The sequence below is a fragment of the Convolutriloba macropyga genome, chromosome 8, assembly GCF_964194025.1.
Source record: "Convolutriloba macropyga chromosome 8, txConMacr16.3, whole genome shotgun sequence".
NCBI classification, from domain to species: domain Eukaryota; kingdom Metazoa; phylum Xenacoelomorpha; order Acoela; family Convolutidae; genus Convolutriloba; species Convolutriloba macropyga.
Window position 1 is genome coordinate 835,973 of NC_134475.1, and position 72,089 is coordinate 908,061.

General features: G+C 37.7%; 1 protein-coding gene across 2 annotated transcripts; it reads left to right on the plus strand.

Annotated features, from left to right (window-relative positions):
• Positions 1-16,440: 16,440 nt before the first annotated feature.
• Positions 16,441-34,786, plus strand: LOC142343844 (receptor expression-enhancing protein 5-like). 2 transcript variants are annotated; one of them, XM_075395208.1, is made up of 6 exons: positions 16,441-16,653; positions 16,940-17,192; positions 23,235-23,493; positions 25,137-25,243; positions 27,364-27,487; positions 34,471-34,786. In XM_075395208.1, the coding sequence occupies exons 3-6, from the start codon at positions 23,264-23,266 to the stop codon at positions 34,661-34,663; spliced, it is 654 nt and encodes a 217-aa protein (XP_075251323.1). In that variant the 5' UTR covers positions 16,441-16,653; positions 16,940-17,192; positions 23,235-23,263; the 3' UTR covers positions 34,664-34,786. The 2 variants fall into 2 exon arrangements, with proteins under 2 accessions (XP_075251323.1, XP_075251322.1); XM_075395207.1 differs by having other exon boundaries at positions 16,958-17,192.
• Positions 34,787-72,089: the final 37,303 nt, after the last annotated feature.

The following is a 72,089-nucleotide window of genomic DNA, read 5'->3' on the forward strand; positions in this document are numbered from 1 at the left end:
GAGTATTCGTGGTGGCAAAACCAGAAACACATTGCAGTTGGGCATAGGCCATCACTGGCCCCATGTTTAATAAACAAATATAAGAGTGATCCAAATTCAACAAACTAATAATTTTTGATTACTGTAAAATGCCCGGCACAACGTGTTTACAAAAAACAAAAAATCAGTTAGAATTAGAGTTGAATGCGTTAAAAAATTGTTAGATCAATGATTTAGCGATGCTCCTACATAAATCCAACGCCAATACTACGATTTTTGCCCCAAATTAAATCTGGCTTTTGCCAAGAGTATTCGTGGTGACAAAACCGGAAACAAATTGCAGTTGGGCATCGGCCATCTCTGGCCCCATGTTTGACAAACTAATGTCAGAGTGATCCAGTTTTACCAAATTGTTGATTTTGCATTACTGTACAATGCCCGAAACGACGTTACCACGAAAAAAAATGCGAAATCAAGTCGAATTGGCGTTGAATGCGATGAGTTTCTGTTAGATCAACAATTGAGCGTTGCTCATACATAAATTCAACGCATCCAACGCTAATTTTTATGTTTTTTGCCATGTATTAAGCGTAGGTCTTACATATTTTGCGTTGAATTTAGCGTAGGTCTTCCTTAGTTTGCGTTGAATTTAGTAAAAATCTTACATTTTTTGCGTTCAATTCAGCGTAAATATTACATATTTTGCGTCGAATTTAAGGTAAGACTTACATAAAATCAACTCATTCAACACCAATCTTATATAGTTTGCGTTGAGTTTAGCGTAGACCTTACATATTTTGCGTTAAGTTTGGCTTCGAGATTAAATAAATTGCGTTGAGTTTAGCGTAGACCGTACTTATTTTGCGTTTAATTTGGCGTAAAGACGCAGGTTCTGCCATCTTTTTCGCGCCCAGAGGGTTGCTCGTCATCCCGTTGAATTAAGTACAAAATCTCCAAACATCTTCTGATGGACCTGAGCCTACTCTTAAGTAGAAAAAGATAATAAAAAATTTGACCAATCATATATAAATATTTCTACACATTTGAATAGGGATAAAACACGTTCTAATTTACATAGAATGCCCCCAAAAATTGAAATAATACAATTTCAATAAACCTCATCATTATATCTCTGAAATAAAGCTGCTTAGTTTATTGTTTTTTAGCACTGTTTGCACAGAACAGCAACTGGCTTTGATTGCAATTTTCAAGGAAAAAGATTAATACCTGTAAAAAAAGTATCAAGACTTTGCCGTCTAAAGTATTGTTGCTTTCATTGTAACTGACTTAAAAGCTTGCTATTTTCTGACGTTAAAACAACATTATACGTCCTGTTCTTGTGCGTTATGATAAAGAGATTTATAAAAAATTTTTTTGGTAGATTGTTATTCTATAAAGCTATATTATTAGTACCAAAGTCTAAGTACGATATCTTTCACAAATAATGTATTACGTCCCATGTAAGCGGCTATTGCAACTGGGAAACTAGAGGATAATAAGTAACCAATCATTTATCAAAAACATAAAAACGAATCGATTGATCGGAATATTAATGGTGTTGTATGGAGATGTATAGCAAAAGTGTCTCACCTTGGAATTAACTCTCATACATTCTCAGGAACAATCTCTTAAGAGGCCATCTCAAATCGATCAGTGCGCTACTTCTTTGATTTTTTTTATCTTGACTGTAAGAGCAAGCTGGAGTAGATAATTCTTTGCGCAAATAGGAGTGATTCGAATTGACGAACAAAAGCAAATCTGCCTTTTCCGAAGAGCATTTGTGGTGACAAAACCGGAAACAAATTGCAGTTGGGCATCGGCCATCTCTGGCACCATGTTTGACAAACTAATGTCAGAGTGATCCAGTTTCACCAAATTGTTAATTTTGGATTACTCTACAATGCTCGGAACGACGTTACCACGAAAAAAAATGCAAAATCAAGTAGAATTGGCGTTGAATGCGATGAGTTTCTGTTAGATCAACAATTGAGCGTTGCTCTTACATAAATTCAACGCATCCAACGACAATTCTTGCGTTTTTTGCCATGTATTAAGCGTAGGTCTTACATATTTTTTGTTGAATTTAGCGTATGTCTTCCTTACTTTGCATTGAATTTGGTGTAGACCTTAAATACATTCTTTGGATTCAATGCCAATCTTACAAAATTTGCGTTCAATTTAGCGCAAATCTTACATATTTTGCGTTCAATTCAGCGTAAATATTACATATTTTGCGTCGAATTTAAGGTAAGTCTTACAAAAAATCAACTCATCAAACGCCAATCTTATATAGTTTGTGTTGAATTTAGCGTAGACCGTGAATATTTTGCGTTTAATTCGGCGTCAAATTTATGTTTGTTGCGTTGAATTTAGGGTAGACCTTACATTAATTCAACGCATTCAACGCCAAGCTTTCATATTTTGCGTTGGATTTAGCGTAGATCTTGAATAAACTTGCGATGAAACTTGCGTAGATCTTACTTATTTTGCGTTCAATTCAGCGTAGATCCTACATAAACTCATTGGGGGGTACCCAGTGGGGTACGGGTGGAAGGGGTACGTCGTAGACGGTGTGCGGGGGTTCTGGGTTACTTGAGAGACCGTTGGAGGGACGTAGGGTGGGGTACCTTAGGCTGGTTTGGAGTTTCAAGGTCACAACTTGAAATTGGACTAGCGCATACCTTGTTGTCACAAGTATCTTCAGACTTTGTAAGAAGCTTTCCAAGGGTTAAACTGATTATTTTTTACTCATAATTGCACTTTTTTATCCTCTGAAAAAAACGGGATTTTTGTCAAAGAAGTACTCTAGACATTAAATTGTTAATCAAAGGATACCTCAGGAACGTCAAGGTGAACTGAATTTAGGGGCGGAACAATTTTTCCTAGCTTTTGTTGTCCGCTCTCGTTGCATTGATAATTTTAAAAAAATGATAAACTAATTATCTCAAAAAACTCATAAGAGTTCAAGACTCAATTTTTTGGACATCAGCAATGTGTTCGAAAAAAAAATAATTAAACATGCAAAGATCCTGTTTCTGGAGAAGAAAACTAAATATTTTTGTATCTCAGAACGTATAGGATTGAATCTCTTATAAGTCTGATAAGACTTATGAGAGAAAATTGTACGTAAGATTTACTGCATCAGTCAACTAGCAAGGTTGCCGGCCAAACGTATTTGATGCTCTTTTCAAGGTCGGAATCGGTCGAAAATGTAATCAGTTTGAACTGTAGATTCCATGTATATATATATATATATATATATATATATATATATAAAAATTTGGTCACAACGGGGTTCGAACCGCGGCGTCTAGGTTAAGGGACCTAGGTTCTAGCCATTAGGTATATCCCAGTTGGAACAACCTGTGCCAACGCACAAGTAATATGCTTCTTTCAATTACGCTTACACGCAATTGCGTCAACAACAGTCGTTACGATTTGCATCGTAATGAAAACACATCTTATAATCTCGATTTAATTTGCATCATCAAGATATAGAAAACTCATCACTTGGGTGGGCCAGATTCCCAAGTTTATGTTCACATTATGCTTCAAAACGTATTTTTTTACTGTGGTTACTAAATAAATATCATTTTGAAAAATTCGTGCTTGTTTTGACAACATTGACAGACATTTGACATTTAAAAATTTCTAGTTTCCGCGATGTATTTTCGTAGAAATTACACAAGATAGAAAAGAAAAAACTGATTAATAATTACAAATAAAAAATTAGTGTGGACTACAAAAATGGTGCTGACTGATTAAAAACCCAATTATGTTCAAGAAAACTTTAGGGAATTTTAAAAAAAGGTACGAAATTTGATGGAAAAACAGACTAGGCTCTCAAAAACGATTATTGCAAATTTTCCGTTTCTGTTTCCTACAACTAACGCATAGTTGTCAACCATTACTTTACCGACTGCTGCCAGTTACTTCGTCTCATTTACGTCACTGTTGTTCGGAGATTAGTTGGGGCTTCCTCTTAACTCATTTGACTACTAGTGCTGTCCATGCAGGCTAGTTCTTGCATGATTGGAGTCGAGCGGTCCCTGTCTCGCTGTGGAGTGGCTAGCGAAATATGGTCTGGTAATGGTACTAATTTGGTGGTAGCGGAAGATGAGCTTCTTTAATATATTGAAAAATGTAAAATTGTTAACATTTCCTCAAAACTTAAAAACAAGCACAATCAGTGAAAACTCAATCCACTCAATGCGTCACACCAGGTGGCATCTGGGAGAGGGTCGCTCGTTGTTTTAAGTGCATGCTTTACAGTATCCTTGGTTCTTCCCGGCGTCTCTCTGACAAATTTCTGATTACCAAAATTGGTCTTGTTGAACACCCACCCACTTTAATTGCGCCCGTTAACTCCCAATCTGGACGCTCCTAAACCGAAACAGATTTCTCTATGCATTATTTCCACCGGTATTCCATAGAATACTTGCAATGACGAGTTTGATCTTCGAAAGCCCTACGTACGCCCGTGCACAGCCTCATGTTAACTGTATTTGGTCACATTGAATCAAATTATTCAAAAGTACAAATATTTCCCTACCGTTTGAATTACCTCTATTTAATTCCCAACCGTTTGAATCACTGAAATACCTCACGGTACCAACAGCTCGTCCTCCGATTTAATTAAATACACATTTTCAAACATTAGCGAAAAAAATTGACCAACCATTTTTAATTATTGACCAATCATATTTACATAGCTAATATTTCAAATAACACAATTTCATTAAACCTTGTCAGCAGATCTTTGAAATAAGGCGTGTTAGTTTATTGTTTTTAGCACAGTTTGTACAGAACAGCAACTTTCTTTGATTGCAATTATCAAAAATAGATATATAGCTATAAAATGCGTCAAGATTTTGTCCTCTAAAATTTGTTGCTTTCATTTTAATGGACTTAAAACGTTGCTATTGTCTGATGTCAATGCAACTTTATATGTCCAGTTTCTGTGCGTTCTCATAAAGACATCTGATTAGAAACATATTGGTAGATTGTCTTACTATGGAGCTATATTACTGGTAGGGCACCCTGTGTACAATAGATATCACAGATATTGTATGCCGCCCCATTTAAGCAGCTAGTGTAACTGGGAAATTACAGGATAATAATTAGCTAAACATTTAACTAGAAGATAAACACGGATCGAATGATCGGACTGTTAATGAAGTTGTATAGGGATGTGTGGGAAGGGTGTCTCATATTGGAATCTACTCTCCTGTATTCTGAGGAGTAAGCTCTAAACAGTCAATCCCGTATCAACCTTTTTGCTACTTCTTTGATCCTTTGTCTTCAAAATTGCGGCACATACTCAATGTGGTAAATCGCAACTACCCTTGATGAGACATTAACCCACGCACACAACGATAATATGCCTGGTCCTCAACGCAATAAACAGCGGGTGCGGTGCACCGTGCGCTCGCTTCTAAGTCAACCCCAGGTGAAGTACAGCCTCCCGAGTTTGCATTTAGAGATGTTGTAGGCCAACATTCAGTCAAAAATTTGCGCGAATAATAGTTATTTGAAAAGACGAGCAAAAGCAAATCTGGCTTTTGGCAAGAGCATTAGTGGTGACAAAACCGGAAACATATTGCAGTTGGGCATAGGCCCTCACTGGCCCCATGTTTGACAAACAAATATAAGAATGATCCAAATTCACCTGATTCTTAATTTTTGATTACTGCGAAATGTCCGGAACGACGTGTCCACGAAAAAAAAAGCAAAATCAAGTAGAATTGGCGTTGACTGTGATGAATTCAGATCAACGATTGAACGTAGGTCTTACAAACATTCAACGCATCCAACGCCAATTCTTGCTTTTTTTGCCATGTATTAAGCGTAGGTCTTACATAGTTATTTTTTGTTGAATTTAGCGTATGTCTTCCTTACTTTGCATTGAATTTGGTGTAGACCTTAAATAAATTCTTTGGATCCAATGCCAATCTTACATAATTTGCGTTGAATTTAGCGCAAATCTTACATATTTTGCGTTCAATTCAGCGTAAATATTACATATTTTGCGTCGAATTTAAGGTAAGTCTTACAAACATTCAACGCATCAAACGCCAACCTTACCTTTTTTGGATTGAATTTGGAGTGGATTTTACATATTTTGCGTTAAAATTATCTTAGACCTTACTTATTTTGCGTTGATTTTAGGGTAGATAACAAATGTTTAGCTTTGAAATTAGCGTAGGTCTTACATAAAACCAACGCATTCATTACCATTCCTCAAGTTTGCGTTGAATTTGGCGTAGAATTTTCATATGCTGCGTTGAATTTAGCGTAGACCTTAAATAAATTATTTGCATCCAAGCTTACATGTTTTGCTTTGACTTTAGCTTAGATCTTAAAAAATTTTGCCGTGAAATTAAAGTAGATCTTACAAATTTTGTGTTCAATTCAGCGTAGATACTACATAAAGTCAACGGGGGGAGGGGTTGTAAATTGCAGCCCCTATCAACCAGTGCTAGATCTGTGATCATCTATCTTCATTATCGCGGCACAGACTCAATGTTGTCAGTACCTGGCGCCAGACCTTGACGAAACATTAACCAACTCACACAACAATTATCTGCCTTTTCCACAATTGAAACAAAAAGCGGAAGCAGTGCACTCTAAGCTCGTTTCCAAATCAGCCCCAGGTGAAGGACATGTCCTCCTGAAATTGCATTGAGAGCTGTTTTTGACCAAAATTCAATCAAAATTTCTGTTCAAAACACCCACCAGATGACTAATTCTTGACTGTAAGAGCAATTTGGAGTAGATGATACCTTGAGCAAAGAAGCCATCCGGCTTTTGCCAAGAGCATTAGTGCTGACAAAATTGGAAACACAATGTGATCTGGCATAGGTCCTCAGCGGCCCCTTGTTGGACAAAAAATTAAGCGTCGTCCAAATTCACCCAATTCATAGTTTTTGATTGCTGAAAATTGCCCGGGCCGACGAGTCCCCGCAAGAAAGGCAGATTTAATTAAGAATGGCGTTCAATGATTTAAATTTATGTAAGATCAACGCCTGAGCGTAGATCTTACATAAATTCAACGCGTTCATAGCAAATTTCACTCATGTTGCGTTGAATTTACCGCAGATCTTACATATTTTGCCATGAGTTGAGCGTAGATATTACATAATTAGCGTTGAATTTAGCGCAGATCCTACAATAAATCAACGCATTCACCGCCAATCTTGCATTTTTTGCTTTGATTTTAGCATAGAACCTACATAATTTTGCGTTGAATTTAGCGTAGATCTTGTTTATTTTGCGTCGAATAGATCGTTTTCTCACAGAAAGAAAATTCGATTTTAGAAAATTTTGGTAGAAAGGTTGAAAATTTGGGCAAGCTGATATATTGCGTTTATGTAAGAATTATTAACCTAGTTTATGGAAAAATTTGAAAACTTTATGCCATATTGTTTTTATTTGGATGTTGTTGGTCAATTCTGATGAATTTTGAAAAAATAGATGTCAAATAACTGAAAAGTTTTTCTTGAAGCTTGAAACGGCTTATTCTTTTTTCTTTTGAAAACTTTCCTGTATTTAATATGCAAAAAATATCAAACTTTGAGAAATTTGGACACGTGCATAATCTTCTGACAGTTTTGTCAAAAAAAAAAATTCAATCTGAATGTTTACTGATAGTCAAAACGCAAAAACTAAAAGTTGTTTGAAAAGTTTGCAGCCTCTGGCCTGCATACAAATTCAACGTGCTTTTTCTCATCTCTCGTTTTCGCAACGTACCATTCCGGTTGTTGTGTATTTGTTATCTTTACTTGGTAGTTTTGTTATCTTTACTTTGCTACTCTCCGAGAAGGTTCCAATCTCTTATTCCAATAACATCGCTCTCTCAAAAATCCGTTTTTCATCTTTTCGCCTATTTTTCTTTACTTCTGTGTAGTATTTTCTCGAATAAGATGAAAAATGTCGAAGCGGTTTGCTGATTAAACCATTATGCAGGATGATCTTTCTAGTCTTTTTATTTTTAGGGTGAGACTTTGTTCACTAACGGATTAGGGCTGGTTCGTATCCTGATTTTGTCGATTGTACTAGGTCATTAATACCCTGATGTAATATATTAAATTTTGTTGTATGTTGCAGAGTTGTCTTTTGATTATTACTTGGTTTGATTTCGGAGCAATCTAAAATGTGACTACTGTTTATGATCTACAATGTATAGCTGGGTTGTTTCCTGATTTCTAAAATTAATAGCGTATACGAACACATTTTTTTCAATTAATAACTCTGGCTATAGTTTATTTGACATTAATCAGATGCTGAGCAATTAATTTGGTCTATGGCCTAGATACTCCAAAACTGTGAGTTTATTAGTTCACGACTTACGGTTGATAATTTAACTAATTTGTTCCCTTTCTCTTTGTTCCAGTGAATTGCAGTTTTAGCGCAAATGCATAATTTTATTTTTATTTGTTATCATTTCCATGAATTGTCCGTTGATATATTTCTCTGCATTTTATTACTGGCAAATCAGTCCAGGCTTAGAGTTAGTTAATTCACCAATTGAATTTTATGGTTTCGTAGCTGTTTTGATCAATAGTTGTCTTATCCAGGCCTGTTTTGTCTACTTTTTCCTGATTTCGCTCTTTTTCCTCCATTGTTCCCGTTTTGTCATTCTTCGTTCTTCCGGTGTTTCCGTCCTTTCCTTTTTGCTTCCTTATTTGTCTCGAATTGCGTGTTTCCCTCTTCACCCTCGCTTTGCCTACCCCCACTTGAGACACTCTCCTGCTTTGGTTACGTGTTTTCATCGACTGCTGTGCTACTCGATAGCATGTTTCCTCTTCTTCGGTGACCTCATTATTAAGTCATCGTCCTGTGGATTTGGCATAACCCTCTTTCTGTGTACTTGTTTTGATTTTACTTTACCATGAGAACCAGTCTATTCAAGATCAGAACTACAAAAGAAATTGAAAAGAATTTATATTGCAAGACTATTCTTTCAATCTGAGTTACATGACGTTCAGAAAGACACCACTGACTTGAGTCAAAAAGTCAGGGGAGTTGAACTATTGGTTTTTGAATTTTAAAAGGCTTTCGTTACGAGGAACTCTTGAATTGGCCAGTAAAACTGAGAGCACTCATTCAATTTATTATGTTAATAAATAGCTATTAGATAACGTAACTGAGAACAACGCTAATTTTATGCATGCGACTGAAAGTTATATTTGCTCAAATGCAAGAAGCCGTTTGCAAAGACATTAAATCTCAAGCTTTTCACTAAAAAATTGGCGTCTAACAACGTCAAATGTGTCGAGCCAGCTCAGATAGTACTTTCTGATGAAAAAAGTGGAAGTTGAGGAGGCTGCAAAGCAAGAACACGCCCTTCGCAAAAGTGCCATTCACAAATAGGACGTGAATAGCAAATGAAGCAGTATGAAATTCAAAAAACTGGAGGATGATCAACACAAGCGCGTTGCTGCTGTCGCATTAAACGATTCTGAATTGATGGACAATCGTTCGTTGTTCAGTCATTACTCAGGTGAAATTAATTTGCTTAAAGAGAGTTGATCAGACATGAATCTTGTAAAGCCATAGGTAGTTGTGTATCTTGCTGAAAAGCACTGACTGGCGTTAGTGTGCCGCACTTGTTGCGTACTGATTGAGTGACCGCCAAAGGTCACCTTCAGTGTTTTGCAGAAAATATTATTTTCTCTATCCACCTGAAAAACCGCATGTCACGGTTCCAATACGGAATGAAGCTGCATAGTTTTCTACAGGTCCAAATGCTGTCAATGATAACTGTTACAGCAATGTTGAACCTGAACAACCTGAATTATAGCTTATTTTGCTGGTAATTTGAACCAACTGGGTCTCATAGTACACTATACTCTGCCATGTGTTTCAATTTCTTTTGCGGACCAAAAAGCACTGTATCTGGCTCACTTCATTAATCAAATACTGGCCAAGAGGATGCAAAAGCATGTGTTATGTTTAGCAGTGACAACGACAACGCCAGAAACCAGGTACAAAAAGATGTACAAAAAGTCTCACCTCCAACACCTTCCAACGTTGCAACGAACCCGTTCACAATTACCTGTCGTGGCATCGCCGAAGCCCAAAATGTTTTTCTTTGTTTTCCAACGACTCAATTTGTATTTGAATTCTCTTTTGACTAAATGGTTGCCTCTGCCCAACCCACATGGTTAACAACAACAGAATCCGCGTTCAATATATTTTCCAGACCAGAAACAAGTCCCTAAACATAAGGTTTCACTGTCTCTGGACCGGTCGCACCACTCAAAATCCCGCTTCATCAAATAGTCAATAATCAATTTCCCGTAGTTCCGCCTAAGTTTCCAACGAGTGTAGCTTAACAAGCAACCTCCCTCAACAAAAAACAATCCTATTCTGCGGACAACGTTTACAGTGCCCCAGCAAACCACAATTCTCAAATATTCTTAACTCCGGTTTAAAACTGTCGCTTTTTCACTGCAACAATCTTCCAAACGCCAATGAGGGGACAAATAATGCATCCCCTTTTGACATCATTCATGAGGCACTAGCTTCAAGCTTTTTCAATCCGCCCCTAACCATCCCAGTTTGTGACCACACAAAACACAAAAAAAACGCTGAGCCACAAAACATGTAAATCACGCCTAAACTTTTATTATCCCCGTTTACACCCTCAGTGCAGCAGCTAACGGCACTTCAATTTTTCTCGCGCCAATTATTTCTCCAATAAACGGGGATACCGCTCCTACAACGTTTTGCTGGGGTAGTCCACTTCATCCCCCGCTTCCGTTGCCCGTAGCGGAAATCTCAAAACTAATCAAGGCATGGGCTAATGCCAAATCAATCAGGAGGAAGGATCGGCTAACTATAAGGAAGTTTTAACACAATAGTGAAATAAAAAGCAAAACTGACTCTCAGTCTCTTACTGGTAATATAAATTTAAAATTCAAAGAGAAGGCCTTGACGGAAATGGGTTAACTGGCAATGCTCAAACAGCTGTCGATATTTTCACCTCCAGCGGGGCGATATACAAAGACGCACTAAGATCCTCAGAACGTAAATTGGCCCAACCACATATGGTTCAAAGTGCCCATTTTAACAAACTCTGCGCCTTTGCACCATTGAAAAGGTATATCAGCTATATCAACTCTGATTATTCAGTGTGCATTTCAAGTCTTGTCTAAAATTTTAGTTAACTTCAATTGTTTGGGTTAGAAAAAAACTGCAAATTTCAACGCTGTCATGCAAAAAATACCACCAAACATGACGCAATCATGGTCACTCTTTAAGGTCGAAAAGCATTGTATGGAACCTGCTGTTTTTGATTTCAATGAATGGTTTGAAAGAGAACGCCAAAACGCACAATTTATTAAAGAATACCGCCATTGAAGCCAAAAACTTAAAATACCTTCAACTCTGGAAAAAAGACAAAATTCGCATCAGGGTTTTTTGCTGCTAATACGCCACAAAAATTTTAACATATCACAATGCAAAAATTTGTGGTCAATTTTTTTATGCTGTTCTGTATCGAAACGCAGACATAGGTTGTGAGAAAAGAATCTCTTAAAGCAAAACACTACAACCCAGGATGCCAACGTTGTTGCAGATGCAAATTTTCAATGTTTTGTCTTAGTAATAAACATATGTTCAGTCAGGTCAATATTTTGCAAACATTTAGAAAACTGGTGGCAACAGCTCCCTTAACATCTTTTTTAACTGATTTGAAGAAATTTTTAATGACAAACATTCAAAAAACAGAACACACTTAATTGGAAGTGAAATACAGGTACTAATAAACAATCCATCGGTCGACAACCACCAAGAAAAACGACCGTTTTTTTCTGTCTCGGATGTCATATTTCTCTTTCTGTTGATGGAACTTCAGCTGGGTCACTTTTCTTGTGCTAATACTTTGGCGTTGGTTTTGTGCAATACTTTTTACAGTAACTCCTGGATGCCCAATAGTCTTGCGGTTAGACTCGGTTTGCGGGGTACGGCATTAAAACTGACCCTCAAGGGAAGAAACAACGAAGACCTCATTGATAAAAAGGGATTCATATAAGTGTGAAAACTCATAAAAACGAAGACCCCGAAGCTTTCGGTGTACGTATTAACGTGATGAAAACAATATATATGGTTCCGACCTTAAGTCAGTGCAAAAGAATACTGCCATGTGATCGACCTAGATCCAGTAGGTTACAATGCCGGGGACATTAAATGACCCTTTTACGGTATCTCTATCATACCATCCGTCGGTTAGAGTACTTTGCAGCCTATTAAAAAGCTCAATGTCCAGCGTTCGTTTTTTAAGAAACAAGGTTTCAGTGGCTCACTTCCTTCAAAAAAAGTTTATCTCCTCTTGCTTCAAAACCAATGTCAAATATGATTTTGAAAAGGCTTGTCAAGAGAAATCTTGGTACGACATAGCATTGTACGGTGCATACAAGCAATTTGACGAACAATCCGCAGCTTATGTCTACAAGTTTGAAAAACTTGAAACAGCAACCATTCATAATGGCCAAAGAAAGGATATTGTTATGTTGTGAATTGAATATAACATCCAACACGCAGATAATCTTTATGTCACTGATAAAGCTCGAATTTCTTAAGCGGCTCACGCAAGAGCAAAAAAATTGAAAAAAATTCACTGATACCATTGATAAAAACTTGAAAAGTGTTACTAAACAACAATACTTGATGCTCATATGTTCAAGCAACGATCAGACAAAGACTTGTTACATTCGCTTACCATTCATATCAACGGAAGGCTTGTGATAACTTTAGTAGGCAACCGGAGGCAACAAAAACGCCCATAGAAGTTTCTACATGAACGGGTACCTAGGTTCGGTGAAACCTGGAGTCCCCTGAAAAGGTTCTAAAAAAATTGAAGTAATCAATGACTTTTCTGCATATAGAAGCGTTAAAGTTTACAAAGTTTCTGAGTAACTTACCGAGTCTGGCTGATCAATTAGAAGCGCCACCTCAATCTACCAAACCAAAGGCAATCAAGTCATCCAATCGGAATTTTTCTCATTCTGTTTGTGTTGAAACCAGGTCATTAACTAGAGTCTTTAGTTGTGAGTCAAAGTGCTTCAAGTACATCGTCGTGCTCGATTACTACTAAAGGACATCTGGCATGTCAACTCGCACCTCCTATGGTGTGTGTCAATATTGCTATCTGGATCTAAAGAATATTTGTCTTGCAAGGACTTATCTCTACGAAGAAGCACCCTATCCTATTCTCATCCTATGCAAATTACTAGAACACACTACCGTTGACAAACAGAACAAAATTGCAATGAGTGGTAACCCGGGAGATGCCGGTGTTCGTTGTATGTCCCTGAAGTTTTGTAACCAAATAGCCGAGTGAGGTACTAGATTTCATAAGAAGGAGGCATTTCCCGTTTGAACTAAGCGAAGGAGCAGTAAGTATCATCCAACGACTTATAGTCAGCAAAGAAATTGATGGTTCTAAAGCATCACTGACCGAATCCACAACTAAGCGAGGTAAGTAATTGCACCCTCAATTGCTCACGTTTGATAGTTCAGTTCTTAAAAAATTAATACTCATAGCACCGTATGCACTCTGTTATCCTCCAACAATTTCATCGCTCCAGTTTCTCATCTGTTGGACAAGATCGTCCAATCAGATCGGTTGGCGGCATCAAGTGTTTGGTCGATGTAGACTTTGATGCAAAACATCCTGGCGATCTAGATGCACGCCATGTGTTCGCTATACTTTTTTTTGGCATAATCACGTTAAAAATCAGCGTTAAAGCTTTGACTCGCTGCGTATCTGTTCAATTACTCATGACTGATCTCCGTAGTGAAAGAGGCGCATACCAGCCTCCCTTTTTACCATCACCGGGATTCGGTACCACCTTACGTCATCATTTGCCGAATTATCAAGAATAGGCGGGGATTGCACTCTGCGGGATTGGTTTTTGCTTGTTTGACTACTCGTGCTGTCCATGCTGAAATATTCTTGTCAGTGAACGTTGGTTCTTGGATACTGGAAGTCGATTGGTTCATTTCTCGTTGAGGAATACCATCGTTGGTCTGATAGAGGTACCTACTGCGTGGGAATAGAAAAAAAGAGCTTAGCAAGGTGTCGAAAAACATAACGCGATCAACATCGCCTCGGAGTTTGCAGAAAAAGGCGATAAGGTGAAGTTCAGTCCACCCAGCATCTGGCATCTAGGGGAGATTGGTGCGGATTTTGAGCGAATAATTTAAAATGTCCTCTTCTCCTGGTGACTCACGGACAAAATTCTGAGCCCCACGTTTTGTCTCTTGGAATACGCACTTTACGTGCCCTCATAACGCCCAAAGCCCCGATCCATCCGACTTGGGTGCTCGTACTCAAAAATTTGTTACTTGGCAACCGTTACACAGGTATTCAATCATTTCTTGTTAATGATGAGTTTGTTCATCGAAAGCGGTACGCCCGTGCACAGACTTTTCAAAAAGTTTGTCACTGCGCTGATCGACTCGTTGTAAGTTGCAGACACTTACTGATAAACACCTAAAGACCGGTGACTTTGTTTGGGTAGTTGAAGAGACCAATTCAAAGTAACAATACTCTACTGCTCCGCTAAATGAACGGTTCCGTTATGCTTCCGACAGTGTCTAAACCAAATCATTAAACCTATTAAATAAGGAGTTTTTATGTTTAAATTTTGTCGATTTTTCACTCGTTTTTATACAGAATGTTGACGGGCTTTGATCTTAGCATAAAAAATGAACTGCTACCTGCTGAAAGGGCATCAAAAGTTGCTGTCTAAAAATAGTTTTTTGCCATCGTCGTACTTGAATAAAAACTCTTCTATGGCTGATGTTAATACGTTGTTATACAACAAACTTATTTGCGTTTTGACAAAAAAAAAGATTGAATTGAAACCTTATCGGCGGACTTATTGGTTTTAATATACAACTATAGTTTGACTCTTTTCCATAAACAATAGTGTTTTATGAAAACACATTTCAAAAAACCCGGAAATTTAATTTCAAACACTTTCTACGGCTTGTCCGAGATTTTATCAAACTTTCTTCCATTTTGACAATTTCTGTTATCCGTTTTCATCAGACGGAAATGATATAGCTTCAATTTAGAAGTTCTGGTGAAAACTTAATAGCCCGGGCCGAGGTGTCAACGCTAAAAAACGCAAAATTATGTAAGATTGGCGTTGAATGCGTAGAATTTATGTAAGATCTACGCTTAAGCGTAGATCTTACATAAATTCAACGCATTCAACGCTAATCTTACATAATTTTGCGTTGAACTTTTTTTTTAATCTTCAAAAATGTAAATTTAAAGTTATAACCACAACAAGAACGTTTGGTTAAATAATTACATTTTCAAAATCGCCTCGTAAATATATGAATAGTTTGGTCTTTATACTTCAGTAGAAAAATTTCCTAAAGCCTCTTACTTGTCTATCTATTGGAACACGTTCATGCAGTTTGACCATTTCGCTGCTTAGTTTTTCCTTAAATTTGTTTTTAGTTTTCTCTTTTCGGATTTCAATTGGCAAATTATTCCATTTCCTAGAAAAATTTCTGATCAGTGACCTGTCACTCCATTTGGATTGGCACTTTTTCTTTGGAAAAAACTGGACAGTTCTGCAGTTTTTGGTCAATTCGTACTTTTCAAGAATCCTGAAAGAGGAGTTTTTGGTTTCTCGACTACTCTGTTTATATTGTGAGAGGAGGTCAAAAAATTTAAGAAGACAAACTTTTTTAATGAAAAGCTCTGCTGGTAAAATTTTGTCTTTCAGTAATAGATCTCTTGCACTGTCAAACTTTTTGCGCAGGTGGCAAACCTTTATTCCCCAATTTTGGCGTAGATCTTACATATTTAGCGTTGATCTACGCTAAATTCAACGCTAAATATGTAAGATCTACGCTAAATTCAACGCTAAATGTGTAAGATCTACGCTAAATTCAACGCTAAATATGTAAGATCTACGCTAAATTCAACGCTAAATATGTAAGATCAGCGGCAACTAGCGTTGACAAGTCGGAAAATTCACCGCAATTTTCTTACATAATTTTGCGTTGAATGCGTTGAATTTAAAGACAAAAATTCAACGCATTCAACGCAAAATTATGTAAGAAAATTGCGGTGAATTTTCCGACTTGTCAACGCTAGTTGCCGCTGATCTTACATAATTTTGGCCAAATTCCTCGGCCCGGGAGAGTACTATCTTTAGTAATCTGTATGCCCCCCCCCCCCCCCCCACCAGCTCAATGTGTGCAATACAAATACCATTGAATGTATTATTTCCTGATAATTAGCACTGCAGTACCATCGTAAATTTTGTTTTTTTTTTTGTGAAGTGAAACAAACTATGATGCTATAAGTGTTCACGCATGCTTTGATTTTGTAAACACATGTTGCATTCAATATGCATATCAAATATTTCGCTGTAATGAAGTTTGCACTGCAAAGATATTGCCATACAGTCGATCACTAAAATCAGTCCGTACAATAAACGCTCTCTGAAATTTTCAGTTCAGTTATTTCGTTCAGCAACTTCTGTGACGTCATTTTGTTTGTTTCTTGTTGTCACGCAAAAGCGCATTTTGGCATTTAACATCTAACGCATTCGAGTTCAAAGTTCGCTAATAAGGTATTGCTACAAAATAGTCATTTGTAATCGCTAACATTATGATGGGATGCCGATATTGATCTGCAAAGTTCAAATATAGTTCAAATAATTCTAGAAATCTTTGAAATTGCATGTTGAATTATCTAGCGAGGGGCGCTTTCGCGATCGCTTGTGAACAGAATAATTCGCTTTCGCTCTGATAAATTTGTACTCCAAACAATTTAGGTGAATATTTGCCCGGGGTCAATTCCGCGAGGGTAATTTATTAGTTTAAACTGCCCAACTTTCGCGCAGTAGTCCCTCTATTAACTAATATCTAGTCGAGGATTAGAAATCATAGTGAATAATAGAACATATATTGAACCATATTTGAGCTGAAATACTTATTATAGACTTCTCGAAGGGTATTACCAAAATTGTTGTGCATTTTGCGAATTGACAAACAAAACAATACCGTCAACAATTTATTGCGTAGTTATTAAAGTCAATTTTGACACCTACAGACTTGTGTTACATATTATTACATAGTTTCAGACGAAGAGGAGAACTAAAACAACAGATTTGATCAGCTGATAGATTGTTGAATTATTATAACTAGTCACTTATTTTCAACAGCAGAATTTTCAGGTAAACAATATCAATGTCTTCAATCTGTGTTTTTCAATATTTTCCTATATATTCAAATCCATCCCCCCTCCCCCCTCCCTCACCCCCCCCCCCCCCATCTATTTTTATAATGCTCAAATCGATTACCGTAAAGGAGCAAACCGAACTTGTAAATTCTAAGCGAGGTTTCAATTAAAGATTGTTTTCTTAATTAAATTCTAAGCGATATTTCCTTAATTAATAGGTTGCCTAATATTGACAGCAATCGGAAATCAATTGTCAATCGAATTTTATGGCGCTATAATATCGGTATTGTGAAGATTTTTGATGTTCGTCATATTGATGTTCGTCAATCTGTAATGCGCCTAACGGCTAATGAGCAAAACAAAACTCAATTCTTAGACGAACTTGACGCGGTTTTCTGCTCAGATCTTGTACGATTCTTGCAAATGATGCATTTCTGCTAAGAGGCAAGATTACTATCTGCTATGATTCTTACTTGATTAACGATTGATTATTTGTTAAGAGGATTTGAAGCGTTCTTCCTAGACGATGCACATAATCATACAAGAGTCTTGTAATAACGTTGCTGCAGTCATAGCATAACATAGCTGTCTCAGTTTAATTATGGAACGCTTCCAAAAAGAAACTGATCTGGGCGATAAGGCCAGCAAATGCCGTATCGGTTTCTTAAATTTCTATCGGTTTCCAGGAAATTTTTAAATTCACTGGTTTAAAAAAATTAAAAAGAAAATGGTTTACATGCAACAAGCCAGAATCTTCAGTGGTATTTGGACACGGATTTGTGATTCAATTTCGAGTCATCTGTTCTTAAACTGTTTTTCAAGATGTGACGCGCATGTTGGTGAATAATTATTTCTGCTCGAAAGAGTTTCAGCTATGGCAATTTGTTTTCCTTTGCGTTATACTCCAACTGTTTTTTCTGAAATCACTAAACGTGATTTTTTCGCATTTGCAAGTAGTTCTAACCAATTGACTATTTTTCAATGCGGCTTTTGATTTTGCAATTTAGTATTAAGGATATCTAATTTGATACATGTGAACGGAAGAATATTAGCTGGCATCTGGAAAACGCACCTGATATGTATACAAATCTTATATTATGAGAGTGATGACAATTTGTAACAAATCTTTGCACAATTTTCGGTATTAATTACTTTAATAACACATCATTGGGTTTTTGTTCCGACCAACTTTAGTGGGGGAGGAACTGTAGATTCAAAAGGGATTTTTATTCAGTCAAATTTAGCCGATCGATATACACATCGTAGAGGGTTGTTGGTGGTATCATTAGGAGGCCCGTCTAGTATAGAAAGCATAATAAAAAAGATTTTAATGAATTTCGTTCTTTTTTCGCGGAGTTATCGAGGGTTTAAATTTTGTGTGAACATTTGATCGTTTTCGTTGTTTTAACATTTTCCGTATTTTTGTGCATTTTTTGTCACTTTCGCTGAAAAATTTAAAATTGTTAACAACAGTGTGTTAGTTCTACTTCGACAGATGTAAGAGTATTGTTGAAACGTTTAATCCTTTTTTTAGTAAATTGTTGCTGAACTTTTCAAAACTCAACCTTTTTTCATCAAGAATGGCTCGAAATAAGCTTCTGTAGACCACTTTGTTCAAATTTGCTACTGACACAATCTTTGTTAACTTCAAACCACCGATCCAGTGGTAACTGATCGTCCTTTGAGAGTGTTCTGGATCTAACATTTGACCGGTTTTTGGCAAATTTAACTCGGCAATTATCCAAAATACGCCATTTTTCTCTGATATATTGATTTTAATGTCAAATAATCCATATCCATAATATTGAACAAAAATTTGTTCCGACTGGACACATAGCAATGGCAGGGTTGGTTTTGGTCTAATCGTTGTTTTCTACAGTCCAATAATTACTTATTTATTTTTTAGTCGAAAAATTATGGTGGTTTGTACTGTTAAACGTTTTGACATTTTAACCTTTAAATGTTTAGAGCTTATTGCCGTGTTGACAGAACAAACAATGAATTACTGAGCTTTAGTTTTTTTTACCAGGTCAACGTATAGCTTAAGGTCAGCAACAATGTCCTCTTGTTTTTCTGTTAGATTGAAGTTTAGTTTTCATTAAAGTTTTGTGTAATGGCTTTTCGGATTTCAAACTACGATTTTTCACAGAAAATGATGTTGGACAATTTTCCAACTTTGAGGATCTTTCTCTTGTCTGGTCACATATTATACAAGAGAGATATCACATTATTGGCTTTTGAAAGTCCAGGGGAAATAGAACGCGTCATTTTTTTCAGTGAACAAAAAATGGTTTTAACAGCTCCGCCATCGTCTTTAAGCAGATTTTAATGGAATATTTGTATTTTTTTCGTTATTTTGTAGTCGTACAAGTAATTGTACGTTAATGCCAATCTTAGCAGCTTTCTATGGATGAACAAATTAATCTTTTTTACTGATTTCCGTCCAAAGCTCAATTTTTTCATAACTTTCAAATACAAAATTTTTTAAAAAATATGGACTTATCTTTTAAATTCCCACTTTGCTGGTTTTTGTTGTCTACTTCATACCTAGTTTTTTAAATTACAGGTTACTTGTCACACTATTGGCGTCGAGGAGAAGGATGTTGAACATAGCTAACATTTGAAGTGCATTGCCTTCTGTTCTATGGGCTTGGACACTGGTTTTTAGCACAGTTACAATTTTTGAAGTTTTTCTATTTGCGTTTTTTGTAGACGTATGACATATTTTGAAAAATGACCGATCTCATTGATTTTTTTTGGAGGAAATAAACGAAACCAATTAATGATTCCAGTTGAGGGCTAATGTTTTAATGGCTTTGAATTTTAATGTTTACAAAAAAACGTTGCGCCTTGATACCTAGTCTGTTTATTCAGAGGTCACATATCCACATATCACGTTAAGGATGTTCAAATGAAGCGCAATTGATTGTACTTTAATTCATTGAATAGATTATTATTTTAACAGTTTCGACACCGTTTTATTTTTATACCATTTTTTACTAAAGTTCTCGCAAATTTTTGTTTAGTCTGTTTTTTTTTGTCAATTTGTCTTCTGTGTTGGTAAACAAAGGACATATTCTGAATAGTGATTGGTCTCAATGATTTCTTGTGGATGATTGAATGAAAATAAACAAATTTTAAGATTTCAGTTTACATCTAATGGTTTTCATTATTTGAAAATGTTCAAAAATTGCAAAGGTGTTTCTTAACTTCGCCGTTGTTGTTAACTTCGCTGTCTACTTGTTATCGAGGCTCATTAATGATTGGTGCCTTGTTTTTGTGTAGGGAATTGCCAACTAAATTGTTTGGATTACGTTTTAGATTTGACGCTTTTTCGGCTTTGATATTAAGTACTTTTTCTCAAAAAATATTGTTTTTGATGTAAATTGTTTTTTGGTTGTTTTTTTTTTGTTTTTTGTCCTGTCTGGTAGTCTGAGAAATAGCAGGCCTTCTATTGTGGCAGTATTTTTTGTTTTTAGTTTTTCTATTTTGAGATTACTTACGTACTATTTTTGAAAAAGATTGGAATTTTAAACTCTTTATCTCTTCTTCATTTGGTGGGCATTGCGTGGATTGGGATCGTTATTTGAAAATGCTCATTACCGAGACTCCTTGTTTGGTTGTATGCTTTTAAATTTAGGCTAATTCTTCAAGGGAACATTAAGAGATGGCTCCTAAATATTTTCAATGAGCGCTGTTTTCATGAGCTTAAGCTTTTTTTGAAATGTGTTTAGTTTCATGATTCCGTGGCTCTGTCTCTTCATCTAACCACAAAAACACAAAGATTGGAAGTATGTTTTGCAGAAGCGCATTAAGTTTCATATAAGCAGTAAAGTATATTTCTATTGACATTTTCAAATCAGCTCGCTCCTTTATCTTTAAAGAAAAAAAAGAAAAATGGAAGAACATAGCCTAATTTCTTGAACACCTTGACAAAGATTGGAAAATTTTTTTAGATGCGCACAAATTTTTTTGAAAAATTAAAAGAAGCAGTAAATTATATTTCTATTAAAATTTTCAAATCAGCTCGTTCCTTTGATTTAAAAGAAAGAAAATAGGATGAACAGCCTAATTTCTTGAACATCTAGATAAAGATTGGAAGATTTTGTTAGATGCGCATAAACATTAAAAAGTTATACACTAGAAGCTAGCTGTGCAAGTTTGAGAATCATCAGAAGAAAAATTAATGAGGATTATTTATTATAGTGAAGACAATAATTTTTGTTTCATGTCTGTCTCCTGATGAACTGAGAATCGTGTTAATTGATAAAAGTAAAAAATTTTTCGCCGGACATTTTGTGCAGTAGTTCAAATCGTCACATTTTTTGGATCTTTCACATGAGTCCGATCTTTCCACGATGCTTAATTGCATTTGCAGTTGAGGGTTGCGACTGATCCTGTGTTGGCTAATTCGAATAACTAACTATAGGCTGAAACAATAGATTTATATGAATTTAGATTTCAAGGAAGTGAACAAAGAAAAAGGAAGGGAGAACTGGACAGAGTTCGGAACTTTTTTTGGAGCTTTGCTGTTTTAGTTTTTGCATTAAGAGACACAAAGCTTTAACACAACCATTTTGGAGATAAATCTTCCAACACATTTGAGGTGCTCTTAACGGACTATATATTTTGTTTTCGTTTAAAAGGAGCTATTGGACATTTCTTTCTGAAAAGTACAAGTAGAATGTCTAGCTTTTCCCAAAAATTTTAACTGCTCTGTTCAAATAGTTTTTGATAGCGATGGATAAACAAATTTTAACACTTGAATCAGACCACTATAAGTAATCGGCTGCTTCATTATCGGAGACGAAGACGTCTTGTTTATTTCAACGTCTTTTGCATGTTTGTACGAAGAAAACTTTTCTTTCATTAATATGCAAATAGTGCTTTTAACTTCAATTTCAATTGAAACAACACTTTCGTACCCTTTGTAAATGTTAGAACAAAATCTTAGTCACTCGAGGGACCTTGTGCCCTGACACGAGAGAGCTTGCGCTACGAGGACCGAGGGGGACTAAGGTTTTATTTTAACGTTTTTAGAGAACCAAAAGGTGTGAAAGTGTTGAATGAATTTCATTTGTGATTAAGTTAAGAGTACAATTTTGCAGATTAGTGAAAAATGTTTAATTAAAAATATACAGGAGTTGAAATAAACCAAACGTTTTCGTCTCTGATAACGAAGCAGCTGATTATTTATAGCGGTTTGATTCAATTGTCAAAAATTAGATTTCATAGTTTAAAATACTGAACTTAAACGTAAAGATACTAAAGTCTAATTTTTGTGCTAAACTTATTGTCCTACAGGAAAGTAAGTTTAGGACAAAAAGTTAGACTTCACTTCTTTAAGTCTAAGTTCAATCTTTCAAACTAAGCTCTCTGCCTCGAAGTTTTAGTGACAGATGAAATTGTACCCTGGGGTCTCGAATCAAATAACACTGCAGTTCCAATCTAGGTTTTTTATATTCCTAGTCATCACAATTTCTGAGGTGATAAACTTATGTCCAGCAATTTCTGATTTCAAAACACTATGAACATATCTAGTTGTCGCTACTAAATTAAGGCCAAATGTGGGCAGATTTGGCGCCAAAAACTTTATACAGCACGTGCTGTATCACGTGCGTTTTTACTCTAATTAAAAAACTGGGATCTATTCTGTTTTGGCCCCTCAGTGTTTTTTACGCCCCCAGTTACAATTCATATGTTGTTATATGTTATTATATAACACGTTACCATGTAAAAAAACAGCACGCGCGACGGGGGGGGGGCGTAAAAAATATAAGCCCACTAAGCTGGGGGGGGGGGGCGAAACAGAAAAGATCCAAAACCTGATGTTTGCAAATCTAGCTGGGGTGATACGTTAGGGCCTGGAACTTTGTATTCAATGCATGCAAAGGTTTATTAGGCTCCCGCTGGTTCACATTCGTTTTTAACAAATAACTCAAGATTAATATGCAAAGTAGAGCCTGCCTTGAGCTTTTAGCGTCTGATTATTTCTACCCTGTGTTCTCTAATGTACTATTCATCCAATCTGCTTTAGGTATAAACAGAGCATAAACACATTGAATCATGTCGAACAACCTGCAATCCAAATTGAAGCCCTACATTGACCAGTTGGATGCTGAGCTGCACAAAAGCAACAAAGTGACGGAGATTTTGGCCCAAGCAGAACAGATGACTGGAATTAAGAGATTGAATATTGTCCTGGCTGGTTTTGTTGTCTTGATGCTCATTTTCCTGTTCGCATTCGGAAGTGAGCTCATGATTAACGTGGTCGCATTCGTCTATCCTGCCTATAGGTTGGTCATATTAGGAAAAGACCACACGAATTGAGAACTCGCGTTCCCCTCCCTTCATGGTAACTCTGACAGTCCCCCTCTCCTTACGGTATGCTGACAGTTATTGTTGGGGGGGGGGGGGGGGGGGTGGCTATATGCTCTATACTCACTAAGCTGGAGAGAAGGAGCTATGTTATAGGAAAGACCTGAAAGTCCTCCTTATTTGAGTCTTTTGCTAATTACTTAAACTTTGGTTCAAAGTCGTAAAGGTTCGTTTTTCCGGGAAAAACTGAGCTAACATGACAAAAGAACTATTTACCTTTATACACTCCTGAACAAAAATAAAAAACATTTAAGTTAAATTTTACCTGGTAAACTTTCTTTTTTTTTGGTAGCCCAATTTTATAGGCGTGCCGATGTCTGTTTCTTTTAATTTTTGTGATATCAATTCACGCATTAGTATCCGAAGTTGAATAGGTTTAAGTTTGGAAAAACCTGACAGTCCTACTTACAAAAGAAATCCAGATAAAAATTAGCCAGTTTTCATTAAAAAGCAGTAAATTGGGTGCATTTGATTTGCTGATTCAATAGCTTCATAATCAATTGGAACAGAATGCACGTGGAACTCATTTTACTGTTTTTTGTTACTGAAAGCTGACAAACTTCTGTCTGGCTTATTTACTTTCCTTAACTACTACTTTCGTCATTTTTCTAGAAATTCGAGCAATTCAATTTGATAGATTTTAGTCAATTCGTATAAAAGATCTGGAGAACGAATGTCGGACTGTTACTGAAACTACAAGCGATTTTATTGTGATTTTGCGATTTAAATGTTTACTTTCGATGTTGAGCGTACTGCAGTTATACTTATTCAAAACCTAATATTAAGACCAATTATAATCAATTATTTTTTTTTAAAAAAACATGATACGTCAATCCCGACACTGCTGGTCTAGCTTACGTATAAAATTGATGTAATACGCAAGGTAACTTACCAGACACGCGAATGTAAAGTTGATGAAATCCATCCGCTTTTCAGTTAAATGAATACTTAACTTAATCACACTTTAGTAGCATTTTTTTCTCGTAGAGGTCTTACGCAAACGTGACCATTGTTGAATAGACGTGAAAACGTAAATCACATTTTGAGATAACTTCTGTTTTTTTTCTGTCCAACTTATATGAATTTCATCAAATTTAAATTGATGTCTGGCAAGTTACCATTGTGTGACATTTGACTTTTATAGGCCAGAAAGATCACCAATGTAGAGTAACAGTGGTGTAAAAAATATTTTCAATGAAAATTGTTCATACTTTGAAAATCTAGAGGATACTAACTTGACTAACTTTGTTTATGTTTAAGTATTATAACTATTTACATTTATGCAGTTCAGTTTTCGATGAAACGCACAACCTGTATTTGTTCTTACAATCTGATAAATTATGACCACTGAAAATTTTCTAAAAGTTGACTTCAAAAGCAAAGCTGGTAAAAGGGAGATCCGAACGGTTACTGTGCATAAAACCATGCTAACTAGGTATATAACAGCTTGTAAATTGTAACAGTTGCTGATAACCTCACTGGAGATGGGGAGACAGAACAAGTTTTTGCTTATTTTTGGCAAAGAGTGTGGATTTTGATGGGATGTGTTTTTGTTGACCAGGTCAGTGCGTGCGATAGAGAGCAAAGAGCAAGATGATGACACTCAGTGGCTCATGTACTGGGTGGTCTATGCATACCTCCACTTCATCGAGTTCTTCATCGACATCAGTAAGTACGAAATTGCTAAGCTGGGTGGCGTGTAACAGCTGGGCGGACGGCGGGGGGGGGGGGGGGGCAGGAAACCCATTAAGGTCTCAATGTAACGCCTTATTGGGTAATGCTGATCAGATTATTAATAGCCGCGATGCCTTGCCTGAGACTATTATTGGCCTTCTCTTGGTTTTTTGTATTGGGGAGCGGTCTTTTTATTAAGATCTGTTCACACATTTTCATGAGTTTTGAAGTCAAATTGGAGTTGTGATTTTGGTCACGCCGAATTAGGAAATTGAGCGAAAAAGCCAGTGGTTTTGCGGTGTGAAATTCGTTTGCTCCAGTTTTAAAGTAGAGTGAGAAAACGGTGTTTGAACATTAATTGGCTTTCTCGCTTGTGATTTTTTGTTCACATGCGGCAATTTCACTTTGATTTTCACTGTTTTTTTGGCTTTTGGATTGGATTTTTTCCAAAACGGTTTTCCCAATCCATTCATCGTTCATTCTAGACCTAGTTTTTTGTTTGAACCAAATTTCAATTTATCTCTTGGTTTTTTGTTCACATGCGGCATTTTGACATTGATTTTGATTTTTTTTATTTTTTGATCTGATTTTTTTTAGAAATGATTTTCCCAATTTACTAATTGAATTTTACTCATTGAATTTTACGTCAGGACTTTTCCTGCTATGTTTTTTATTTCGTTGTCAAGTTTTTTGTTACGACCATATGACGTCACAGCCACTTCAAATCTGCTGTTTGTTCATTCGTTCATGCAATTTTAACTGAAGTACGTGCATGACGTCATTTTTCACTCTTAGTGGAGAAAGATTTTTGTTCATTCGTGGGATTAATTTGTCGCACGTGACTTACCTCACACTCAAAAATGACTTCCTCACTTTGAAACTGACTTTTCTTATTTTAATTCAAAGAGATACGGTCAAGTGAGTGTATATCACTCTAATTGAAGGTAATTAAGAGCAGCTAATAGAAACAGCAATTAGTTGTGCAGATTAGTAATCAACATCTCAGCCCTTAATGAAAAGAATAAGTTTCTTTTTGGTCTGTACTTGTTTCCTTCGTTTTGAGACTGATGATCTACGAAGCTATGAAGCTATTGCGGCTATTTTATATGCGTTTTTTAAGCGGGAGGATGTCTCGTCTGAAGGAACGGAAATTAATACTATGCAAAACGTAATTTGGGCAAAAAAGATGATCATTTAGACTTTTCCAGAAATTAGGTATTTTTTGACGATACAATTCATGTTCTTATACTGTAGCTTGTAAGTGACATTCAGTAAAACAAAAAACTATGAACAATCTTTGAAACTGTACAAACATTCAATGAACCAAATTTTATAGATTTTTGGTGTTCAACAGCCCTAGTCAGTCATTAATTTTTCGCCCAAAGTTGTTTTTTTTTCAATAAAAATTGGTTTTTAGTTATTATCGTTACCCAACAATTTTGGGCCATACCAATTTTTTGGCATCAATTGAGCCCGAATAGATTTTATTTTTCATGCTAATATTATACACAAGAGAATGTTATTCCATACGTACGTTTTGGTATTTAGTTAGTGCATATTGCTCATAGATGTACACGAAAAACTAATTTAAACGTATCTGTGCAGTTTGTTTAGACAGGTATAAGTTAGGGGTGTGAAAAATTACTTGATAAAACATGCAAAACTTTTTAATCGACCCCTTATCGTCACGATAACCGTTTGCTCAACTCGTCTAGTGAGGCTGATTGAAATCTTGCTTTGCCCATTACACCACGCGGAACTATACTCCCACGTGTACACGTGTACCATGTATACCAGTTGTTCCGCAGCGGGGGATGGGGGGGTGACTAGCAGCTGCAGCTCTTTTAATGCTTGAAACAAACTTCAAAATGCCAGATCTCTGCAGTGCAAGACCCAGAACTGTCATATTTTCATATAAACGTCGTATTTTCCCAGTACGTGTTTCGTGCTAGGTTATGAGACACTGCTAAAATCACATCAAATTCTGACTTATCTCTAATTTTTATTTTAAATTTAAGCTACGCAGTTCTCGATTGTTTTTCTCAGTGATTTCATCATTTCATCATAGTAACGTTACCTCCACTTGTCATGTGACTGTTTATTGTGTTTTGCAGTTCTGTGGTGGTTCCCCTTCTACTTCACTTTCAAACTGCTGCTGTGTGCGTGGTGTATGGCCCCAATGAAGCAGAATGGATCTGTTGTCCTCTACTACAATGTCATCAGACCATTCATTCAAAGGTACCAACCACGTATACCAGTTAAAAATTAATTTCATTCATAGCCGCCGTCAGCCATCAATGGCGGATCTATTCTGTCCCCCCCCCCCCCCCCCAGTGTTTTCTATGACCCCCAGTTACAAATTATATGTTGTATAGCACGTTACTATGTAAGAAAATAGCACGTGCGCCTGGGGGGCATAAAAGATTTATGCTCACTAAGCTGGGGGGGGGGCAACAAAATAGATCCTCAATGGCCTCAATGGCTATTATTTAGGCCCTCTCCTTTTTACGACTCGAATTAGATTATTGGTGTTCATAACTTGAACGTTGACGTCTTTCTTTTCGAACATTGACTTCTGGGATCTGTTCCGTTTGTGCCCCCCCCCCCCAGTACGTTATACAACCCCCCGTTACAGAATACTTGTCATAACGTAGTAAATCGCTGTATAAAATTATGACGCGTACGTCGGGGGGTTGCAAATAATATGCACCCACTAAGCCGATAGGTGGGGGGATACAAAGATCCGACTTCATTTATAAAACGTTAACGTCTTTTTTAACACTGGACTTTAACAAGAGATTAGTTTCTTATGTAGAGTAATTAGGAACTGCCGGTAAAATTGAACGTCAAAGAGTACTTTTGAAGTTTTCTTGTGGTAACGGGCCCTCGTCCCACTTCAAACGTCCTACCCCCCCCCCCCCAAGCTACAAAAACCGCAACTAAATACCCCTGCCACCAAACAGACATATCCAAGTCTTAATTGGCAGTTAACTTTTCTTTGATTATTTTGTTTCTTTTTTATAAATTTGATTTAGGTAAGATTATTTTAGATATTTTTTTGTACGACTTTCGAGTCGTTTCTGCTATTCTGCTTCCTAATTTTTTTTCAAAAAAATCGTTTCACTTGTCGATCACGTTTTTCGTTTTACATATATCACACGACGTTCGCGTTTATTTTCTGACTCTTACATCACTATTGACTTTCCATTACAGATTTTTTTTTCAAGAAGCAGCAGATCATATATGATCATTGCATGGTTAATTAGAGATCGATAAACAAAGATCACTTATGAGACTATTGTGATTTAAAGGAAAATATCTACGATTATCTCTTTTATTTAAAAAAATAATAAAGGGCCATGTACACCACCCGGCAACGATGGATGTAGGTCGGAAAAAAGGGGATGAGGAGAAGCACTTAGCCGTATGCTGCACTCCAAGCTGTTCCACTCCAGACAGTAAAGACGGCTCAGTCACAAAAATAACTAACAAGTGGAGAGGAAAGCTGCGAGTTGTTTCATAACGCGCGATGCTGATGGCCCAGCACCGCCCGAGCAAGCAAAAACCAGTGCGTTGAAGCTGCTGTGTTGGGTTTTGCGGATTCGCTCTTCGTACTTATTTCGCTTGATGCTCTCTTGATATTTGTGTGCATCTTTTAAGGTCTTGGGCAGCTCTTCGGATGAGGGCTGAAAATCTTAATATCGAAGAAAGTGCGATTAAAGCGGGAGCCCCACAAACTGATTGCTTTGATGTACAGTCGAGCATCATCATCAGTTGTTGTGGAATTACTCGAGAAAATTTCTTCATTGAAGTTTTGGCTCTATGTGGACATCGTGGCAAACGTCATCCATCAGGTTTGCAAACAGGTCTGTGATTTCGTGGTCATAGGTGCGTATACCCGCCTTTGGCGCAATGTAGGGAATCGGTGAGACTAAATTTTCCCTCCTGGGCATATGGCTGGCGTGTTCTTCGCTTCCCATTTTTAGCGAAGTGCTATTGCTTCACTGAACTCACCAGCCAAGTGCTTCTTTCTCTGAGGCCAGCTGGATAGTATACTTCATTTCTGGTAGATTGTTTTCAATTCTGGATTCTTTCGAGATGATTTCACGTTGCATGTCTGCTTTCTGTCTGAGACTGATCTTGATTCGTTCTAGTTCGCATTGTTGAATGTCGAATGAATCTTTATTGAATGACGCCAATGGAGTTGGGAGTTAAATGGATTGGTCAAAAATTCTATGAAGATCTCGTGGTAGGGCGATGTTAAGCACACCCATTCTGAGAGGGAGAGAAAAAAGTTCTTTCCTCTTGGATTATTTCTTTTCGGACGATGTTTTGTACCACCACTGCTCCACCACCTTGTCCAAAAACCCTTCCATTGAAGGTGTAGTACGCGAGAGGAAGCTCAATTTCTGTTGAACCCCCTTCGTCAAACATGCATAGGTTTTCTGGGGAGAGGTGAGAGCAAATTGACCAGGTCTCTCCAAACTTTATGCGTATTTATTTTCTGCATTTTTCCGGAAACTTTTACTGACCTCAGAGCTTCCGATAACTGATCTCAGGACTCGAGCGCCCTGCGTGATTTCCACATTTGTGCCTGTAAACACAAATAACGCTTGGCGCTCGCCTCTTGGCTGAATTAACAACTGGCATTTCGGAGGATTGACAAGTTATCCGTACTTGGGACCAAACTGAGTGAGCTTTTCGTAGAGGGCCTTGATATCTTTCAACTTACCGACGACGCTACCATCATCAGCATACCATTTTGGTGTCAAGGAGTCATTGTGAAGTCTTGTTATCAAGGGTAGGATTGCATATATTGCCATTGCAAGGGGATTGCCTTGTGTTCTACCTTCCCGAGACAGAATGGTCCACTTACCGATGTAGAGATGAGACGGGTGGCTATAGAAATTCTGTAAGACAACATGCAAAGATGGGCATAAGGTTTTCACGTTCTCTAATGCTGTTCGTCAATTGAGCACGTCAAATGCGTTTTTGGCACTAATTAGTAGAATTGCTTCAATTTGGGACCATCAAAACTGTGGAGAAGCAAATGTATGGCATGTTCTATGCGTCATTTTTGGCCCAGGCCCAGCTGCAGGTTTTCACCCAGGAAGGTTAGATCTTACCTGATGCAGTGGACGATTATGCGTCCAGTGATGCGTTGAATTACTTCATCAATACCAATAGGTCTCACACCTGGACATTTATCCAGAGCCACTAGTCGACAACCATTGTATGCAATCAAATCATCCGGTGGTACTGTGGACGTGGCCAGCCTCTTAGCGAATTTGGCAACAAGCTTGCACAGGTTCGTGGAGGTTTGCCCGAAAGCAGAAAATAGTCTACGCCATTCGACGGCATTGAGACCTGAAATCCTGGCACTACCATGAGTCTTCAATGCATGCTTTCGGACGAGCCTGGCACTGATTTTGTTGAAAACAGTGGGGTGATAGGGAAGCGTGCATGAATGTTTGCTGTGGATGCAGTTGGCTCCAAGGGTTGCCCTTCAGGATTGTCGCGTAAAATCTCAAGGACTGGTCTACCGTCTGAGATTGGTAGGTGCGAGCACACCGCCTTTATGCTCATCTGAAAGAAGGCGAATAGCATTACTGATCCTACCACGAGACATGAAATTGTTGAACATCTTGAGGTCGGAGTGATACTGTTTGTTCGTTGAAATCATTCTCATTTGAATTGCCTTCGTTTCACAGGACAGTTGAGAAATTGCAGCTGTGCCATGCACGCAGTCTACGCTTGATGGTCTTAGTTTTCGATCAATCGTTCGTGTTCTTTGTTCGACTGAGGGTTAAGTGCGGAAGTATCATACAGAGGGTCAGAGATGTATCGCATCTATCCGTGTTTACGGCAATCGGGGAGAGAACAATGTTAAGGGCTTCGGCGAACTGTTCCCCTGTCTTGTTCTTACTGAGCATGAAGAACGAGTGCTTCCATGTAACGACCTCGCAATATACTTTGCGCACTGTTACCGCGTAATGAGGCTGGAAGGTGTCCCAAAAAATTATCCGATGGTGCGGTGACGGAACGTTTGGGGGCGTGCGATGTTGCAGGATATATGAGTGCAGTTGCGGGAACGGTCAAATCATTGTGTGGTGCTGGCGTTGCGATTGCAGTTTCGGTGCTTGCGGTGACCTCGGAGCAGCTTTTTCAGCTGAAGTTTTTGGTCCAATGTTTCGCTGCGCCTAGACCACTGCATTTCACGTGAAAATAAAACACGTATGACACCAGACGTCTCCCCTACGTAGGGGACCCTTGCAGAGTGGACAATGGGTTTATAAATACAGGAGCGTAGTAACAGCAACGATATTTAAAGTTTTGTATGATGTTGAACAGAAAAATAGTGAAAACATGGTCTCCATGAAAGGAGAAGTGCACGGTGTCTTTACAGAACAGATTAGTTTCAAGAACATTTCTAAGTGAGGGCGAGACAATAAACAATTTTAAGGCACAATAAACAATATAATTATACAAAGCGTAGATAAGGGCACTGATTTCCTTAGTTATGTGGCGTTTACAGTTGATGGGTATAAGTTTGGGAAAATTCAAATTATTTGGGCTAAATTTAACAATGAGCTGAAAGAGGAATTTCATATCCTCTATGAACGTTTCAATACTACTACGGTGATCATTGAAGCCAGCAATTACTACAACAGTGTTCAGCTTCTAATTTGGGTATTGATTGATAACATCACAGAGATCTAGCAGTTTAGCACCTCGATAGGAGTGAACACAAGACTGTACTTGACCTTTGTCTATTTATTTGGTACGAGAAGTACCAAAGACCAAGTCCGAGCAGCTAGAGGGAAGAGGGTTGGCATCAAAACGTCTCATTCACGAATCCTGCTAACATTCAAAACACAAGAAATTGTTCTAAAAATTAAATCAGTTAGAATGATACGACCTGATTTGATGAGTCGGGGTGGGAGATTGGTTCACTCGCCTGCGACTGGGGTGGCGAGGCTCAGAAAGGCGTAGGTTTGATTCAGCCCAGCGCGCATACGTGTTTGAAAATACAGCGGTGGTAAATTTGTTCGGGGTAAATCTGTTAATTGTTAATGGATGATAAATTGAATATCATAAAGGCTGTTTGATTGCTCGCAAACCTTGCTTAAAATTTTTGGGCTGTTCTTTGCCTCATCGATAGTTTTCTGATAGATTTGCCTTCTCGTCCTTTAAAACGGGTCTGACTGGTAAAGCTGGACGGCATAAATTTCTGGTGTACTTCTCTCAAGGCCTTAGTAGGCCCTAAATGTACTAATCTGCTGAAGAGGTAAGTAAAGTTTTATTTTGTGAAAGGAAATGTAGTTACGGACTCCCTACTCACGTTTCTGCCTCTTCATTTCTACCCCTTTTTTCGCATTGAATCCAGCCTGCCTAAGTAGAGGCTAGCTGTAACTGGAAGCAAGTCCTCGTTAGTCTAGTTATGTTTCTATAACCAACGATATTGAGATGAAAATTTTGCTGAAAACGATTCTTCTTTGCAAGAAAATTTGTTGATTTTTGTAAAACGGGCCAATTTTTGACAAAAAGGAAGTGACAACTCCGGTAATGATGCAAAAATTGGGTAATAAATCTCAGCTAAAGGAACCTTTATCCAATCAAATATTTACAAAAAAAATCTGACAGGTTTTCAAGCAGAATATTGGTCTTCTTCTGCCTTTTTGGAAATGGGGTTTGAGCAGATAATCTTTGTCGTTGGATCCCGAGACGCGGTTTAACCTCAATTGATGAATGCAAAATAGACCCACGTAAAAGCAAACCAAAAAATGTAGTTATGTAATCTATCAGAATTATTAGATCGCATTGCAGAAACAATGATACTGTTGCAATGTAAACCGTTAAAGTCAATACAGAGCATAATATTTGCAGTTCTTAAGTTATTCTAATTCACCAAAAATTACGAACATTTTTTAGCCATCCATTGTTTATGATCCCCCTTTTGGTCCATAGCCAAGCTAAGCTCTCATTTGCTGCGAGATGTAATCTGGAAAACGCGGGACAGTAATTGCGGCGAACCCCACGAAGGGCAACACAAAATAACGCTATCACATACTTTTTTATCTTAAATTCATTTCTTTTGACTTCACATAATTTCAATTTCAGGCTATTTTCTAAATTGACAAGAAAATTACTTTCGCAACCAGTCGGTTAAAGTTTACAAGTCATGTATAGTATATACATTGTATTCTCCAGTATATTTTAAATCAAATTTAAGGGTTCCGTTTTCTGCTAAACATAAAAATAACTTTTGAAGTAGCTAATGTTTCCTTCAAATGGTACCATTTGAAATCGCTAAAGCAGATGCTTTAACATTTTTTACATTTTTTGAGCTCTTACTTTTGAGTATTTTCCGTATTTGAAAAATGCTGCAAAAATAATTGTGCGCAAGCAATGTGTTAAACCTAATACCTTTATCGATAAGCTTAGGTTTTGTCACGCTGCTCTGCAGTTACTTATTGTAAATGATCTGGTGAGCAAAGCGAGACTTTGTGTTCTTTTTTCTGAATGTAAGTTTTAATATGACCGGAACATACGAGGGAGCTTGATAGAATTGTCAAAGTCTTAAACCAGATTTGGATTTTGAATTGCCAAGTGTAAAAAGTGACATCCCGGACCCGAGTGTCATAGACCTTCATTACTGAATCAGTACATCCCAATAGTATATCGACGATTCAGTACTGAATCAGAGTGACCAAAGGGTACTTTGCTAGCCAAGTATGTTCAGTATAAATCCAGAAAGCATTTTTGCAGAGTAGAAGTTCATTATGTTCATGCTAAATTCAGAATTGGACTCTGAATTTCATCATGAAATGGCTAATAAGTGCCATGAGCAGAACTCTGGTCATGGAAAAAATCATAATGAAATTTTCATGATTCAGTACTGAATTATTATGACACTCAGATCCGGGATGATCATAGCTCAGAATCAGTAACGAAATGAGACTTGTAATAAGACTTGCCCCGTACTGAAATTGACTTGTCGTTAGGTCCGGGCACTGCTCAGATAAGATAAAAATAAGAGTGTGAAAAATTTGAAGTCTAATGACAAAGCAGATTTCGCAGAGTTAATTGGGCGTAAACGTGTTCATCGTTACGTTATGACACTGTTGTCATCACAGCGATAGTTGATTAAAGATTACTTACCAGAATATTCGTTTCCCGGTTTTTCTGTGCTAATCTGAAATTTTTATGATTTTGTCCAGATACGGTGCAGTTCTTGATGAGCAGGAGAAGGGGTTGAGAGAGGCTGCGATGGCAGTGGGAAGTGACATCTACAAGCAGGCAGACTCCACAGTGAGACAGAGGGTGGCTCAGGCAGTCGAGGACCAGACCAAACAGGCCATGGACAATTTCACCTCATCAACTACTACTGACTCTGCAGGGAAGGACGATTAGGAACCACACAACCACTTCAGTTACGCATATGTAAAACCCAATTTAAGTCGATGCTGTATTGATAGTTGCACAAGTCGCAAATAGGATTACCCGGGTCGGGGTCCCCGTTCAAAAGTCCTTGTGAAAATGCCCATCCGGGCCATTTTTGCTAATGAAAATACCCAGGTAGATCGAAATCACATGACCCAGATTTTGGCTTGTTCAAAGTTTCAGTGTCCTTGATTAATAGTCTTTATGAAAAGACCCAACCGGATCAAAGTGGGATTTGACCCAGACTTCAGCTTGCTCAAGTTATGAAAAGACTCAGGCGGACAGAAAAAAATTCATGATGCAGACTTTGTCTCGCTTGCTTTTATGAAAAATCCGAACTTAACAAAAGCCCACGATGAAGACTTTAAAAGACTCTTAGCAATGATTACTGCTATAATTTTTGGCCGTTTGTCAAAGTCAGAATGAGAAATGCAAAAAAATGTGAGTAAATAAAAGGGGATCACGGTGCTTGTCACTATGGCTCCGGTTTCTATCAGGCTTCAAATATCTAGATGTCACAGACCGTGCGAAGTTGATGAATGATTCCATTTGGAAAAATTAGATAAAATAAACTTGCCCGAGATTTGGCTGATATTGCACAGAGTAGAATTGAACGACAAGGCGCTATGAAGACACCGCAAGTCAAAGGTTTTAACCAATAGAGGAGAGAGTGGCAATCGCCCTCAGATAGGGCGAGGGTGCTAATAGCTTTCACCCAAGAGAACAAAAGCAAGAAGACTGCTGTCGCCCAGAAGACTGATCAAAACACACATTAGTGTAGGTTTTAATATGGTGAAATGTGCTTCTCTGAGACGATAGCTGTCTCTTCTTTTCACGGTGTCGACCATTGTCGTCTTTTCTTAGACTGCCCAGCCAAAGGGATTTTTGTCGCACAGAAGATGGGTCAAAATAATTTTATCAGAAGTTTTAAAAAAGGAAATTAGTACTTCCTTATCGTTATCTTACTGCTCGCTCTAGTCGAATATCAAAACTTTTGAATTTGTCGAACAAGTAAATTCTAAATAAGAGCACTAGCAACAGTAATCCAATCATTATTTGACAGTTGCACTATCTATTTAATCTACTTGCACTATTAGGATCACGATTTAACACAAATTAAAACAAGCCAATGTGACGTCCCTGAAAGTTACGTCATGTCATTAACGCAGGAATCTTGTTATATAATATTTGTTAACCATAAAAATCTTGTTATATAAAATTTGTTTGCCATAAATTTCAATTAGTTGAAGTGTGAAACTTGTTACCCTTTATATAGGGAAGGAATTCTAACCTTTTCATAATATGAAGGCATTCTACCTTTTATATAGTATGAAGGAATTCTCTTTTATTTACATTACTTATGTAAACAAGTAAACATAAAGGATTATACCATTTAGAAGAACGGAATTCGCTTGTAGCCAAGAGTTGCTTTGTTAAAAGCGAGAAAATATATTGTTATTAAAGTGAATAATTAAAGATTGCAAACTCACTTTACCCAGTTTTATGAACAAGAAGTAGATAGAGTCAGCCAAAGCATCCCTCTGTACAAAGAAACTGCAGAGCACATCTTTTGCCAATAAACAAATCAGCGTCAAAATACACCATATCAATGGTATATTACATGGCGACAGGAGTGTATTACATTGTGACAGGAGTGGAGACTCTGCACCAATACTTCTTGAACCATTTGCCACAGATTTGTCAGTAAACAAGAAGTGTACAACTTGATGATTGATTCAGGAACACAGTCGAGGTCCAGCAGCTTCACTAAAAGGAAAACTTTTGGGCAGCATCTGAATTTGATACCAGCCAAACGTATCTGCCACGCATTGCTTTGCCGAGTCAGCACTAGAAGTAACCGAATCGACCTAGGAGCCAAATTGGACAGCCGCTCAGTGGCTTGTTTAGGATTCTAACGACTGAACTACGAACAATTAAGCCATAAGTAACAAGCCATCCTCCCTAGCAAGACGTTTCGTCGGCTTATCAGTGTTTCTACTCCCTACTATTATTTGGTTTGTGTGATGTGAGCTACCACAACAGGTCTTGAGAAACTTCTTTGACTCTTCAAACATAGTCATTTTTTAAAACTATTGCAGTAATTTAATAACAGCAATGAATGTATAGGCATTCAATTGTTAAGTGACAGCTAATAATCAGGCTTCTGAAGCCATTCTAAACTACTATTCAAACCAACTGGAGTGCGAGAAGTGAATAATTCGATTTTGTAATAAATATCTATAGCCCAAATCGACAAAACTTCGTTCATCACTTGTAATCATCAACAAGTGATCAAAAATGGCGGTCGAAACTGATAGAGCAAGCTACAGCCACCACAATTCATGATTTGTGTAATATCTTGACACGCCAGATAACATTTCGAGAGTTATGCAGGAAAGATGATTATCCAGAGGATGGATTTAATGAAAAAAAATGATCGAAGACTAGAATCACGGTCATGGGTCCATCAAACAGTCGCAGCGGTACAAGAATCAGCAACACCAAATGTGAATCAAGATTTCCAAAGTCAACAAACTGCTCAAACGTCAGGAATTTTTCAACCAATTTATGGGAATTTCAGAGGGAACTACAGTGCCCTGAAAAGAGGTTATAACAACCTAAATTAGCAATTACTCTGCAGCTCAAACTACAGACCTCATAGGTTTCAGAATCAAACTCCTAACTACAATCGACCCAATGGATTTCCCAATTGGAATTACACTCATCAGCAGAACAGATTTCAAACCCGCTACTACAATCCAGTTTCCCAAATTCCGAATTCTCATACAACTGAAATAATGATGCATGGTACAGACATAAACTGCAACCTACATGCCAGTCATCCGTGCGACAACAACCTTTTGCGAAGTATGCGGATATCCGAATCATAAAGCATGACAATGCGAAGCAAATAATCGGAAAACAGCGAAACCAGTTTTTCCCTGCAACAATAGAAAAACTGAAATATCACTTCAGCCCGAACAATCACAATCATCTGACAAAATATTTTATCTCTATGTAGTATTACCAATGATTGGATTGACACTTTCGTACGTTAAACTCCGATTTTCATCTCAAATGTCGTTCAAAGCATTTATCGACACCGGTGCATGTGCAAATGTGATCTTGAAACAAACTTTTCATGAATTCCGTTGAAACAGATATCCAGAAATTACTTCAGATTGAGAATACAACACCCTCAACACTTTAAATGGCCAGCTGTCAGCTTGTTTCCCTTTATACTGATGTATCAGTACCGTTCAAATTTGGAAACCAATGCTTTAATGAGAAATGAGAACCTGCTGCAATTTCTTGACTTGACGATACAGGTAAATTTGATCAAAGAAACGGAGCACGAATACAACAAATTGTGGTTCCCAACGCCAGAAACTTGTACTGATGTTAATGGTTTATCACCTTTGCAGCTATAAATCCACGACCAAATCCTAAATCTCCAACAACTCGAAAAAATTGACCAATCAAGCTCACGAAAGAGAGAGATTTTTTTGAGACAATTTTATTGGCAAAATTCCGTCCCGACTCACAACCAAGAATCAAAAGTAGAAGAAATACTGGTGGAATTTAGTGACGTGTTTACAAAACAGCGATTAGATGTTGGCCACAACACTTAGCTAAAGATAAAGCTAACGCGCGAACACAGTTTGCCCATATACACAAAAGGACCACCAACACCATTACACCTTTGCGACGAACTCATGATCGAATTTGCCCTGATGCACTATTACGAATTAATTACTACGCTACCACAGTCAAATTATAGTATATCATTGAAAACAATGGGGGAAACTCAGAATTTGATAGATCTACGACGAATTATTCACCTTCTAAGAAACGATTACTTAAACAGCAATTTCCCAATATCGAACATGGCCGACGCATCAAATCATTTTGCCGGGAAAACTCTGTTCACCAAACCTGACTGTTCACAGGCCCAATTGTTGGCATTTAACTTCAGTTCACTTTCATATGCCTACAAATGTCTAGCCTAGGGACTAAGCAAATCAGTAAACTGGATTCAGCTCCTTTATGCGACGTTACTTGCATCCATGCTTTGCAGCGGATTTATGCACTTAATTCATCAATGACATCGGTAGTGCAGTCAAAAACTTTGATGAGCTGATTCCTACGCTTAGAAAAACCTTCGTGTTTTCGCAAAATCTGGTCTAAAACTTTCGCTTGAAAAGTGTGTGATTTGAACACAGAAGATGGAGTTTCTGGGAAATGTAGTAACACCTGAAGGAAAATCACCAGAAAGGACAAAAATCGATGAATTTCTCAAAAAAATTAAAAATGCCAAAAACAATAAAACAAATTAACCGATTGATCAGATTCGCACTATTTTTTTGAAGTTATATGCCAGACGTTGGATGTTGATACCATTTTATCACCTCCTAAAGAAAGACAGAGAAATTACCGAAGAACACCGAAACAGTTTAGCAACAATTAAATCAGATTTGCTAGGAGCAACAGACATAACATTTAGACTACCAAAACCCGGACTAAAATATGTGATACCCTGTGATGCTAGCTACCACGGATCTGTATTCGTACTGATGGAAGAAGACTAAGTTAAAGAAAATAAGTCTGGAGAAAAAGAAACCTATGCACTAATTTTATTTGGCTCACGAGTGTTCACAAGCCCACAACTCAATTTCTCCGTTTATTACAATGAATTTTTTGCATTGTATTTTGCATTGGATCATTTCACAAACTATATCTGGGGGAATACCAAACCAGTTATAATTCTCACAGAAAACAGAAGCTTAATGCAATTTTTCCAGGCAAAACCAATACCACCGTCTTTGTGGAATTTTTTTGACAGAGTTTTGGGGTTCAGTACTGTAATTGATCATATTCCAGGAAAGGCAATTTATGCGGTGAATTTTTTTCACGAGTGCAGACAGACCCAGAAGCACAATTTTCACTTCGACTTACCGAAAAAGTAACAGTCAGAGAAATCAGAATAGAATCGAATCACAAACACCAGATGTCTCTTTAAACACAATTGAGAAAATTATCGATGCACTCAAAGAGGAAGAAATTGGTTTGGCAATGCTAGAAAAAAAGAAAGAACTTGGTATGTACGAAACGTATATGGAAAAACAAGAAGCAGAACCGAAGTGCTGAAAACCAGAGATTTGATAAAACTGAAGCGATCACTCAGAGGAATTTCAGCTGTAACAGTGATGGGAGAATTAAACAAATTGACCTAAAAAAACAAGATCAGGATCAATATATCCGAAAAGTCAAACAATGGCTGCAAACAGGCAAACTTGAGGACCTTTGATATGCAAAGAGCAAACTGAATAAGTATTACAAGCATTTGGATAGACTAGTAATCGAGAACGACATTTTTTACCGTAAATTCTTCGACGATGATGGAACAGTTAAACAAAAACAACTATGTGTACCACAGAAGTATTCGAAAGTGTTAGTTTATCGCATACGCCACTCGAAAACAGCAGGACATTCAGGATTTTCATGAACAGCAAAAGAGTTTCGGGAACGATTCTTTTTCCCAGGTTTCACAGAAAGTCTCATCAATACAATTTAAAGTTTTTTGACTTGTGTGCAACCAAAAAGAGCAAAACATCAGCATCAACGACCAAACTTACAACTTGTATCATCTTTTCCAGGGACATGATGCAAATTAATCTGCTAGGACCACTACAATTGCCAATTTGTAATATGTACGCATTAACTAGAGCGGACGCTTTTTCAAAATACCTATTTGCCGTACCCCTCACGAACGCGTCAGCAGATACAGTAGCAAGAGATGATGCAATTATACTTCAATGATAGCTACATTCTGAAAACAATTGTTTCAGTTCTCGGAACGACCTTACTTCTAGTTTGATGCATGAGCTCTGTTCACTACTTGAGTTTCGACTGAAGCACGCAACATTGAAAAATCCACAAATTTTTGGACCTGTTGAACGCTCAAACGAGACGCATATTGAAGTTATACACAAATGAGCAGTGGAATGACTGGCACAAATACGTGTCCTTAGCAACGTTTATATATAGTTGTTGCCCTAGTGCCGTATTTCATGGACGAGAGCCTATAAAGCCTTTGGATCTACAATTTTTGGTTAAATCATTGGAAACAGAAACAGCCAACTCCGGTTATGTACCAATTTTACAAGATGCCATGTTGGAAAAGTTCAAAGAGACCAAAGGCAAGCTAATCGCATTGTACCAGCGTTACTGAAAATACTACGATCAAAAAGCTAGCGCACAACCTCTTTAACTTCACGAAAACTGAGGGCTACTCAACCCGAAACTCATAACACAATCATATGTTGCAAGTAAGTCAGTACCATTTTGGTTACCATTGTCTCGAGTTAAAAAAAATCTAAATTCGAACTACATCATTCTCAAAATTTGAACAAACTTCACCTAATGCGTACAGAGAATTCGTTTCCGCTCTATCAAACCAAACGATGTACCTGATGATTTAGGGCAGAGGGACCCAGAAAAATTCGAAACAGTCCCAAGCCTCTCAAAGTACAGAAGTGAGCCAGCAATGTTCGATGACCATCTACTAACGCTTATTGGATATCCATTGACTCACCACCAAGAAAAAAACTGACCCAGCACCCGCAAAAGTTAGTCTTGCAATACCTACAGGACCTGAACCACGAATGCCTATAGCGCCTGCACCATGAGCAGCAGTACCATCTGCACCAGTTATAATGCCACCTGTAGCGGCACCAGTGATGGCGCCCCTTAACTACCCCACGGAATACAAGAACCAGCAGAACCAGATGATTAACCAGCAGAGGAGGTAAATGAACAGGACGACGATGATGAAAGCACCGAATCTGAGCAAGCAGACCATGACCAATTCAACAATCAAATATATTGACAGAACGAACAGCGAGCCGATAGCTTTGAAGACCTTAACTTATAAAATTTGTTTAGAGAACCTGATAATTAATCAATCTCTCAAAAAGCATCTTTGGCTTGTGATAATTTCAACGAAACCGTGAGAGTTAGACAATATCACCAAAGGGATCCATTTCTGTCCTAGAACAGGATTGAGAACGAATATTGGACATGGAATAGCGCCACAAGTGTTCATGGACAAAAGTGCGTCCAGAACAAAAAAAAAGTTCAACTACAAGAACAAATTGCGAATCAACTAGAAAGAATGACCAAAGAAACAAAGCGGGATTTGGTGAGATCAAGTTTTTGCCTAATGCACGATACGCTTCAGAGTGAAAGCAGAACAACAAAAAGAAAACGAACGGACGACGGAAATTATGTTATCTACAGGCAAAACTTATTTTATATTCATTGCAATATCTTGAATTTTAGTGGAAACATCGCTCATTGCGTGTCCAGTGACATGAAAATGGGAAAACGACTAGCGCTTAAGCTTACCGGAACCTATCCGAAAATGAAACAAGCCTGCAAATTTTACAGATATGTACCGATTGGATCTTCAATTTCTTACCTTGTACCAGACGACGGCAAACACATCTTTAATTAGTCACAAAGGAAAGATTCTACGACAAACCGTATTTTTACTCACAATCGCGCAGTCTCAGTTCATTAGCAAAACAAATCTCAGCGCAAGGGATAACATAAATTGCGTTACCAAAACTTGGATGTTGACTCGGCGGAATAAATCGTGTTAGTTTTTCGTTCGATCGAGCGCAAGTTTGCTAATTCAAATGTCAAGCTTATAATCTAGATTTGGTGAACAAAGATGGGGTTGCTTTTCTCCCCACAGTCAAACACTGGAGGAGCTTGAATTAAAATCTACAAAAATTTTACAATCGGTTTGATTTGAATACATTATTATTACCAATAATGATGATTTCAATGATGGATCAGCTGTTATGTTTGAAGAGCATCCTAGAGTATCGTTAGTTCACTGAAGCCTATACCGAACCCTCACAGGGTCAGTGGAACAGCTACACTTCAATATTTGCCAAGAAGGGAAAATTGAGAAAAGTTGGTTTAATTACATCGAAAAGACGTCAACATTTTTAATATTTCAACAAATTATGGAAATTGAAACCTACTACAACGTACAATCAACAACCTTTTACGAATCTGGATATACATTGCGTCACACTGGCAGCTCCTATGGACTCGTAAACTTAAGCAGAATAGCGGAGTTAACGAAAAAAATTGAAAAATTTTGTCTTCAAAGTGGACTTTGACCTTGAAGATGAGTTGGAGATACCAACATAGGGTGGGGTTTCGACCCTTATTTCGGACGAACTACAATGGAACTGTTGATTTGGCCGAACTCCGACCAAAATTTTTGCCGTGAACGCAACATCATGCAAAAATTTCAAAAATCACTCAATTTTCTATGTTTTGGTTAGGTTTCCTTGGAAATAACATTACCTTAGTAGCTGAAAGCACTTGCTCAACAATCCTTGGACAATTTTTGCCGGAACCAAAAGTTACAATGTGAGAGAAACATATTTAATTTACATAAAAGTTTAAATTATCGGAAGAAAAATGACTTCAGCCATAAAACTAGTTCAATCGATGAAAAACGTAGTTTTTGTGTCTTTGATGGAGATTCACACTCACGATAGCTCAGTTTCATTGTCATCGAAAACCGGTGTGCCAGAAAAAAGTCAGTAACTAAATCTGTGCAAAAAACGGAAAAAGTCTACAAAAAATTGTCCAGGTTTCTCATACCTGTCAAGAAATTCGGTAATTGGCAGGCAGTGGAAATAGGGTTCACTTTCCCAACCTCTCCTCACTGCACAACAATAGTGTGAGATAAGAATTACCTGGCAGTGCGTTCCCACATCGACACAGTCCTACCCGAATGGAGAGAATACTTGTAGTGCACGGCAATATCGACCCTGAGTAGACAGGCGAGGCACAAATACTGAAAAGGAAGCAAAAGTTATCAAACAGCGAGCACTGTTGAACAAGAAAATGCCAACGTGTGACTCTCAAAGTGGAAACTGAAGTCGGTTATTTTTTAAATTATACCTCTGTGCGAAATTATGCCTCATCAAAGCCTAAATTATGTAAACTTGAGCAAAAACCGTTAACTAACCCAGTGTCCGCAACAGACGCCTGATTCTTTCGTGTAAAGAGCACCTCGAACTCATTGGAGCCGTAACCCAGCTGAGTTTTGCAAAATTTCGAAAGCCCAGGTTCCAGCATACGATCAGGGCAGGCCAGCTTGATTTTTCCAATGATCTGAGTATGCCTTTTGTCTTGGTTCATCCCAACACTAGTCACAAGAAAGGCCACACTTGAAAATAAACTTTTGCCTGGCCCTTGTGATTTGCATTTGGGCTCCCCAGGGACACCGAGAAGTGCTATCCACACGGCAGAAACATGGGTCCCAATTGAATTGGACCCCAATTTCTGCACAAATAGCCTTTTTCCTGTTCTCCGTTACGCCCCTAGTTTGACTTCGCTGCTGTGAAAACTAAGTCAGGAAGTTAATCTGTGTCAAAAACGGAAAAAGTCTACAAAAAAAATGTCTAGGTTTTACATACCTGTCAACATACTCTGTAATTGGCAGGCAGTGGAAATAGGGTTCACCTTTCCAAACCTCTCCTCACTGCACAACAAGAGTTTGGGATAAGAATTACCGGGCGGTGCGTTCCCACATCGACACAGTCCTACCCGAATGGAGAGAATACTTGTAGAACATGGCAATATCGGCCCTGAGTAGACAGGCGAGGCACAAATACTGAAACGAAAGCAAAAGTTATCAAACACGGAACACTGTTGAACAAGAAAATGCCAACTTGACGTGACTCTCAAAGTGGAACTTTAAGTCGACTATTGTTTAAATTAAGCCTTTGAGCGAAAATCAAAGCCTAAATTGTATACACTTGAGAAAAAACGTTAACTAACCCAGTGTCCGCAACAGACGCCTGATTCTTTCGTGTAAAGAGCACTTCGAACTCAATGGAGCCGTAACCCAGCTGAATTTTGCAAAATGCCGAAAACCCAGGTGCCAGCATACGATCAGGGCATGCCCGCTTGATTTTTCCATTGATCTGAGTATGCTTTCTGTCTTGGTTCATCCCAACACCAGTCGCAAGAAAGGCCACACTTGAAAATACACATTTGCCCAACCCTTGTGATTTGCATTTGGGCTCCCCAGGGACACGGAGATGTGCTATCCACAGGGCAGAAACATGAGTCCCTATTGAATTGGACTTCAAGTTCTGCGCAAATTGAGTTTCTTCTTTTAGAAAGAACGAGTGATTTAAATACGTGAAATTATAAAGCGTAAGTATTGCGTTGTAAAGTAAAAGAGATCTTTTACTAACTCTTGGACGACACCGGAGACTTCTCCTAAGAAAGCCGGGATACCCATAGACAGAGAATCTAGAGCTGACGATAAGGTTTCCAGCCACTGAATATGACTACCCTTCTCACTGATGAGTGCCTTTTGCAGCACAACTGTGGTCTCCTCTATGGTCGGCACCTTCACTCCTTTTGTGCCAAAATTAAGTCCGCCATCTTGCAGTCGAATCGAGCGAGCACGATCGTGAAGTGTCTTTAGCAAGCCAGCATCGTTCAAGAAGCAGATAAGAGCCGAATAGAGATTCTGTTCCATTGGATCTAAAAGATTAATCGCCCTGTTATTTCCAATGCAGTATCACCAGTATTTTCCACAAATAGTTCTACGTTGTATTTGGAATAAAAGCTATGAGACTACTACATTTCACAACCTACACATTTTGCCCCCTAGGCCCACTAGTATGTCCTTTACTAGATCTGTTAGTGGACAGCTTTCAAGAGCAATCACCAGTTTTATTGAGGGTTAAATATTTGCAGTGTCAACAAATAATTTGCTGATACCAATTTGCTATGACATTGTTTTACCCATCTCAACTCAAGTTCGAAACCGAGTTTTTTATCTGAAACAGAAAATCCAAAAGTTGACATTTATTTTGCCCTCAGTTTATAGAGATTCAAAAATTCCGATCGACTCCACTGCTGAATTTTCCTTTCAAATAAAGAAACGATTTTAAATGTCAAGCAAATAAATGATTTTCTCGATTGTTCACTTCACCATTGGTACTATATCTTGATTAATGATTAAGGAATCTGCTAGCAAATGCGATGGTATGCCAGGTGTTATGTTTTTGCTCTATGCTTGCGCTTAGTCCCTTAGAACTTGCGTCGCATTTTACTAGTGTTTCGTTTTTTGTGTCGAAATGCTTGTTTTCTAATATTTGGTGTATTTTGTTTTTTATATTATTGAACGCAGAACTGTGTTGTTCTTTCCGGTCCAATTTTTGATTTTTTTCTTATTGTTTTTTTGAGTAATCTTTGGAGTGGTTCTGAGATTTCATTGAGGTTTCGAATAAATTTTTGCAAATCGTTGTCACTCCCTAGGAACGCTCGTAGTTGTTTTAATGTTTTTGTGTTATCCAATTTCATTATGGCTCTGGGTTTTGAGATAAAGGGGTTTTTTTCCGTGGGAGTTATTGTAAATCCCAACCTTTCGGTTGTGCTTTTGGCGAATTCTTTTATCTGGAGGCTTATTGCTAGGCCTTCCATGTCTAATTTTTTCATTATTTTTATCTAACTCGAGTTCGTGTTTTTGAATGTTTCCTTTTGTAATTTCAAGTATATCATCGAGGAATGCAAATTTTGATGAGATTCTGTCTAACGTTTTATCAATGGTTTTTTGGAAAGTTGCTGTCATAATTGTTAGGCCATAGAAACCATTTAGGAATCTATATGTTCCTGTTACTCTGCCACCTAATATACTGAAGTTGCAGTTTTTCAATTGATTGGTCCAGAGGATTTGGCTGTTTTCGTATATTAGGTCTATTTTGGAGAACCAAAATTTCCCTGTGGAATGTTTACATTGTGAAATATACAAAGCTACGGCGTCTGCTAGGTGGTCAATGATTTGCTTTTGGTGTCTGTTTTTGTGAACTGCTTTTAGTTTTTTTTATACCAGTGCTTTTTTAACAGATTTGTCTTTAGTGTTATGACGACAGGACTTACAAGTAGGTCATCGGGGCATTTCTCAAGTTTAAAAATTTGTTCATCTTGCATAAGTTGCTCTAATTCCGTTTCCAATTTTCCGAGGAGATGGAGTGGGACTCAGCGTCTTTTTTGCCGGTTGGTTGTGTGGTTTTGTTTGAATATGGCTTTAGCAATATGGTTATTGGATTTTCCAAGTCGTACGAACAGGTGGTACATTTTTTGAATGTTCATTTTATCATTTTTTTATCCGTTTCTATTGATGAGATTGAGTTAATTTGGTTACCTGGGGATGGTTTGTAGCTGTGTTGTAATGAGATCCCTAACTTCTATTGAATGTCTCTTCCCATCAAGTTGTTTGTATTCTGCCCTACATCTAGTACTTGGCAGTTGTGCGCTGTCCATGATCCTGATTGGAGAGTTAGGTTCAGGTTGCCTTCGATTTTGATGTTGTTGTTATTGTTATTGTCGACGTGCATGTTGAAACATCTGTATTGGGTTTGGCTCGCGTATGGCGGTGGCATAACTTTCGGGTTGTTTTTTATTGCTTTTCTTTTTTCCAATGATAGAAAACTCCTTGGGGATGCCGTATCTGTGAGCCAGTCAATCTTTTGTTTGTTTGTTGTTGTTGTTTCTATCGAAATTTTTTTTGGTTTGGCTTTCGTTTAGTGCACTGATTTTAATATGACTGAATGCATTAGGGGTTATGTGGTTTACATCCGCCCAGTCTTCTGTCAATTCTTCAATGTACAGTGACGTTTCAGGGTCAATGGATTCAGTTTCCGTTTGTTCGTTTTTGTTCTTCTTCTACAATGTTTTCTTGTATTTGGCGGACTCGTAATTGGCTCTTGCCCTGTCCCTGGGGACGTTGGTACGCTCCTCGTTGTTGGTTTCGTCAGAGCGGAAGGGGCGTTATTTTTGAGGGGCTTAATTTAGCGAAATGGCCCGTCTTTTTGCATATGTTGCATTGAGCTTGTTAGGCGGTGCATTGGTGTATGTGTTCTGAGTCAAATATTCCCCCGCATCTCCAGCACAATTACTTGTATGTACTTTGTATTTGCGCTGGTTGTTTTTGTCTTGTGATGATTCGGCTGGTGTTGTTGGACACTGCGCTTACTTGATTGTTCCAGTTTGGGGGCTGAAGAACTTAGTATTTCCCTTTGGTTCTCTTGTCCTCTTTCTCTGGACAGAGCGAAGTTTAGCACTTGTGCAGACTTGCGTACTTCTGACAAAAGTTCCATTCTGATAGCGCTGTTGTTCATTTTGGCAATGAAAAAGTCTTTTATCAGGTCTTCTTCTACATTCCCCTTAGGAATGTAGAAGAAGGCTTGCTTTTGAATCCAGTTTTCGAAGCAGACTAAAGAAAATCTCCAGGTTTCCGTTTGCATTTTGTTACACCGTTTTTAATCGGAACCTGTCGGAGGTTAGATTGCGGGGTCGGGTGAACGTGAGGCCTAATTCATAAACCAGATCATAGGTTGAGCAGTGATCGATGATCGTGCGAGGGTTCCGTTGATGGAATATTCGGGTTATTTCTGTCCCGAGGGATAGATATATCAAACTGTTATATCAGCTTAGTCCCATGTGTACCGATCGAGCATTGGGCCTCTATTCTGAATGCGTTTACATTCGTTCTCCCAATCAACCTTTCGTCTTTCGTTTCTGATCTCTTTTGATCTTCTTCTTCATTCGAGTCTTCTTTTCGTTCCTTAAGTGGGTATTGTTGGATAAAATAGATCGCCTGCTGCTGGTTTTAGGCGAAGTGACTGGTTGTAGTGCATGTTCTATTTTGCCATGACCTCCATTTTGAAGGTGGAGAACCATGTCTTCCATTCGTTTGTTGGATTGGCTCCTGTTTCCCAGTATAGGGTACACCAATTGGAGATTTCATTGACTGCTCATGTTAAAGCTAATCAAAAGTCTTGGGGTTAAACGTTCACTCAAGTTCCGAGTGATTCGGTTCACTTACTTCTGGCTATCACACACATTCGAATGAACTTGAATAAATACAGATAACGCTAGACGGTACCTACCAGTCCCTACTGGTTGGATTTTAAAGCAACTAAATGAGTCCAACTAAATTAAGTACACATGGATGATGAGGTTAAGAATAACACGAGTGGCTAACGTACATACTACGTGTAACTCTAAAAAATACTACGAGATCTAATGTGTGAGTTTGTAAGTTTTAGCACATTCCCTGTGGAATCGTGGTTCCTCTGTCGCGCTATCGCTATTCCCCCTGTATTTGCTGCCGATCAAAATATTTCTGAATTTGTGCTTGTGTTCCACTCAACACCATCAACCCATCTAGAAGCAACATCCGAATCTGCTTGATTGAACTTAGCGGTAATTTGAAAATTTTTTGCTCCTCAGTTTTCAGTTGTCGACTATAAAAAAATGTTTTCTTTATCGAAAATTGACTACTGTCCGTCTAAGCACATTTTGAAAGCTCATACTCGAAATATGTGAGTTGTGAACCATTTTCTATTGCACTGCCGGTCGAAAATTATTAGATGCTCGAAAATCCGTCGAAGTTGGATATTGAAAGACAATGGGCGTTCTCATTTCATGTCCAAGCATAATTCTAATAGGTGTCTGATCACTTGATTCACAAACGGTTCACCTGTAAACCATCATTTCGGTTTTTATTATTGTGCCAGTCTTAATGCAAGTCCTACGTGTCTGGCATGTCTTGGCCAAGATATGGATTTAGAATTGAATGTTGCTGACAAAATTGACAATTGTAAAATGTAACATGACCATAGTCCTGAATCAGTTCTGATAAAAGTGCGTTTAGACCTGTCCTAGTATTCAAATTGACTTAACGTTTAATCCGGGTAAACTGCTCACTGGAATCTGGGGGTTGTTCCAATTATTTAGCCGAATATTTTAGAGCTCAGATTAGTTTGTTGATTTTTTGAACCCCAATTCAAGTTCTCTTCACGAATCATGATCTTGGTAAATGTGAAACTGCTAATTGTCGTCTAAAAATTAATTTTGAGTGGGACATTTTTGTAATTAGTCAGTTACGCTTTCTTTCATTTTTTTCTAATTGATAATTTTAAAAACTGATTCTTTAGACGCCGACAAGAGTGACTTGTGGACAATAGCGACGTTAAGCGTAGATAATTGGGAAAATTTTCACGCCTAATCGAAAAAAGGCATCGTGGGTAATATTGACGGAAACTTCCAATTCTGAAACAATCAATTTTGCTTTCTGTCTTTGTTTTCCAAACACATTTTCGAATAAAGTTGCTATTGAAAAGTATATGTTTCCGTTGTAATATTATTCAACGCCGATTTTGGATTCTAAATTTCTCAATTTCCTCAATTAACGCATACATTTTGGATCAAGTAAGTTTGCGACTTGTGCGACTGTCTATATATTGAGCTAGAGTGTTGTACTGCGATTAAGAATGTCAGTTGTTACCCTCCTATTGGTAAATGAATATGAACTTCTTTATTCGTCTGTGCTTATGTACATTGATTGACACCAAGTTGACAATAATTCATAATCCATCAATTTACAATGACCAACAAATTTCGTTTTATTCGGAAGTCATTAAAGGTAGTTGGAATGGCTGGCTTAAATAACTATGTGGGTTAACGATAGTTAAAATTATGCTAAAAGGGTTAGATTCGTACCCTACCTTTGTGGGTGGGGGGGGGTTGTTTCCCATTCCTATAGATCGGAGAGACTATCAACAGTTGAAAATTTCAAGCCTTCATAGTAGCTTCCCTGGCTGAGATGTGCGCTCGAAATCGTCCTGGTCCAAACCATTTCGAGGGCACAACTGATCTTTGTGCGCTCAAAAGTACAGGGTCTGGAAGGTGAAAGGGGCGCACCTGAGTCTGATCATCAACGACTTTGAGCGCAATTGAGTCTAATCAGAAACGGCTACGAGTGCAATTGAGTCTAATCAGAAACGGCTACGAGTGCAATTGAGTCTAAATCAGAAACCACTACGAGCGCAATTGAGTCTAAATCAGAAACCACTACGAGCGCAATTGAGTCTAAATCAGAAACCACTACGAGCGCAATTGAGTCTAAATCAGAAACGGCTACGAGCACAATTGAGTCTAAATAAGAAACGGCTACGAGCGCAATTGAGTCAAATCAGAAACCGCTACGAGCGCAATTGAGTCTAAATCAGAAACCACTACGAGCGCAATTGAGTCTAAATCAGAAACGGCTACGAGCGCAATTGAGTCTAAATCAGAAACGGCTACGAGCGCAATTGAGTCTAAATCAGAAACGGCTACGAGCGCAATTGAGTCTAATCAGAAACCGCTACGAGCGCAATTGAGTCTAAATCAGAAACCACTACGAGCGCAATTGAGTCTAAATCAGAAACCACTACGAGCGCAATTGAGTCTAAATCAGGAACGGCTACGAGCGCAATTGAGTCTAAATCAGAAACGGCTACGAGCGCAATTGAGTCTAATCAGAAACCTCTACGAGCGCAATTGAGTCTAAATCAGAAACCACTACGAGCGCAATTGAGTCTAAATCAGAAACCACAACGAGCGCAATTGAGTCTAAATCAGAAACCACTACGAGCGCAATTGAGTCTAAATCAGAAACGGCTACGAGCACTATTGAGTCTAAATCAGAAACGGCTACGAGCGCAATTGAGTCTAATCAGAAACCGCTACGAGCGCAATTGAGTCTAAATCAGAAACCACTACGAGCGCAATTGAGTCTAAATCAGAAACGGCTACGAGCGCAATTGAGTCTAAGTCAGAAACGGCTACGAGTGCAATTGAGTCTAAATCAGAAACCGCTACGAGCGCAATTGAGTCTAAATCAGAAACCGCTACGGGCGCAATTGAGTCTAATCAGAAACGGCTACGAGTGCAATTGAGTCTAAATCAGAAACCGCTACGAGCGCAATTGAGTCTAAATCAGAAACCGCTACGAGCGCAATTGAGTCTGATCAGAAACCGCTACGAGCGCAATTGAGTCTGATCAGAAACCGCTACGAGCGCAATTGATTCTAAATCAGAAACCGCTACGAGCGCAATTGAGTCCAATCAGAAAAGGCTACGAGTGCAATTGAGTCTAATTAGAAACGGCTACGAGTGCAATTGAGTCTAATCAGAAACCGCTACGAGCGCAATTGAGTCTAAATCGGAGACCACTACGAGCGCAATTGAGTCTAAATCGGAGACCACTACGAGCGCAATTGAGTCTAATCAGAAACGGCTGCGAGTGCAATTGAGTCTATCCAGAAACCGCTACGAGCGCAATTGAATCTAAATCAGAGACTGCTACGAACGCAATTGAGTCTAATCAGAAATGGCTACAAGTGCAATTGAGTCCAAATCAGAAACCGCTACGAGCGCAATTGAGTCCAGATCAGAAACCGCTACGAGCGCAATTGAGTCTGATCAGAAACGGCTACGAGTGCAATTGAGTCTAATCAGAAACGGCTACGAGTGCAATTGAGTCTAATCAGAAACCGCTACGAGCGCAATTGAGTCTAATCAGAAACGGCTACAAGTGCAATTGCGTCTAAATCAGAAACCGCTACGAGCGCAATTGAGTCTAATCAGAAACGGCTACAAGTGCAATTGAGTCTAAATCAGAAACCGCTACGAGCGCGATTGAGTCTAATCAGAAACGGCTACGAGTGCAATTGAGTCTAATCAGAAACGGCTACGAGTGCAATTGAGTCTAATCAGAAACCGCTACGAGCGCAATTGAGTCTAAATCAGAGACCGCTACGAGCGCAATTGAGTCTAATCAGAAACGGCTACGAGTGCAATTGAGTCTAATCAGAAACCGCTACGAGCGCAATTGAGTCTAAATCAGAGACCGCTGCGAGCGCAATTGAGTCTGATCAGAAACCGCTACGAGCGCAATTGACTCTAATCAGAAACGGCTACAAGTGCAATTGAATCTAAATCAGAAACCGCTACGAGCGCAATTGAGTCTGATCAGAAACCGCTACGAGCGCAATTGAGTCTAATCAGAAACGGCTACAAGTGCAATTGAGTCTAAATCAGAAACCGCTACGAGCGCAATTGAGTCTGATCAGAAACGGCTACAAGTGCAATTGAGTCTAAATCAGAAACCGCTACGAGCGCAATTGAGTCTAAATCAGAAACCGCTACGAGCGCAATTGAGTCTGATCAGAAACCGCTACGAGCGCAATTGAGTCTAATCAGAAACGGCTACGAGTGCAATTGAGTCTAATCAGAAACCGCTACGAGCGCAATTGAGTCTAATCAGAAACGGCTACAAGTGCAATTGAGTCTAAATCAGAAACCGCTACGAGCGCAATTGAGTCTAATCAGAAACGGCTACAAGTGCAGTTGAGTCTAAATCAGAAACCGCTACGAGCGCGATTGAGTCTAATCAGAAACGGCTACGAGTGCAATTGAGTCTAATCAGAAACGGCTACGAGTGCAATTGAGTCTAATCAGAAACCGCTACGAGCGCAATTGAGTCTAAATCAGAGACCGCTACGAGCGCAATTGAGTCTAATCAGAAACGGCTACGAGTGCAATTGAGTCTAATCAGAAACCGCTACAAGCGCAATTGAGTCTAAATCAGAGACCGCTACGAGCGCAATTGAGTCTGATCAGAAACAGCTACGAGCGCAATTGAGTCTAATCAGAAACGGCTACAAGTGCAATTGAGTCTAAATCAGAAACCGCTACGAGCGCAATTGAGTCTGATCAGAAACCGCTACGAGCGCAATTGAGTCTAATCAGAAACGGCTACAAGTGCAATTGAGTCTAAATCAGAAACCGCTACGAGCGCAATTGAGTCTGATTAGAAACGGCTACAAGTGCAATTGAGTCTAAATCAGAAACCGCTACGAGCGCAATTGAGTCTAAATCAGAAACCGCTACGAGCGCAATTGAGTCTGATCAGAAACCGCTACGAGCGCAATTGATTCTAATCAGAAACGGCTACAAGTGCAATTGAGTCTAAATCAGAAACCGCTACGAGCGCAATTGAGTCTGATCAGAAACCGCTACGAGCGCAATTGAGTCTAATCAGAAACGGCTACAAGTGCAATTGAGTCTAAATCAGAAACCGCTACGAGCGCAATTGAGTCTGATCAGAAACGGCTTTGAGCGCACGTGAAGTGATGAAATAGCTAAATTTGTGACGGCAAATATCTTGAGATTTTCCAGTAAACTTTGATGTTTCTTATCTTCCTCCTTTTTCATTCAGGGCTCGGGACCCGCAGTGGCGGAGGTACTTTAAATAGCTATAGGAGTATTGAGTAAAGCACTAGGTCAGACCTGTGCTGTAAAGCTCTCTCCAAAACAAAACAAACAGACAATATTAGCAATTATGTGATCATAAACGGCTTCGAGCGCATAGAGACTGTCGATCCCGCTTGAGTCTGGATCAGGGCAATTTCGGTCTGCGACCGCCTGGACCAGGGCGGTTTCGGTCTGGGTCGGCCTGGACCAGGAAGATTTTGAGAGCTCATCTCAGCCTGGGCTACAAATGATAATTAAGGATCACATTACACATTACAAACCATTTATCAATGCATATGTGATGTGTAGTCTGGAGGACAGAGTAAGTACTTCCCATCCACCCATCGGAGCGTTTTCATCACAAACAAAAAAAAAGCGTCATATATAAGTTGAAGTTCAGTTCACCTTCTTCATTGGGAGGAAACATTTTGTTTCACAATTCATTAGTTAGTTCCAATTTTTGAATATCAATTTCCAGAACTTAACAGTTAACCGATAGGGAAATACTGTGAAAACGACAACTAGCGTTTAGTTGCTGAATTCATTTATTTTCAATAAACTTATTACTGATTAATCTCAAACAAAGTTTGTAGCAATTATGCAGTCCTGTCGTCTTCCTTTTTCACGCAATTTTTTTTCTTGAACGATTTTTCGTGTGATCTATTTGACTTTTTGTCCTCGAAAACGGGAAGTCTAGGAGGGTAGCGCTATGAGGGCATCAAGTCCCCTAGGAGACTTTCAGTTCGCTAGTCTTCAATTGTTTGATTCACAGAAACTGTTTTGGAGACGTATTCGTGCGAGGGGCGGTTCTGAGAGTTCTGAGAGTACCCCGGTGGACACCCGCCCCCGTTGCGCTGACCACACGCGCCTTCAATTATGCTTAAACTTGCATCACTAATTTCATAGAAATTGATCCCACACCCCCACCCACCCACGGTGACCACATCAGTCCCCCAATCTACTTTTGAACCCCCGCTGCGCTCACTTTACGCCCCTTCAGTTAATCTTAAGCTAGCCTCACTAAACCGTGTTTGGCTTCTGACGAAGACAAACGCTCACCGGTCGTTTGAGAGCACTTCACCCGACGTTAGTTGGTTATGTTTAGAAACTTTTTGTCCGGTAAAACTTGATTGGAAATTGCAGTAAATTTTCGCGCTCATTTGGTTATTTTCTATGATAGTAGTATACAAACTTGGTAAGGAAAGTCCGCGAGTAGACCAGGTTGGTAAGGAAAGTCCTTTTTCAGACCATATCTCAATCTCCCATAAGCGAAAAAAGTTTGAGCATGCCTTAGCCCACAGATTTTGTCTCGGTAGGGGAAAACCGAAATTTGACCACTACTAGAAATTAATAAAAAATAGTCTCTTTAAATTGAAATTTTAATCGTTTGATCAAAACGGCAGATTACGTCAGTCAAAAATAAAAATGAATTTCCCGTTTAAAATTTTTTCTAGTGATGCAATCACTTCTGGAATGTCTAAAAAACTTTTGACGAATCGTTCTTCATTCTGAAAAAATACTTTGAGTAGTGAGGTGTTCAAGTATAAAATAGAAATGCATCTGGAAAAACCTGTTTTGGGGTCGAGTGATTTAATTTAAATACAGGAAATTTATACAGAGATCAGAGAAAAATTTCCGGGTAAACCAAACAGGTTAATCTATTTTGCTGCAGCCTGTTATTACTTCAGTGGCCTAGAGAACTTTGATTACGAAATTGCATTAAAACTGAGACCATATGCTTGATTTATAGGAATAGATAATTCTTCCTGGGACAAATACCTAAAGCGTTTCAAAGTTTTTCGTCTGCATGGTATTCTGCATGATGCTGGTGGTTTCAATTACGAGTTTTACGAGTTGGGTCCTGGCTATTCCTATATGATTCCCTGTAAGATAAACAGTTGTTCAGTGGACATGTGACCGGAATTTTATTCTGCTTATATTTAAAATTGTTCAAGTGGCGTTGATTTCAGTCGATACAATGCTAACGGAGAATTCAGTTATGCTAGATTTAGAAGGATTTCATTACAAAAAGAGTCCATTTTTTATCAAAGAAGTTGCAGTTTGTTCAGAAGAATACAACGATTGTGTCTTGTTCCAACCGCCCAGACAATTTGAAGTTTTATCAACTGATGAAAAACGGGCTTTTACATGGTTGACCAGAAATCTTCACGGAATTGATTGGAGCGCAGGAACTTATTCTTACATTTATATTACACAAATTTGTCAGAGCATTTGTATGAGAAATCCCAAAGCAAAATTTTACGCGAAGGGTTCTGAGAAAACGAAATTGTTAACTGAACTGCTGGAAAGGCCTGTTATGGACTTAAACGATCTCGGTTGTCCAAAAATCTTTAACAAGAAAAAAAAACTGCTCAAATCTTTTTGTTTGGCAAAGAGGTGAACACTTACGAAATCATTGTACACGAGAGAAATCAATTTTTTATTTCAATTGGTTAACAAATGAAAGAGGTATTGACCAAGCTGGAGGCACCATTATCTCAGAATTCAACGATCTGTGCTTAGATAACGACAACGGGATCACTCAACGTGTCGATAAAGAAAAATGAAACGATCACGTCAGGCAGCCAGTGCTTACTCAGAAAAATTGACATAAGTTTGACAGAGGACGAAATTCGCTCCTTCTCTCACCTAATAATTTACTTGGAACCATACATTAAGTGGAAAAAACAACAATTAAATCTAGAAAACTTGCATGAGAACGGAAACTCTAAAGAATCGTCAACAAATGAAATAAATCAATGTTAGACTTCATAAATGGATAATTTATGAAAAAAAAATTATAAATGGAAAAGCAGTTTTATTATTTAGTTCCATCAATGCTTGTTTTGTGTGCAACAAGAAATTAATTCTTTTATTTTTCCTTTTATTTTATAATATAAGAGTTTAAGGTTGATCAGATTGACAAACTCTCCGATTTAGAAAAAGAAAGCAGCAACAAGTCATCATGGAAATTTTGTAACAAAGTTACCCTATCACGATCAGAGGTTGTGTTTTTTGTTCAAATGTTTGTAATTCTCATTTTGATAACGTTGTGTATAATAAAACTAACTGTCTTAAAACCCACATGTGAGGAAACATCAGTTTGGATTTCAATTTTATCAAGTTTAGTCGGCTATATCCTACCTAACCCAAGATTATGAACAAAATAATTCCAACAGAGGATAGAATTTTCATGGCAGTAGTTGGACCTTCGGGTTGTGGTAAAACAGATTTGATAATTAAAATGCGTCAAGGAAAAACATTCTTTCCCAATTTCGACAATGTTAAACTGCTGTATAGAGAAATGCAACCAATTTACGTGACGTTTGGGCAAAAGTCAGGAGTAAATTTAAAAACTTGATTTGACTATTGATTTGAAGACAACTCACCTCATTTTATTTAAATCCCCTCGTGATGTCCAGCAAGTTGATTATTTAGGAAAACAACTTAATCTTATTCGTTTTTTCAGACACTGTTATGATTTAGCTGTTAAGGATATTTACGGCCATTTGCTTATTGATCTAAAACCAAAAACGTCTTACTGCTTGAGATATTGTTCAAATATCCTTGAGCCAGGACCAACGGTATTTTATATTCCCAGAGAAAGAGCAGAAATTACGGAAATAACAATTGAAAGAGAAAAAATTATCTACGCTGAAGGAAATGGTACCCTTGTCGACACCAAAGCTACGTAAATATCTTTGTGGTGCCAAAGACGATGTTTTCTTGATTTTGTGCGAATGTCTCTACAATGTGGTGAAGGGAAATGTAGATGTAAAGATTAAAAACATCGAGAATTATGAAAACGTCTGCAAGTTTATCCTCAAAAGGAACGCTTCAGTTGAAAAAAGACGAGCACTTTTTTTTAACAAAAACTGGCTTCGAGTTATTGAAACTCATTGTAAAGTTTTGTTATATACTTTTGAGTTACCGAAAAAAATGACGAGTGCTGTAGAATTTATACTAATTCCCAAAAGTCAATACGTAAGAAACAATTCTTATTCTTCAGCAATTTTGAACAGTGCAAACATAAAGGACAAAGTGCTCAACTGTCAATTCTTAACAGATTTCGATCATTACATCCAAAAGATGAAACTTTAGAAAATGAAGATGATGAAACAGAAGATAAAAGACAAAAACCAATTTTGAGAGAAAAAATTCTTAAAAAACTTGCTTTACTACCACCAACAAAGTATGCACGTGCTGAAAAGATTCTCGATATCATAGAAAAATGGACAAGAATTGTGGTTGATGATGATGAAAAGGTACGCATTGACAGCAAGCCAACAAAATTGTCAGCTTCAGTTTTGCTTTATAATCTTCAGCAACCAAATAAAAAACTTGACGATGACGATTACTTTAAACTTCTCAATATCCTCAGTGTTAACGAAAGCCTCGTGATGAACAGTGATGCCAAAACTGCAATCAGGAAAAATATTGGAAAATTTTCCGGAAAAAGGGTCACACCTCAAAAACAATCAAAAATTCAATCAAAAGCCCAAACAAATAAAAGGTACAACCCTGAAAAACTTGAACAAGAAAGTGACAACAACTTTACCGACGGAAAAGAAGGATTTGAAACCACAAAAGAAGATAGTGAAACCGAGGAAGAGCAGAGTTGGGACGCAAGTTTCTCAGAGTAAACGCAAGTTTCTAGAGTCAAAATACACCAGTGGTTCTGCGGCATATGGCAGCGTAAAAAATTTGCAAAAATCAACTAATCTTAAACCAAGAAAAGTGATAAAACTTCTGGAGGGTAAAAACTCCCATACCAAACATAAAAAATTCAGAAAAACTTTTCATAGACTTAAAGTCATTGCATAGAGTATAAATGAGATTTGGTCGCTCGACTTAGCTCACGTTGATAAATTAGCCCCATACAACCGAGATGTTAAATATCTTTTGGTTTCAGTCGATTGCCTTTCCCGATATCTCCGAGTTTAACCCCTCAGATCAAAATATGCGACAGTAACTGCGGAAGACTTCAAGCGAATGATTAAAAATTAAAGCCGCAGAAAGTTTGGGTTGATGCTGGATCAGAGTTTAAAGGTTCCTTCATAACCCTCTGTGAAAAAAAAAACAGATCAAAATTTTTAGCGAAAAATATCGGCTTTCGCAGAAAGAAATATTCGTTCTTTGAAAATTTTGATATACAAGTATTTGGAAGATAAGTGGACTTATTCATACATTAACGAACTTCAGAACTTTGTCAAAACGATAAACTCTAGAATCAATAGAGTAACAGGCTTGGCTTCTAGCAAACTATCTAAACAATATGTTTCTTCCCTGGTTTCCTTGTCCTTAAAGGCATCAGAGAAACTAATTCGACGGCTAATGTTTCCGATCGGGGGCTTTGTACGTATATCAAAAGCAGATATCCCTTTCAGAAAATGTTATAAGCAAACATTCACAAACGAGGTCTTTGAAATTTATGACATACCAACTTTTAATCCCCCAACATACAATGTAATTGATGCCAATCAAGAGCCTGTAACAGGTAAATTTTACGAGTTGGAGCTGGTAAGAGTGTTAGACAACAGTGCCGAAACTGCAAAACATGAATGAATTCACTGTTCACTTGGTACCATCTGCTTCGATGAACATTTTCCCCGACAACACACTGGCGATTTTTCGCAATTTTTTCATCGAAGAAATAAACTTAGAATGTGACTGGAGAGTTGCCTTGAGTGAAATCATATTCCCTTCTCGAATCAATCAAATTAATAACAATATTCTAAGAACTTATTCGTTTGGTGGAAACAATAACTATCAAAGTAGTATTCCTACCGATGCGGTTTATAGACCGTACACAGGTGAACTAGTCTCGATTGGAATTGGATCCTACAAAAACATAGAACATCTTTTGAAAAATATCAAAGAATCGACAGGACTCCCCCATTTTAGTTATCAATTTGACAAAATCGCAGGTATTTTAGTACTTTATTTTCGGAAAAACGAGGGAATCACTTTTCCAGATAAAGAAATACAAAGTATTCTAGATGTTGAAGGCATGACAGATGGATCCGGCTTCCACATTGGCTGCAAAATGCTAGACTCATTTCAAATGCTTTCAATGTCTGAGGAAGATTTAGAAACATACAAGGGTGACTATCCGTTTGATCTTCTGGCTGGAAAACAACTTATTTTTGTTTATACTGATATTGTTGAATATGAATACGTTGGTGACACGAAAGCACCTATGATTCGTGTCATTGATTCAAAACAACGCTTAAAAAACGGCAGCCCTTGTGAAATTGAACCAACACACACAATCGTTTTAAGTAATCTGGAATACAAAAAACTTCTCTCGAAAAATTTTCAGTCGATTGGAGTTCAATTGAGAACAGAGACAGGAAGACTTCTTCCTTTCACTGGCACAGGCAAAGTTATTTTAGCACTGAATTTCAAAAAATTCGACTAAATGGAAGCATACTATCAGCAACAGTCAGTTTCCCCTTACTTTTCGGGACACTATTGTCAACGGGGAAATGGTTTTGGTGCATTAGTTGCTGGAATTGGACGCGCAGTTCTACCAATAGCTCGAAACGTTTTGTGGCCAGCGGCAAAAAGAATTGGACGAGAACTGATTGCTCAAGCTGCGCCTGAAATTGTTGAAACAGTTTCAAAAAAGAAAACACCCAAGGAAGCAATAAATTCGACTCTGAAAAAAACAATACACAAACAAATTGGTGCATCAGGGAAAAGACTAAAGAATCAACAAAAAAGCGCACAACGAACCAAATGTGTCATTCGAAAAAAAAACAGCCTGTGAAGAGGAGTCGGTCTAATTTTTTTTCAAAAATTCAAAATGATTACTAATCTGCTCCCTGCCGAAGCAACTCAAACAACTTTAAGACTTGTTTGAGAAACAACCACTGCTGATAACTTTTGACAACGCCTTTACGCATAAAATTGGACCATCATACTCTCCCGATGGACCAATGCTAGAGTTTGAGGTTTTGGGTGACAGAAACAACTTTATTGACTTGCAAAAGATCTTGCTTGAAGTCAAATGCAAAACAACTCAGAATAATGACCTTGATTTACGTACAGGAGCGGATGCCACCGGGACAGATGCTCCTTATTTTAGTAACAACGCATTACATTCTTTGTTCTCAGAATGTACAGTTTCAGCCAATGGTGTGAAAATTTCTAACACCAACGGAAACTATGCTCGTAAGGCTTTCATTGAAACAGAATTTTCCTCCAGCAGAACCGCTAAAAACACCTGGCTCGTTTGTCAAGGTTATTACTTTGAAAACGAACCGCAAAAAATATACGGACAAGATGATCGCGCGGATGACGTTACCGCAAGGAAAGCACTGGTTGCTGACTCATTGGAAAATTACTTTATAGGAAAACCATCTAGTGATATTCTTACTTGTGACAAACACCTTGTTAGTGGAGTCACACTTCGAATATTGTTTCGGTGGTCGTCAATCGATTTTGCAGTTGTCTCTGAAGCTAATAAACATTACAAAGTAAAAATTATCGAAACAAATCTGTATGTCAGAAAAATAACTATTGCATATCACGTTCTGTCTGCCATTGAAAAAACCTTGCTTAAGACACCTGCAGTTTATAGATACACCGAGGTTTTACCGCGAACGTTTCTTCCTACTCGGTGTGTTCACAGCTGGAGACAAGAAGATGTTTTTTCAAAGGAACCCGTACGAAGAATGGCTATTGCAATGTCATCAAATCAGGCTTACCTTGGATCAAATAGAACTACATCTTTCCACTATCAAAAATTCGGTCTCTCGCAAATTGTGATTTATCGTAATGGGTTACCTTTTGTTGAAACACCAATAACCACAAATTTCGAAAAACGACTGTACTTTAATACACTTGAAACACTAGATTTTTTAGATAGAGGTGGACGCGGAATATGTTTGTCTGATTATCAAAATCATTTTGTGATGTTATTTGATCTTACGTCTACACAAAAAGCATCTCAGGATTTTATTCATCCGGAGTTCACAAATGGTTCAGTTTCTGTTGAATTAACTTTTGCGAGAGCACTCGCAGACAACATTGAAATTTTTTTTGGGAGAGAGAAGCTCAACATTTTTTGTTACATCGGATAGGAAAGTGACAAAAAACACTCTTGTTACCTACCCTGCTAATGGATAGTAACCAAATTTGTTTCCATGATAAATAAATGTCCTCATCTCAAGTTCAAGTTTCGAGGAGTTTTGCAGCGGATTTATTTCCAATTTTGAAATCAAACTGTTTCATAATTGTGAACGCATCTGATTCTAGTAAGCCTGGAAGTCACTGGATTTTAATGTACTATCATGACAACAATATGTACTTTGCTGACCCATTGGGTTTTTCTGTTACAAACTAAAGAGCAATTTATGAAAGACTCATGAAGTACTATCAACATGTGCAAGAACTCAACGCAAACTTTCCTTTACAACAGAGGAACTCCGAACATTGTGGACTTTTCTGTATCTATATTGCTCATGTGATTAAAGCTAAAGATTTCAAATTATATTTGTACATGGATGATAATGATTTGTTACGCTTTGCTACTCATATGTTGTAAATGAATTTTTTTTCCAACTGACTTTTCTCCATCAGAAAAAAAATCGGAAAGAGTTTAATTTTTGAATTCATACAAAAAACACACTTCATTCATATCAGTGTTATTATGAAGAGATCCATAACCAGTTATCATTATTTCCATGATTTTAGATAGCTCAGCAAATTTCACACTGTTAAATAAATGTAGAAAACGATCTAGTGTACAATCAGGTATAAAATCAGTTTCAGTCTGTGCATTTTTGTTCATTGAGCAGAAAATGGGCAATTTTGTTCGAGATACGGAGTAACCACCTGATTGATATTTTGAATTGTATTCAATCGCAAGGACAAGTTTACCCATAATAGCTCCAGATATCACAATATTTGTAGAAAAGATCAGAGAATTGAAACAGCTGTACAAGCATGGAACTGAGTATCCTTTGACCATTTTAAAATCATCAGGTAATTTAGATATTTCTGCCAAAACGTGGCAATGAGTAGAATTATCAACACAAAAATCATTTTTCTTTTCATGCAATACGTACGCATAATTATTAGTGTTTGTTTTTTGAAAACTAGGCACACTGTCGATTATAAAAAACCTGAACTTTTTCTGAATGGGTACAAAGAATTCTAGTGAACGTTCATACATTGCCTCAAACATTATTAAAGTTTTTTTTCACTCGCAGAATCGTCACAATGGGTCTTTGTTTTTGGTCTCCAGGTTCGATTCAACTTTGTTCGTTCTTTGTTTACCACAGGTAGCAGGCTCTTAACAACATTCGCTTGTGAGGTAATTTTCACAAATTCTGACACAATGAGTGTAACTCTTTGGTTGAACTTGAAGTTTCCGTCAATATTTTTTAACAGCTTAATGGTAATATAGCTACCAGTGCTATCATAGGTTTTTACTGAAACTCGTACAAGTCTTTTTTCACTTTTTGTTATATCTAAATAAGTGTCCCCAAACTCTTGTTCACTAGCCGCTGAAATGTTCATTGTGGCAAAACTTTCAATTACTTTAAACAGTTTGATAACAGTGAGACTTGTGGTTTCAATGTTGTAAATACTAACACAATAATAACACAATAAACACAAAAAAATAACACAATAAAATATTCCACAACTTGCTGATACATGAATGCCCTAGGCATGACTATAGCATGCGGGACGAAAAAATGAATTTGTTTCCCTGGGGCAAAATTTAGCCCACATTTTAATTGGAACCAAAATAAACTTACGGGAATTGAGTATGGTATTTTCACACAAGACTGAATTCTCTTATCAGAAGACAAAACAGTATGCATATACAAAATAGGAGACAAACTTATAAGCTTATAATTTTGGTTTTCCGCCCATTAACCTACCTTATCACAAAGTGTTTTCAAGTTTAGATTGCTGTCTAAATCGGTAATTACGTAGTAAAGTCTAAGTCATAACTTATACCGAGAAAGAACAAAACGACCTCAGGAAGTACACTTTATCACGTAGAGACATTATACAGTGTCGATAAGTTTTCTTCTCCATAACGTTAGAAGAAATTACATTGGAGTTTTTGTAGCGTTACTTTATCTCTTAAATTGATATAAAGTGCATAAATTGTTTCAGAGGCGTTGACTGCCGCAGGAAAAGGTCAGAAGATTAATGTTTGTTAGGTTGTTTATAGAACAACTTTCATTGTAGTACAGCTAAGTTTCAAAACCACAAAGTCATATTCTGTCGGAAGCAAAAAACTAAACTGGTATCATTTACAAAGTTCAAGTCTTCTAGAAAACCTCATTATTTTAAGCTGTTTTGATCTACTAATCAACTTTTCATTTCAAAGAACTGATCAATGAGCAACTTTGTCGTTATTTTAAAAATTTTTCCTGACTTTGACACTCGTTACCTAATTAATTATGCCAAGAACACGGTCTCAATCATAAGTCTCGAGCAAAAGTTTGGCAATCACCAGTGGACTCCCGGCAAACACTTCAACTTGCCAATGAGTTTGATAGACACAATACAAATTTTACGCGTTGAGAGGGCAATTTTGGAAAAACAACGATTCGCACTAGCAGGTCGAGAAAAGACTCAAAAAGAGATTGTTTTCGACTTCTCAAATCTGCATCCAACAGTCAGGAACAAATTCTATGACTACGAAATTGCCAATGTACCTCTCTACGAAAATCAACAACGATATTGGGATGAAATGGAGACGTTGGAATCCGTGTGGCATATGAAAATGTCACCAGACTCACCCGACTCTAGCACACAAAACGCAGTATTCACTCCATAGATCAACTCCCCAGTTGACAACTTTGACACCCCTCGATCAGAAGACCACAAGTCATCCAGTTTAATTGACACACTACCATTTGAATTCTGTTATGCCCCCAAAAAACGAACACTGGATAGAAAAATTGACTTCTAAAACAAAAAAACTTTTAAGATTTTACTGTGTTTGAAACTGCGTGCTCTTTACTGGAGCTTTAGGTTGTTTTGTCAACAAAGAATAACTTTGATTTGTGTTTCTATGTTGTGTTTTTATTCATTTAACTCTGAGAATTGTAACAAAATGTCTAATTTAGTTGAATTCTGGTCTTCTTCTATAAAGAGAAAGTAAGATTCTCAACGAATTAGGAATTCATAACCCAGTTATTGAGTTTCTAGATCCGTTGGTACATGTCATAGGAGTAGATCAATGAGTGAAATACATGTTATAGAAACTCAAAGTTGGCTGAAAATAAAGAAATCTCTTCTGCTAAAGAAAAATTCAAAAAATTCGAGCCACTTCAAGCTAAGTTCCATCTAGATATGTTGTTATACTGCTGCCCAATGCAAAAGTGAGCTCCGTAGAATCAATTATAACCATAGTGGAAGCAAAAGGATTCTTTTGAAGTCCTTTTTTAAACACTTTTCATCAAAAAAAAAATTTCAGAATTGAAAATTAAGCGCCTGGAAAAATGTCATTTTTGAACAAAAAAGAACATTTTTAGTGTCTTTTCAGAACTAATTCAAACAAAAATATATTGCCATGGCAAGTTGCCATGTAGCTGCATTGTTTAGGTTGAATCAAAGGGTTACATTCATAACATTTGAAGACCAAATCGAATAAAAAAAAGAAACAGATTATTTTTCATTTCGATCTTTTAAGCCTCAGAGTTGGTGAACAAAATACTAAATAGCCTCTATAGTGTCAGCACAGTTGCTGCTCACAATAACAGTTTGTATTCTGCAGTCACATACACTAATTAGTTACTAAAATTTTGAAAAAACTAACTTTTTCTGTTTTTAACGCTCGAATGGTTTTCAATTCTGATCGCCTGGTGAAAAAAATTATTATGAAAAAAAAATTTTCACCCTCAAAGAAAATGTTTGTCACTGTTTTGGCTACAATAGTGTTCAGAACAATTTTTCTCAGAAATCAACCAGTTCGGCGGGGGAGTCAAAAAAGTGGCGCAAAAATCACTGGAGCGTGAAATATTGACCATTAATTAAACATTGCCAAAAAACAGTGTTAGAGAGCTGAAAAAAATTTTCCGGGGCTAATCTGATGTGTAGAAGACAAATATGAAATAAAAACTACACCTTTGCTCGATAAAATTATGAGAAAAACGGCTTTTGTTACAATTTTAGGCGTTTTTCTCAGGAAAAACCTTAAACTTCATCTAATTATCAACAATTATTTTGGTAAATGAAGGCCTTCTATACTTAGAACGGTTTTGCGATCACCTCAACGTTGTTTTTCTACTCCAGTGAGCCTTGTTTGGATTATCAAGAGAGAAAATTGGAAACAAAGACCCACATTCACTCGGAAGCTTTGAAATTATCATAAAAGTAATACGTACAAACAGATCTCAAGGGGTTCCTTATGCTTTCTGCCGAAACAAACAGTAAATGGGGACCTCCATGAACCCAATAAACAGGCTAAACAAACATCAAGACAGTACAAATTAATGAAGTTTGATTTGAACTAGTTTTGGAAATAAAAAATAAGCAGAAAAATGGGGAAAATTGATCCGATTTTCATTACCATCGGCAAATACTTTGATATAACAGAAGGGTGAACTGAATCTCTCTGGTGGTAGAGATTGACGTCAGTGAGTTGTACTGAAACATGAACGAAGCTGTGTTTATGTTTCATCAACAAAAAGAAGACCAACCGCAGAAACAGGTTTGGATCAATAATTGGCTCGAACTGATTCTGGAGCCTGAAGTCCAGTGAAAACATCAAGGTTTGCCACAACAGAAACAAATCATTTTCTCCCTTTCGATCCTGAAATTCAACAACTTTGCAATTCGCAAAATCTTTTGCTAAAAATGTTGTCTAAGCTGGCTTCTACTTCAAAAGCCGTCAACTGCGACTTGTGTGGAAAACAATACACAGAGCGACGTGGACTTCGAAAACATTTTAAGCAAGTTCATCTAAATGAGGACGAAAGTCCGCAATTCAAGTGCTGAAAACGTGACTATGAAGACTTGTCTCTCTTGAACGTGAATGAACATATCAGGAAAAAGCATGGCAATAAGAAATTGCAGTGGAACACTTGCGTTCACGATCTCAGTGTGTTCGGCGATAAACGCGCGTTTGTTGATCACATGTTGCAAAGTTACGGTCACCCTGTCTGGGAAAATGATAGAGGGGAATCACAAAGGATGCCACCAGTTAAAACTGCAGTCGTTATGTTCTGCGAGCTACTGACGGTGAGACAGATCTGTTGCAAGCACTCCACGACCGAAAAGTGCAGATAGAAGATATCGTTAGAGAGAACGTGCTTCACGAACCCCAAAAAACACAAATCTATGCCGAAGTGTGCCTAAGCAAAACAAAAGAAAGGGAAGAGACAGAATATATCACTATCTACACAAATAGTGCATATATCCCCGCAGACGTTCAAGGTCTCTCTGACCAGGAATTCTTTGATGCAGTAGACCAGATGCTAAAAACAATCTATCAGTTTGCATCACATGGCAGTGGCTGGAAAATTCCACAACTGAACGAGATCAACATCAAAATGGTCAAAAATAGTCTAATAAGGGGCTCGTCTTTCATAGAGCTGCCGAGAAGTCTAAGAAAAATAAAAAGTGGCTTTTGAACGTTAGGAACTCAAGTGACCACAGATGTTTTGCCTACTGTTTCACAGCCGCATATCACGAGTACTTCAAGCAAAGATTGATCTCCAACACTCAGACGATTGAATGGAAGAAAAGAGATGATCCCAGGATCTTCAATCCCGAGACCAACCCACTTGCCCATGCACCAATTGGCGAATTCAAATATCCAATGAACATCAACGAAAACCCTCATTTCGAACAAGTCAACAACGCCAATGTCAACACTTTCAGGTAAGCGAACCATATTTTTTAGTTCTTGAATAGTTCCTAATGGCGTACCATATGAATGTTAATAGTTAAAAGCAAAAAAAAGTCGACAAAAAACCAAAAAGTTTTAATTTTCTTATGATTAGCCAGGAAAAATTTTTAGATACAAAAAGAAGGAACTGCCATCCTATCGATTCTCAAAATCTCAAAATTCATTCCATATGGACGTCTTACTGCTAAGTCAAAACGACAATTCACACTATGTGCTCATCAAAAGATTGCAATCACTCTTGCGATAGAACATCTTTTGAAAAACATCAAAGAATCGACAGGACTCCCCCATTTTAGTTATCAATTTGACAAAATCGCAGGTATTTTAGTACTTTATTTTGGGAAAAACGAGGGAATCACTTTTCCAGATAAAGAAATACCAAGTATTCTAGGTTTTGAAGGCATGACAGATGGATCCGGCTTCCACATTGGCTGCAAAATGCTAGACTCATTTCGAATGCTTTCAATGTCTGAGGAAGATTTAGAAATATACAAGGGTGACTATCCGTTTGATCTTCTGGCTGGAAAACAACTTATATCTGTTTATACTGATATTGTAGAATATCAATACGTTGGTGACACAAAAGCACCTATGATTCGTGTCATTGATTCAAAACAACGCTTAAAAAACGGCAGCCCTTGTGAAATTGAACCAACACACAGAATCGTTTTAAGTAATCTGGAATACAAAAAACTTCTCTCGAAAAATTTTCAGTCGATTGGAGTTCAATTGAGAACAGAGACAGGAAGACTTGTTCCTTTCACTGGCACAGGCAAAGTTATTTTAGCACTGAATTTCAAAAAATTCGACTAAATCGAAGCATACTATCAGCAACAGTCAGTTTCCCCTTACTTTTCGAGACACTATTGTCGACGGGGAAATGGTTTTGGTGCATTAGTTGCTGGAATTGGACGCGCAGCTCTACCAATAGCTCGAAACGTTTTGTGGCCAGCGGCAAAAAGAATTGGACGAGAACTGATTGCTCAAGCTGCGCCTGAAATTGTTGAAATAGTTTCAAAAAAGAAAACACCCAAGGAAGCAATAAGGTCGCCCCTGAAAAAAACAATACACAAACAAATTGGTGGATCAGGGAAAAAACTAAAGAATCAACAAAAAAGCGCACAACGAACCAAATGTATCATTCGAAAAAAAAAACAGCCTGTGAAGAGGAGTCGGTCTAATTTTTTTTCAAAAATTCAAAACGATTACTAATCTGCTCCCTGCCGAAGCAACTCAAACAACTTTAAGACTTGTTTGAGAAACAACCACTGCTGATAACTTTTGACAAGGCCTTTACACAGAAAATTGGACCATCATACTCTCCCGATGGACCAATGCTAGAGTTTGAGGTTTTGGGTGACAGAAACAATTTTATTGACTTGCAAAAGATCTTGCTTGAAGTCAAATGCAAAATAACTCAGAATAATGACCTTGATTTACGTACAGGAGCGGATGCCACCGGGACAGATGCTCCTTATTTTAGTAACAACGCATTACATTCTTTGTTCTCAGAATGTACAGTTTCAACGAATGGTGTGAAAATTTCTAACACCAACGGAAACTATGCTCATAAGGCTTTCATTGAAACAGAATTTTCCTCCAGCAGAACCGCAAAAAACACCTGGCTCGTTTGTCAAGGTTATTAATTTGAAAACGAACCGCAAAAAATATACGGACAAGATGATCGCGCGGAGGACGTTACCGCAAGGAAAGCACTGGTTGCTGACTCATTGGAAAATTACTTTATAGGAAAATCATCTAGTGATATTCTTACTTGTGACAAACATCTTCTTAGTGGAGTCACACTTCGAATATCGTTTCGGCGGTCGTCAATCGATTTTGCAGTTATCTTTGAAGCTAATAAACATTACAAAGTAAAAATTATCGAAACAAATCTGTATGTCAGAAAAATAACTATTGCAGATCACGTTCTGTCTGCCATTGAAAAAACCTTGCTTAAGACACCTGCAGTTTATAGATACACCGAGGTTTTACCGCGAACGTTTCTTCCTACTCGGTGTGTTCACAGCTGGAGACAAGAAGATGTTTTTTCAAAGGAACCCGTACGAAGAATGGCTATTGCAATGTCATCAAATCAGGCTTACCTTGGATCAAATAGAACTACATCTTTCCATTATCAAAAATTCGGTCTCTCGCAAATTGTGATTTATTGTAATGGGTTACCTTTTGTTGAAACACCAATAACCACAAATTTCGAAAAACGACTGTACTTTAATACACTTGAAACACTAGACTTTTTAGATAGAGGTGGACGCGGAATATGTTTGTCTGATTATCAAAATCATTTTGTGATGTTATTTGATCTTACGTCTGCACAAAAAGCATCTCAGGATTTTATTCATCCGGAGTTCGCAAATGGCTCAATTTCTGTTGAATTAACTTTTGCGAGAGCACTCGCAGACAACATTGAAATTTTTTTTTGGGAGAGAGAAGCTCAACATTTTTTGTTACATCGGATAGGAAAGTGACAAAAAACACTCTTGTTACCTACCCTGCTAATGGATAGTAACGAAATTGTTTCCATGATAAATAAATGTCCGCATCTCAAGTTCAAGTTTCGAGGAGTTTTGCAGCGGATTTATTTCCAATTTTGAAATCAAATTGTTTCATAATTGTGAACGCATCTGATTCTAGTAAGCATGGAAGTCACTGGATTTTAATGTACTATCATGACAACAATATGTACTTTGCTGACCCATTGGGTTTTTCTGTTACAAACTAAAGAGCAATTTATGAAAGACTCATGAAGTACTATCAACATGTGCAAGAACTCAACGCAAACTTTCCTTTACAACAGAGGAACTCCAAACTTTGTGGACTTTTCTGTATCTATATTGCTCATGTGATTAATGCTAAAGATTTCAAATTATATTTGTACATGAATGATACACATATGCTACTCATATGTTGTAATTGAATTTTTTTCCAACTGACTTTTCTCCATCAGAAAAAAAATCGGAAAGAGTTTAATTTTTGAATTCATACAAAAAACACACTTCATTCATATCAGTGTTATTATGAAGAGATCCATAACCAGTTATCATTATTTCCATGATTTTAGATAGCTCAGCAAATTTCACACTGTTAAATAAATGTAGAAAACGATCTAGTGTACAATCAGGTATAAAATCAGTTTGAGTCTGTGCATTTTTGTTCATTGAGCAGAAATTGGGTAATTTCTTTCGAGATACGGAGTAACCACCTGATTGATATTTTGAATCGTATTCAATCGCAAGGACAAGTTTATCCATAATAGCTCCAGATATCACAATATTTGTAGAAAAGATCAGAGAATTGAAACAGCTGTACAAGCATGGAACTGAGTATCCTTTGACCATTTTAAAATCATCAGGTAATTTAGATATTTCTGCCAAAACGTGGCAATGAGTAGAATTATCAACACAAAAATCGTTTTTCTTTTCATGCAATACGTATGCAAAATTATTAGTGTTTGTTTTTTGAAAACTAGGCACACTGTCGATTATAAAAAACCTGAACTTTTTCTGAAAGGGTACAAAGAATTCTAGTGAACGTTCATACATTGCCTGAAACATTATTAAAGTTTTTTTGTCACTCGCAGATTCGTCACAATGGGTCTTTGTTTTTGGTCTCCAAGTTCGATTCAACTTTGTTCGTTCTTTGTTTACCACAGGTAGCAGGCTCTTAACAACATTCGCTTGTGAGGTAATTTTCTCAAATTCTGACACAATGAGTGTAACTCTTTGGTTGAATTTGAAGTTTCCGTCAATATTTTTTAACAGCTTAATGGTAATATTGCTACCAGTGCTATCATAGGTTTTTACTGAAACTCGTACAAGTCTTTTTTCACTTTTTGTTATATCTAAATAAGTGTCCCCAAACTCTTGTTCACTAGCCGCTGAGATGTTCATTGTGACAAAACTTTCAATTACTTTAAACAGTTTGATAAAAGTGAGACTTGTGTCTTCAATGTTGTAAATACTAACACAATAATAACACAATAAACACACAAAAATAACACAAAAAAATATTCCACAACTTGCTGATACATGAATGCCCTAGGCATGACTATAGCATGCGGGACGAAACAATGATTTTGTTTCCCTGGGGCAAATTTTAGCCCACATTTTAATTGGAACCAAAACAAACTTACTAGAATTGAGTATGGTATTTTCAGACAAGACTGAATTCTCTTATCAGAAGACAAAACAGTATGCATATACAAAATAGGAGACAAACTTATAAGCTTATAATTTTGGTTTTCCGCCCATTAACCTGCCTTATCACAAAGTGTTTTCAAGTTTAGATTGCTGT

What these genes read in the sequence shown, in the direction of transcription:
- LOC142343844 (XM_075395208.1), top strand. Translation starts at nt 23,264, where the DNA reads ATGTCGAACAACCTGCAATCCAAATTGAAGCCCTACATTGACCAGTTG. An exon ending in TTCGTCTATCCTGCCTATAG is followed by an intron (nt 23,494 to 25,136) that starts GTTGGTCATATT and finishes TTTGTTGACCAG; the next exon opens with GTCAGTGCGTGCGATAGAGA. An exon ending in CGAGTTCTTCATCGACATCA is followed by an intron (nt 25,244 to 27,363) that starts GTAAGTACGAAA and finishes TGTGTTTTGCAG; the next exon opens with TTCTGTGGTGGTTCCCCTTC.